The sequence below is a fragment of the Haliotis cracherodii genome, unplaced genomic scaffold (assembly GCF_022045235.1).
Source record: "Haliotis cracherodii isolate W230 unplaced genomic scaffold, xgHalCrac1.p SCAF_23, whole genome shotgun sequence".
Lineage (NCBI taxonomy): Eukaryota > Metazoa > Mollusca > Gastropoda > Lepetellida > Haliotidae > Haliotis > Haliotis cracherodii.
The window spans coordinates 4,646,306-4,699,540 of NW_027266279.1; the positions used below are offsets into that span (position 1 = coordinate 4,646,306).

At 40.7% G+C, this 53,235-nt stretch overlaps 3 protein-coding genes across 3 annotated transcripts; 2 read left to right on the plus strand and 1 right to left on the minus strand.

The window, feature by feature from the left end:
• The first annotated feature begins 839 nt into the window (after window positions 1–839).
• On the plus strand, window positions 840–2,094 carry LOC139471544 (neuronal acetylcholine receptor subunit alpha-2-like). Its single transcript, XM_071253921.1, has one exon. It carries the CDS (start codon window positions 889–891, stop codon window positions 2,092–2,094), a length of 1,206 nt encoding a protein of 401 aa, XP_071110022.1. The 5' UTR covers window positions 840–888.
• A 5,573-nt stretch (window positions 2,095–7,667) lies between these two features.
• On the plus strand, window positions 7,668–8,873 carry LOC139471952 (neuronal acetylcholine receptor subunit alpha-2-like). The gene has a single exon (XM_071254462.1). It carries the CDS (start codon window positions 7,668–7,670, stop codon window positions 8,871–8,873), a length of 1,206 nt encoding a protein of 401 aa, XP_071110563.1.
• Window positions 8,874–20,420: 11,547 nt separating this feature from the next.
• On the minus strand, window positions 20,421–27,231 carry LOC139471587 (putative defense protein 3). Its single transcript, XM_071253964.1, has 4 exons — window positions 27,033–27,231; window positions 23,180–23,393; window positions 21,201–21,277; window positions 20,421–20,545 (listed from the first exon to the last, which is right to left on the minus strand). The coding sequence occupies exons 1-4, from the start codon at window positions 27,229–27,231 to the stop codon at window positions 20,421–20,423; spliced, it is 615 nt and encodes a 204-aa protein (XP_071110065.1).
• Window positions 27,232–53,235: the final 26,004 nt, after the last annotated feature.

A 53,235-nucleotide genomic window follows, 5' to 3' on the forward strand; every position in this document is an offset into this window, starting at 1 on the left:
TCCTGTTATAAATATCAGGTTTCTCGGTAAGGTATTTTCTGTGATTTATGAGAAATTTCTAATTAGACATTGTTCATGTAGGTAAAGGCAGATGACGACTGGAGTAGTCCATTATTCTTCAGTCAGACTCATTTTAACCCCTTGTTTTTTGAGTAGTCAGAATTGGAATATTCCTACTTATATTCCAATATTTGTAAGATTTCGGCTTAAACCACACGTTTTATACATGAGATCACAGGAAGAATGCTTATCCATATCCCGAGTCTTCTACAAACCTATAATACATAGGGCCTTTTAAATCACGGCAGTGGTTGTCTGACGTAGTCACATGGCTGTACTCAAATTTGAATACAAGATGTCAGGTAAAGAAACAAGATCCCAGTGGCACCAACGTAAAATGAACAAACCCCACTTTATTCTTATAATCTAGGAGCTTGTCATGATACCAATGGCAACTCCGGTGATGTAACGAAGGTACTGCGTGAGGAATATTTCCCTGATAAGGCTTACAGGATATTGCTATTTGCCTGAGGTCAATATTATCGTTACATATACTTTAACTTTCACCAGTTTTAGCATCAATATAATTGAAAATCTATTCAATTTTGATTATTAACACACCACATAGCGAGTAAAGTGTTTTACACACGACACTCATTAAAAACCTATTATTGATCGAACATCCAAATCATGTTAACACCTAGATTGTCTCAAATGTGTGTGGGTGAATTGTATTCCGTTCGAGCAAATGCGTGTCTTGTTGAATATGTATCATTGATGAGTTGCGCTCATATCACAGCTTTCTAAACGTCAGTCATACTCTAAGGCAGTTCCTCGCAGTTATCAACGTGCAAATTTGCAGTGTTGTGTTCGGGGAAGGCTAAAATTATGGAGACAGCTGTGTGGATGATCCTCTTTATTCACATAGTTCCAGGACATTTTACCTCGAAGACTCCCATTGACATTGTGTTTGACTACTGTAAGAGCCGTCACCCCTTGCAGTCTCCTGTCTACGAGGGAGCCGTTCTTAATGTGTCAGTGAACATCAATGTTCTTCATCTGGAAAACTTGGATGAAACCAAACAGGCGCTGACGAGCTCTGCCTGGTTTTACTTTGTGTGGAACTTGAAAGGGTTGACTTGGAATGAAACCGAATTTCAGAATATCTCCCGGGTGATGGTGCCTGCTGATATGTTGTGGTTGCCGGATCTGATGCTGCTTAATGCCATTGACAAATTTGGTCATCTTAGCGAGGATTCATTTCCGCCTCATGTTTGGAGTAATGGGACTGTTGAGTGGTACGCAACAAAAAGACACGTTACTTCCTGTAAGGTCGACGTCACCCGTTTCCCGTTCGACCAACAGCATTGTTCTTTTCGTTTGGCGCAGTGGGTCTCATTTAGTTCAGAAGTGAACTACACTTTTAATGACCCACCCATCACATTTCAGGCATACGAAGAAAACGGTGAGTGGGAAATAAGGAAGTCATCAGTTCAAAAAGACTATATCTATGAAGGTAAATATCAAGTTTTCATCTTTGAGTTAGTCCTTGTTCGTCGTCGAGAATATTACATTTTAGCAGTCGTGGTACCAATGTCTATCCTGTCTGGTCTCAATCTGATGGTGTTTCACGTGCCCCCGGAGTCAGGGGAGAAGATGTCCCTGTGTGTGTCTGTATTGTTGGCCTACGCCGTGTACCTGACCTCCATCAACTCCCTCTTACCGTCTGTGTCCGACCACGTGGCTCTCTTCAGCGTCTACCTCAACTGCATGTTTGTCCTCAAGGCTCTGACTGTTGTGGCGTCAGTCTTTGTTCTCCGCCTTTACTCAGCTTCACCCAATTCGGCAGTACGTCAACGTCTTAGTAGATACTATTCTTCAGCATTTAATCTGCCAAATCAGGCCCACGTACCACTGTCAAAATCAGCATCACAAGACCTCCAAATGTCACACCAGGACAAAGACGCTGCCCCAGTGTATGAAAAGCGATGGCCGTGTGTTGTACAAAGAATTGACCATCTTTTCTTTGTGGTCTTCCTACTGATAGTCCTTGCATCTTCAAGTGGATTCTTCTGTGCTATGTTGGTAACCTAGTCATCCGATGCACTGCAAGTCGGATGTGTACCTCTCAACCCAAGATCTTGAACAAATACTGCCTCAGTTGCGCTCGCACCTTTTGGCTTAGATTATTCCTATGATTAAATTACTTATATATAATAGCTACGTGATAAATCGGAAAGAACTGTGAACAAAAAAGCGTGGATTATTTCACGGTAAAACAGTGTTCTAGCATGCGTCATTTCTGGAGATTCGAACATGCGGTCGCAACTTGATAAACGAATTGTCCGAAAGTAGGAGGGATATGGCAATCGGTATTGTTAGAAAGGGTACAGATAATCGACATGCAAATTATGAGAATATGCGGGAAAGTCAAAGAACCCTCCCCCCCCCCCCCCCCCCCCCCCACACACACACAGAGACACACAGACACACACTTCCCGTTCATCAAATGGACTTGTCCGACATTGCCGACCAGTGGGCCTTGTTTATTGGACCATACAACACTGCAGGATACTGTACGATAAACAACGCCAATTCGTCGTTTATTTTGTAACATTGTGTATTGCTATTCGTACTCGTGTTAACTTAGTGCCATCGGGCAAAAGTCGCTCATGTTTTCGCGAACACCTGGTGTCATCACTATTTGATAGTATTTCCTAAACACTTGCTCATGATACAGTTGGATTCGTACTTTATGGAACTGTATAAAATGAACTGTTTGGTATTCCGTCTGTTTGTGTGCGGACGACCTTCGACCAAGGATGTAGCGATTTTAGGAGCTTTGACTGGAGCCCCGCCCGAATCATGTATGCCTGAGCCACAATTTCTCACCATGTACTTTCTGTTTGGGTATTTTTAACGATGATGTTGTCCTTCGTTCCAGGACATTGCGACAGCACATTGACCACAGTATCAATACATACGGCGCGGATTGGCTCGTGCTTGGTATCAACACCAATACTCACGTTAAAAACCGAAAATATGTCCATTTCTTGTCCGTTTTCTTCAAACACATACTCATGATACAGTGGGATTCGTACATTGGATATGTTATTGTTATGGAAATGAATTTATTGTCACTTTTATTTCAGCTAATATGACCTCTCATTACTGTGTCATCTTCATGTAATTGTATAAAATGAGCACCTTCATGTATATCTGCAGGAAGCTTGGTATCACGGAAGTGGCGATTATATATGTTTGAGCCAGGAACTCTCGCCATGTATTTTCTGTGTTAGTGTTTTACGTTGTTTATTAAATGTTCGAGAACGGTGGTGCTCATGTTGTCCTTCCTTCCGATCAAGAGCCAATTCCCTGGCGACAGTACATTGACTATAGTATCAATAGAGACGGGACTGACTGGCAGGTGCTTGATATCAACACCAGTAATCACATTACAAAGCTTAAATTTGTCCATATGTTAAGTCAGTTTTCTGTAACAAAGCCTAAATTGTTATCGCGGCGATTCTTAGATTCGAATCCATGACCACTGGATCTTGGCACGACCGATGATGGGACACTCAAGGTGAATTTAACTTAGTTGCCACCGTAAGGCTTTAAGCATTATTGCAGTTACAGCAGAGCGGATACACATTATGTGTGAAGAAAGCCAAGGACATTTACACATTTTATGAGTCAGGTTAGGTGTGCCAGACCTGTATGTGACTTATGTATTCTTTTGAAATATTTACAAATATTATCTTTTCAAGGATTGATAATAATACATGGTTCGGGGTGTTACATTTCAAATGACAGTTGAATGAGTGGCAGGCGCAACCGGTAGATGCTTACCCTTTTCGGGAACACCTGGTGTCCTAACTGATTTTCAGAGACCCAATGATATCATTCATCTGTTTCCACACATATTAGAGATGTTGACGTTTTGAATCTCTTCTGTACATTTATAAATGACAATGAGTGAGTGAGTGAGTGAGTGAGTGAGTGAGAACATGTTGTATATCGCGACAGTCAGCAATAGCCTTGTAGAATGATAATAGTCGAGTCAACCAATCAACCATGTCACTGAACGATCTGGTTACCACAAGATCCTTAAGACGACGATCATAGCACCAGTTCTCCTCAGGAAAGAAACTCAAGGAACTCGTATCACGTGTCAACCCTACAAATAATCTTTAGTGATACAGGACATTGTTGAAGGATAGAGGGTTATTGGTCCACTTTATTGCAAAGTTGAGATAATTTTTTGCAAATATTTTTCGCCATTACAGACAAATAAAGTAGTTATCTATAAATTGTGTCTACCATGGCACGTGTTGCACCTTTGCACTTGTTGGTCTGAGCGCTTGGTGGTTCCCAATGGCTCGAACCAAGCGGTTCCTTGATTAAAAGAACGTCTGAATGGCATGTAAGCCTAGAGGATTCACTTTATTCGCTATATTTGTTTGTTAAACTTTGTTTGTTGTCAAATACTGCAGTATTCCAGCTATGTGAAGGTGGTTTGTAAATAATCGAGTCTGGACAAGACAATCAAGTGATTTGACATCATGAGCATCGATTTACGCATGTCAACCATCAACCATGTCAGCGAGCCTGACCACCCGATCCCGTTAGTAGCCTCTAACGACAAGCACGGTCGTCTCTTAAGACAAGACCAATTTTGCCCATGGTAATAACGGGTTAGGCAGTATTCACTGGTAATTGAGGAACGTAGTATCCACATACCCTTGAAGTCTCGACGTAATATCAAAATACATTGGGATATGTCTTAATACCGTAACCTATGAGTATTGGAAAGCAAACGAGGGCTAGTCAAAAAGTTCTAAGCCTGACTAATTTTCAACTATAGGCCATAACAATGTGAACTAGGCAATGTAGTACATTGTTTGAGTAGTTCATTCCAAGTATATTTGGTCTATTGAGGCCGTTTGTATATTAGTGACAGCCGGTTGAACGTGACAGGTGTCCAAATGGACACAGAAATGGACAAGAACGTCCACCGAGCAGTCATCAAGTACTCCCCAAGAAATTCATGACCGCATGTCACAAGTGTGTGGGAATAAGTGCTCCAGCTATTCCACTGTAAAACATCCAATTTATTTACACTATCTATATATTTCTTCATGTACTTAACCGCCCCCGTAGTCTAGTGGATAGAGCGTCTGCCCAGAGAAAGAAAGGTCAATGGTTCGATCACCTGACCTGGTCATACCTAAAGATGTTCAGAGATTATACCTGTTGTTGCCCTGCCTGCTCTCGACATAAGGGAATAACACAAGGATTAGCCGGCTCAGAATATGTCTTTTGAGGTATCCATGCTAAACTGTTTGCATTAGATACTGGTATAAAACATTATGAATGCGCGAGGAACGCCTCCCCCCAAAAGCGCACAACATGTTCGGTATCTGATTTGAGTGTTCACACACGCACCAAATATCAAGAATACATTATGTTCTTTTGTATTGGTAGTGTTTGAGAAACTCAAGGTGTTGGTGAGACTGAATGGTTCTTGAATGAATTTGTCCGTCGGGTTAAAGATTGCAATAAACAGTCATGGTATTTTGAGTTGTCAAGTTACTCCATAAATAGAAGCGACAAAACACTTTCCATATTCATAAGAAATCTCTGCCAAAAAGAAGAGTACGATTCCGACTTGAGTGTGTGTTGATGTGACGTGGGACAGAATGCGCTCACCTTCTCGCGAACACTTGGTATCATCAATATTTGGTTGTTATTCATAAATACATGCTTTTGATACAGCAGTATTCGTACATTGGATTCTGCATTTGGCAGAGATTTCTTACTATTATCGAAATGGTTTATCGTCGCTTTTATTTTAATAGGACCCCTCATTATTGTATTCAATGTAGAAAATGAACAACTTCATGTATATCTGCAGGAAGCTTGGTATTCCGTCTGCGTGTGTGCGAAGATCGCGAGAAGGGATGCGGTGATTACAGGAAACACCTGGTTCTTCACCTGCGCCCAACTCAAGTATGTCTGAGCCGGAAGCGTTTATAAGTTACATGTTAACTGGTATGTGTTTCTTACTTATTTCATTTTCAGAAAATTTCATGGCCGTCAGGTATGCCTCCGATTGTGATACACAAGAATTACCGTGTAACCTGACAAGAGTGTCTTGAGTGTTTGGCATCATAGCAATATGGCATGGACTTAACCGCTGGTTTGTAAAGACCAACTTGTATTCATTTGTAAATGGAACCCGCCAAATCAGACAGTCGTGTTTCTTCTTCAGAAAAGTTTGATATCAATGTTAGCATGGCAAGTGTTTTCGATTTGGCATTTTCGATGGAGCACGGTGTGACGCTGAAAAAAAAGAGAAATTATCTCTTGTAACTTAGAAATAAAAGACTGACCAGTGTAACCCAGACATAAAATACGTAATAATTCAATGAAACTTTAAACCAACGATAATATTGTTTTTTTTCCAAACTGCATCTACTCAACTGCGCCATTATGCCATTAATAACGAATGGGTGAGACAGCTTGCATGGTTTTATGTTATTGGTGTATTCCCATTACTAGTACTTCCCATTATGACTACTTCTCATTATTACGACTGTTTCGTGCCACACACTTCATTACTCAGTGACTGCTCGTTACTTCGTATCACACCTGTTTCCAGGTGAGGTCAGATACGGAGATGGAGTATGATACATCAAACATTGCTTTCGTTGCATTTTCCACTGACATTTTTTAATGCTATTATGAATATCAGGTTTCTTGGTAAGGTATTTTCTATGATTTATGAGAAATATAGAATATAAGAACAAATATACAACTGAAAATCACAGCATTTCTAATTCGACATTGTTCATGTAGATATAGGCAGATAACGACTGGAGTAGTTCATTATTCTTCAGTCAGGCTCATTTAACTCCTTGTTTTTTGAGTAGTCAGAATTGGAATATTCCTACTTATATTCCAGTATTTGTAAGATTTCGGCTTAAACCACACGTTTTATACATGAGATCACAGGAAGAATGCTTATCCATATCCCGAGTCTTCTACAAAGCTGTAATATATATGGCCTTTTAAATCACGGCAGTGGTTGTCTGACGTAGTCACATGGCTGTACTCAAATTTGAATACAAGAGTTCAGGTAAAGAAACAAGATCCCAGTGGCACCAACGTAAAATGAACAAACCCCACTTTATTCTTATAATCTAGGAGCTTGTCATGATACCAATGGCAACTCCGGTGATGTAACGAAGGTACTGCGTGAGGAATATTTCCCTGATAAGGCTTACAGGATATTGCTATTTGCCTGAGGTCAATATTATCGTTACATATACTTTAACTTTCACCAGTTTTAGCATCAATATAATTGAAAATCTATTCAATTTTGATTATTAACACACCACATAGCGAGTAAAGTGTTTTACACACGACACTCATCAAAAGCCTATTATAAATCGAACATCCAAATCATGTTAACACCTAGATTGTCTCAAATGTGTGTGGGTGAAATGTATCCCGTTCGAGCAAATGCGTGTCTTGTTGAATATGTATCATTGATGAGTTGCGCTCATATCACAGCTATCCAAACGTCAGTCATACTCGAAGGCAGTTCCTCGCAGTTATCAACGTGCAAATTTGCAGTGTTGTGTTCGGGGAAGGCTAAAATAATGGAGACAGCTGTGTGGATGATCCTCTTTATTCACATAGTTCCAGGACATTTTACCTCGAAGACTCCCATTGACATTGTGTTTGACTACTGTAAGAGCCGTCACCCCTTGCAGTCTCCTGTCTACGAGGGAACCATTCTTAATGTGTCAGTGAACATCAATGTTCTTCATCTGGACGACTTGGATGAAACCAAACAGGCGCTGACGAGCTCTGCCTGGTTTTACTTTGTGTGGAACTTGAAAGGGTTGACTTGGAATGAATCCGAATTTCAGAATATCTCCCGGGTGATGGTGCCTGCTGATATGTTGTGGTTGCCGGATCTGATGCTGCTTAATGCCATTGACAAATTTGGTCATCTTAGCGAGGATTCATTTCCGCCTCATGTTTGGAGTAATGGGACTGTTGAGTGGTACGCAACAAAAAGACACGTCACTTCCTGTAAGGTCGACGTCACCGGTTTCCCGTTCGACCAACAGCTTTGTTCTTTTCGTTTGGCGCAGTGGGTCTCATTCAGCTCAGAAGTGAACTACACTTTTAATGACCCACCCATCACATTTCGGTCATACGAAGAAAACGGTGAGTGGGAAATAAGGAAGTCATCAATTCAAAAAGGTTATATCTATGAAGGTAAATATCAAATTCTCATCTTTGAGTTAGTCCTTGTTCGCCGTCGAGATTATTACATTTTAGCAGTCGTGGTACCAATGTCTATCCTATCTGGTCTCAATCTGATGGTGTTTCACGTGCCCCCGGAGTCAGGGGAGAAGATGTCCCTGTGTGTATCTGTTTTGTTGGCCTACGCCGTGTACCTGACCTCCATCAACTCCCTCTTACCGTCTGTGTCCGATCACGTGGCTCTCTTCAGCGTCTACCTCAACTGCATGTTTGTCCTCAAGGCTCTGACTGTTGTGGCGTCAGTCTTTGTTCTCCACCTTCACTCAGCTTCACCCAATTCGGCAGTTCGTCAACGTCTCAGTAGATACTTTTCTTCAGCATTTACCCTGCCAAATCAGGCCCATGTACCACTGTCAAAATCAGCATCACAAGACCTCCAAATGTCACACCAGGACAAAGATGCTGCCCCACTGTATGAAAAGCGATGGCCGTGTGTTGTACAAAGAATTGACCATCTTTTCTTTGTGGTCTTCCTACTGATAGTCCTTGCATCTTCAAGTGGATTCTTCTGTGCTATGTTGGTAGCCTAGTCATCCGATGCACTGCAAGTCGGATGTGTAGCCCTCAACCCAAAATCTTGAACAAATACTGCCTCAGTTGCGCTCGCACCTTTTGGCTTAGATTATTTCAATGATTAAATTGCTTATATATAATAGCTACGTGATAAATCGGAAAGAACTGTGAACAAAAAAGCGTGGATTATTCCACGGTAAAACAGTGTTCTAGCATGCGTCATTTCTGGAGATTCGAACATGCGGTCGCAACTTGATAAACGCAATGTCCGAAAGTGGGAGGGATATGGCAATCGGTATTGTTAGAAAGGGTACAGATAATCGACATGCAAATTATGAGAATATGCGGGAAAGTCAAAGAACCCACCCACCCCCCCCCCCCCCCCCCCCCACACACACACACAGAGACACACAGACACACACTTCCCGTTCATCAAATGGACTTGTCCGACATTGCCGACCAGTGGGCCTTGTTTATTGGACCATACAACACTGCAGGATACTGTACGATAAACAACGCCAATTCGTCGTTTATTTTGTAACATTGCTGTATTGGTATTCGTACTCGTGTTAACTTAGTGCCATCGGGCAAAAGTCGCTCATGTTTTCGCGAACACCTGGTGTCATCACTATTTGATAGTATTTCCTAAACACTTGCTCATGATACAGTTGGATTCGTACTTTATGGAACTGTATAAAATGAACTGTTTGATATTCCGTCTGTTTGTGTGCAGACGACCTTCGACCAAGGATGTAGCGATTTTAGGAGCTTTGACTGGAGCCCCGCCCGACTCATGTATGCCTGAGCCACAATTTCTCACCATGTACTTTCTGTTTGGGTATTTTTAACGATGATGTTGTCCTTCGTTCCAGGACATTGCGACAGCACATTGACCACAGTATCAATACATACGGCGCGGATTGGCTCGTGCTTGGTATCAACACCAATACTCACGTTAAAAACCGAAAATATGTCCATTTCTTGTCCGTCTTCTTCAAACACATACTCATGATACAGTGGGATTCGTACATTGGATATGTTATTGTTATGGAAATGAATTTATTGTCACTTTTATTTCAGCTAATATGACCTCTCATTACTGTGTCATCTTCATGTAACTGTATAAAATGAGCAACTTCATGTATATCTGCAGGAAGCTTGGTATCACGGAAGTGGCGATTATATATGTTTGAGCCAGGAACTCTCGCCATGTATTTTCTGTGTTAGTGTTTTACGTTGTTTATTAAATGTTCGAGAACGGTGATGCTCATGTTGTCCTTCGTTCCGATCAAGAGCCAATTCCCTGGCGACAGTACATTGACTATAGTATCAATAGAGACGGGACTGACTGGCAGGTGCTTGATATCAACACCAGTAATCACATTACAAAGCTTAAATTTGTCCATATGATAAGTCAGTTATCGCGGCGATTCTTAGATTCGAATCCATGACCACTTGATCTTGGCACGACCGATGGTGGGACACTCAAGGTGAATTTAACTTAGCTGCGACCGTAAGGCTTTAAGCATTATTGCAGTTACAACAGAGCGGATACACATTATGTGTGAAGAAAGCCAAAGACATTTACAAATTTTATGAGTCAGGTTAGGTGTGCCAGACCTGTATGTGACTTATGTATACTTTTGAAATATTTACAAATATTATCTTTTCAAGGATTGATAATAATACATGGTTCGGGGTGTTACATTTCAAATGACAGTTGAATGAGTGGCAGGCGCAACCGGTAGATGCTTACCCTTTTCGGGAACACCTGGTGTCCTAACTGATTTTCAGAGACCCAATGATATCATTCATCTGTTTCCACAGATGTTAGAGATGTTGACGTTTTGAATCTCTTCTGTACATTTCTAAATGACAATGAGTAAGTGAGTGAGTGAGTGAGTGAGTGAGTGAGTGAGAACATGTTGTATATCGCGACAGTCAGCAATAGCCTTGTAGAATGATAATAGTCGAGTCAACCAATCAACCATGTCACTGAACGATCTGGTTACCACAAGATCGTTAAGACGACGATCATAGCACCAGTTCTCCTCAGGAAAGAAACTCAAGGAACTCGTATCACGTGTCAACCCTACAAATAATCTTCAGTAAAATGGATCCAATCATTTTGTGATACAGGACATTGTTGAAGGATAGAGGGTTATTGGTCCACTTTATTGCAAAGTTGAGATCATATTTTGCAAATATTTTTCGCCATTACAGACAAATAAAGTAGTTATCTATAAATTGTGTCTACCATGGCACGTGTTGCACCTTTGCGCTTGTTGGTCTGAGCGCTTGGTGGTTCCCAATGGCTCGAACCAAGCGGTTCCTTGATTAAAAGAACGTCTGAATGGCATGTAAGCCTAGAGGATTCACTTTATTCGCTATATTTGTTTGTTAAACTTTGTTTGTTGTCAAATACTGCAGGTATGTGAAGGTGGTTTGTAAATAATCGAGTCTGGACAAGACAATCAAGTGATTTGACATTATGAGCATCGATTTACGCATTTGGGACACGATGTCAACCATCAACCATGTCAGCGAGCCTGACCACCCGATCCCGTTAGTAGCCTCTAACTACAAGCATGGTCGTCTTAAGACAAGACCAATTTTGCCCATGGTAATAACGTGTTAGGCAGTATTCAGCGCACAACATGTTCATTTATTTAGATAATGTAGGGTATACAAATTGGGCTTCAAATATTAGATATCTACTATTTTCTCATGGTTTTGGTTTTGTGTGGCTGTCACAAACAGTTGGAGATAAAAAAGTGTTTAATAAGTGTGTTGAAGGATTGTGCTATTAATATGTTTAATCAAGCTTGGATATCACGGCGTGTCAGCTTAATGTGGGAGGAAAGCCCGAAAAACCTACGAGCATGTGTATTGTGCTGACAAACCTAGAAACATAATCGGGGCGGACCGGGATTCGAACCCACAATCATAGGTTTCTGGTGTGCCAAAGGGACGCAACTCTGCACAGCGAAACGCGGCGCCTTAGACGACTGGGTCACCCGTGCCCCCAAACAATGTTTAAAACTATGCATATTGCCTCTACTATACTTGTAAACTGTTACTTGTTTATGGTCCTGTGGCCTTCATACTGAATAAAGTATTGATTGGGTGAAACTGCGGCTGGAATTGTTGAACCCCCTTTGACCGCTCCTCTTTTTGTGGCTAATGCCTTTAGCATAACGAAATGTAGGAATTGCGCTCTACACACATCTCCATATTATATTGATTGAAGTGACGAGGTGCCGGTGTCACTGTAAGTACTTCAATCTCAAAGACATATGTGGGCGAGGGTTATATTCATGTACCAGTATTGTCTTGCCACTTCTTTATTTACAGGGTTAAGTCCCTGGGTTGTCAAAGTCGATGTGAACTGTTAGCTGATGTGTCAAAATATGTCTGAAATACTTCCCTACACCTACACCATAGACATCTAATCACCTACATCTTCATCTACAACAGCAACCACACCTACAACCATATCTATACCTACACCAGCACTTACATCTAAACTTACACTTCTACCTTAGCTACCACTTAACTACAATATATTTCTTAAACGTGTTCTTTGAACCTAAGTATTAAAATCTCTGCACTTGTTACATGGGTAAAGGTGTTCGCATTGATGTGTGTGTTCATGTTGATATGACCCGTGAAGATTCCGGGGTAGAATAGGTCTTCAGCAACCCATGCTTGCCGTAAAAGGCGACTATGCTTTACGTAAAAGGCGACTAACGGGATCGGGTGGTCAGGCTCGCTGACTCGGTTGATGCATGTCATCGATCCCAATTGCGTGGATCGATGCTCATGATATTAATCACTGGGTAGTCTGGTCCAGACTCGATTATTTACAGACCGCCGTCATATAGCTGGAATATTGCTGAGTACGGCGTTAAACAACAATCCAACCAAATCATGTTGATATGTGTGTTCACGGTGACGAAGGCTGTTGTTGGTGTTGGTAATGGTCTTTTGTTGTATGATTTGGGAGCCATAGAAAACACTCCTTGGACAATGTATCGTCACCTCATCCCATTACAGTCCACCATTGATCATGATCAGGATGAAGGAAGTCCCTTCCCTTCTTTGTCAGACTATTGCACTTACCACGGTCCCATTCACCACACCATGGACACGAACCATAGTCCAAAGCGCCACTCTGTAACAAGCTCTAACATTGATTACTGCTTGTACGATAATGAACAATGGTTTCAGTGGGATCACGTTTACAGTTGGTAGTGTAGGTCGATAGGACTATCACTGCAAACCCGGGCTGATATTGACACAGGATGTTGCAAAGTACTGTGCGAATCTCATCCGCGTTATCGGAAATGAAGTGAGGTGAGGTGAAATGGGGTTTCACGTCGCCTTTTCCCTCGTGGGAGACGGGTGGCCCAGTCGTCTAAGGCGCCGCAATTCGCTGTGCAGAGTTGCGTCCCTTGGTCACGCCAGAAACCTATTTTTGTTGGTTCGAATCCCGGTTCGCCCGATTATGTTTCTAGGTTTGTCAACACCATACCCGTGCTCTTGAGTTTCACCAAAGTGGTAAAAGTCTTTCCTCCCACATTATGATGACACGAATATGAATGTAACTGGAATACTGTTAAAAGCGGCGTTAAACCCAACTCACTCATGTAGCATGTTGTATGTAAAAAGTGGAACCTCCCCGTCGTTTTTTTTCCAAAAAAGGCTGTGTCCGCGCCTGTCGAACGCTTTACCCAATGGACTAATCTGTCTCGTGCTTAATGATGAATTAAAAGCAATACCACAGCCACTGGGAACATTCCGTGGGGAAACGCTGAAAAGGGTAATAGCTACATCTGTAAAGCATGCCACTTTGTATAATAACCTTGCGCCTGAGCGGAGCACGCTGATAGTCGCTTTGGCCCCACACGCGTGGACATTATCGCTGCTCTCACTGAACCTATGTTACCCTTATGCAACTACTAATGAATTATACATTGTTTTAAAAGGTAATAGCTCCATATGTCTAGTACGCCACTTTGTATATTAATAACCCGGGGCGTTTCATCAAAAAGAACATAAAGTAAAATGAAAAATGAATAAAAAATTAAATACATGAGTTATCAGCAAATTTAATATCAATGTTAACCCCACGGCAGCCCAAAGATATTAGGTAGGGTTCAATGTCATTTACAAATATTGTAAATATTTAGGGAAGTAATCTGACGACATATTATTTGTTTGTACCAGTGATTTTATTACTAGACACATTTTTTAAAATTTACTTACAATACCCTAGCCTTTTTCTGCATTTTGGACGAAAGTGTCGAAAGCCTTGGTAAAATCAATAAATTACATTTTTTCCGACAATTTTGAAATATGCATTGGTATATTTAATACAAAACTGACATCTTCCCTCGTAAACTTTTTTCGTAATACCATTTTTATCAAGACTTTGTTAGGCGTGTATTCAGAATTTTGGTGAATAATTTCCCGAAACAACTTAACATTGTTATTGATCTACAGTTATTTGCATCTTAAGGATTACCCTTATTTTTGTAAATAGGTTTTATTATGCCTGTTAACCGTATCTCAGGAATTATCCCAGCAGTGAACACTAGATTAGAATATTCAAAGGTAAAATATCAGTGGTATGGATGAATTTATCATTTTCAACATGAACTAATCCTGAGGCTTTATTACACACTGCTCGTCGGGTACAGGTTCTAGTACATATTATGCTCGCACAATACAATTTTATTTCCCACAATATTATATTCAAGTCAGTCACAGTCAGCAATTAATATATTTATCTGGTTATTTTGATAAATGACGAAACCATACATGACCTTGCAAGATCTGTAGAGGCAAAAAATAAATAATACGAATGAGACATTTCATGCATGCTACTTATGATGACGTCTCATTAACCGTAGGGAAAAAGAAAGTGTACACTTGAATTTTGGATTTGTTGAAAAGTTTCAAATGTTATCAAAACGTTACGCTGCTGAAAACAGTCGCCGCAACACTACAAACTTAATGTCCCAAACACAACTGTATTATCCGTATCATGCGTGTATACTTTCTTTTGTCCGGCAGTTTTTCTCAGAGTTCGTTATCGTACTAAGGGGGTTCGGGTAGCCTACTGGTTAAAGCCTTCGCGCGTCACGCCGAAGACCCGGGTGTGAAGCCCATTTCTGGTGTCCCCCGCCGTGATATGGCTGGAATATTGCTAAAAGCGGCGTAAAACCATACTCACTCACATATACTTTTATCGTACTAACCATGACTTTCTCTTTGGATGACCGCCTCTGTGATCTTTTGATAGAGCGTCTGACCAGTGAGCGGAAAGTCCGGGGTTCGAGCCCCGACCGCGTCATACCAAAAGATGATAAAAGATGGTACTTGTTGTACCCTGTCTGGCGATCGATATCAAGGGGCTAAAATAGTGGTCGGCTCGGAGTCAGTACACTGTGTCTGGATGGGGTATTCATGTTAAACTGCGGCATCGTATCTTTGTGGGTTAGCACTGTATAATCAACATCAGTCCGGAATAGTACAAGCAGCAACACACACACGTGCATGCGCGTTGCTTTTTAAGTGCATAATCTTGGACGCGACGTTAAACCCCATTCACCTTACCAACCTATCAAAATCCACAAAGCGAGCATAGACCATGAGGATCGTATCTCCAATACTTTGACACAGCCTAAGGACAATCACAGTGCAAAACTCGCTTTGTAAAACGGGGCACCCGAGTGCGGCCAACGTTTATTACATGATCGAGGCTGTACGTCAGTTTCAAAGTGAACCATTGAATGATGTATACGCACTCAACAACAGTACCACTATATCACGGCCGGTAAGTACATAGTCGAGTCTGGACCAGGCAAACCAATGACTGAAAGAATGAGCAGCATCCCACAAATTCGAAGATCGTTGACACGCAGTCAGCAAATGTTCACTGGATACGTACATTGCCATGTGTACATCCGAAATGACTGCCTAATAACGTGATCGCCAACCACATGTCGGTCTCCCATACCCAAGAAAATAAATGAATAAATCCAACTCAAGTCTGGAATGATTTGGCAAGTCTAGATCGCCTCAACTCTAGCCCTGAAATAAAGCATTGCCCTGGGCTCCATTTGTATTTTATTTTGTATTTTGTAGAAATATATTTTTAAATACGATAACTATATTTCTAGGACTAAGTGTTAGTCTGGTGTAGTTCTGCGCAGTGCTTTCAAAGCCGCCTTGTTACGCAGACATTTACGCGGAACTGTTTGCAAAATATGGCAAAAGACTTTGGCGTTGATGTGTGGAGTCAAGGACAGACAGAAGATTGGTGAGTGGGTAAATTTATCGCTTGTCTTGCCAAGGACCATGAGTCGATTTCCCTTTGAGTAAAATATGTCAAGCGCGTTCGTGGTTCACCCTGCCCTGCTTTACTTGGATATTGCGAAGATGAGGCTCAAAACATATCGCATAAACACAACACGCTGTTCGAGTGAGAAGACGGGGAGAGAAAAGATTAGCTGTGGCTATTGTTGGCATATGAACTATACCAATAACTCGTATTATAATTGTCCCCAGTATTCTATTGCTTGCCTGCTGGGCAGGTCACTGGTTGGAGAATTTGGATCATTGCATGTCATCGTATCCCGACAGCGTGGGATGGTGCTCATTGTATCAACCACAGCTGGATTGTTCACAGGCTACAGTTTCAGGACTACAATGTTACTGCGGGGTAAAACAACATATTCCAATAGTATTACGAAAGAATGAAATCCGAGTTCGATTCCACTCATAGGTACAACGAAGAAGCCGGTGTCCCCTACTTTGATATTGCTGGAATATTGCTAAAAGCGTCGTAAAGCCATTCTAACTCACTCACTCACTAAAGCGAAAGTAACTCCCATACTTTAACATTTGCTTACGAGAGTCGTACCGCTAAGATCGTTTTGTGCAAATGGGCCCTGGCTTCAGTTGTTTAGGGAGTAGCTTAGCGTCTGAGTGAGGAAGTAAGTTTGGAACAGTATTACCCGAAATGATGCAGGTTTCAGATGTTTACCACGAGTATGGTGATGGAGCGAATCGGGATTCGAACCAACAATCATCTGATGTGCCCATGGGTCAGCTGCACGGCAGATTGTGGCGCCTTAGAAGACTGGGCTACTCCGTGACCCCTTATCGTCTGAATGTGTCCTCAATTGATTCCCACTTGCCTCTATATATTCTGAATGGTGTCAGTGGATGTTGAACAATAAATTTTCGATGCTGTCACGCGGTATCGATGTTAAATATTGACGGACCCCTGATAAAACTTTTCATCGTTTCGTTGCCATGGGACCATAGACAATCGCGATGTGTCGTTGGTTTAAACAAAAACTCCTCCACTATGTTCCTTATTGTATTGACTGGAAACGCTTTGCATAACGGGGAGCATTAACAAAAGCGAATTTGCGAAGCTCCGAATAATGATTAACGTTGAAATGGATAATTATGTTCTCAGTTTACATTACAACTACAATGTAAGATACTGGACCACGATGCGATAGTTATATTTAAACTAGGAAATGTGATGGATAGGGCTCTTAAATTGATAACAGACATTTGACGTTCATACATCTCATCAGTATATTGAATGCAAATAGGCATCCAGGGTGGGTTGGGGTGGGGGTGTGGGGGGTTTGGCAGGGGATGGGGTTGGAGTTGGGAGTGGGTTGGTAGGGGATGGGGTGGTGTGGGGAGGGGGTTGGTAGGGGATGGGGGATGATCTCGGGTCCTCGATTTCACATAATCACCTCGCTCATAGTAATATTTTTTTCTTTTAATTCATTTATAAAGTACTTAACTTCACATTTTTTACAGGCTTCTTTTTATAATGCTGTTTTCTGGTCAATACAGAGCATGTGACTGTCAATGGTTGCATGCAATGAGACAACCTTCGCGTCATGTGATTTGGCCAAGCCTTTTCGGGTCAATGTTCTATTATGGTAGCATTGTTTCGTCACGTGGTATAGATTACCTCATGAGTGATTGAGTGAGTTGGGTTTAACGCCGCTTTTAACAGTATTCCAGTTATATCGCGGCGTGTCAGCTTAATGTGGGAGGAAAGCCTGAAGTGATGCAGGTCTCAGACGTTTACAAATTCTGTGAAACCCACGAGCACGGGTATGGTGCTGACAAACCTAGAAACATAATCGGGGCGAACCGGATTACCTCATGAAATTCATAGAATCTTAACAGAGTTATATTAAATAGCAGTATTTCAATTTGCTTTTTCTCGCCGTATGAAACATAATCATATGTTGTGGTTTTCAAAACGGTATCGAATTATGTAGGTATGAACACAAAATAACCATATCACAGCTAGTTTAAGGCAGCCTTAGAGGATAGTCGAATCTGGTAGAGACAGACCATCGTCTACAGTGGCGATCTGCGGCGTTAAACAATAATCACTCACTCGGGTATCGTTCGCATCACGAAGAATATTTTTAAAAACGCGACTTGTTTCGTTCTACTTCACCCTTCCTGATAAATATCAGAGCGGACATTATGAGTGACGAAGGCATTGTCAATCACTGGTTACAGAATCTAAATTATCTGACTGGTAAGTCGCAGTCTTGTGAAAACCCATACAAGTCAGCTGGCAAGCCTGTACGGATGTCATGACGTCATTATGAGGTCAGTTGTGTTTCTATGACGTACAAGGTAAGTCATCTCGTTAAATGCTGTACTTCCAACCCGTGACACATGTATCTCATCACCCCAGTGGCCCAATCGTCTAACGCGTCGAAATTCGTTGTCCAGAGTTGCGTCCCTCTGGCACGCCAGAACGCTATGGTTGTTGGTTCGAATCCCGGGTCTCCCCGATTGTTTCTAGGTTTGTCAGCACCATACCCTTGCTCGTAGGTTTCACCAAAGTGGTAAACGTCTGAGACCTGCATCACTCCGGGTTTTCCTCCCACATTAAGCTGACACCCCGTGATATAACCGAAATACTGTTCAAAGCGGCGTTAAACCTAACTCACTCACTCATAATAAGCCAAATGGTAAATATGTGTGATCTGTTGCTGTCCCAACGTAATGGATTGTTTGTTTGTTGTTTAACGTCGCACTCAGCGATTTTCAAGGTACATGACGGCGGCCTGTAAATAATCGATTCTGGACCAGAGAATCAATGGTTGATATTATTAGCATCGATCCACGCATGCTGGATACGATGCCGGACGTAAGAGATCGGGTTGTCAGGCTCGGTGACTTGGTGGATGGCGTGTTAACGTACCCCAAAGACACAGGATTGTATGATCCAGATTCGATTATTTACAGGCCACCGTCGAATAGCTGGAATATCGCGGAGGGCGATGTTAGACACAATCACACGCACGCACGCACGCATGCACAGAAAGATGGCATCTTCACGTCAGTGAGGTCGTGAGAGAGTCTTTCCACTCGTCTTCAGCAACCCATGCTTGCCGTAACAGGAGACTATGCTTGTCGTAAGAGGCGACTAACGTGATCAGGTGGTCAGGCTCGCTGACTTGGTTGATACATGTCATCGTATCCCAAATGCGTATATCGATGCTCATGATATCACTGGAATGTCTGGTCCAGACCCGATTTTTTACAGACCGTCGTCATATAGCTGGAATAGTGCTGAGTGTGAAGTTAAACAACAAACAAAGAAACAAACAAAACTTAAACAGGTTTCATCATTAATACTCCAAAAGGTATTCCATCAACATCACGGCGGCTACATTAAGAAAGTCCTTCACATTGTACCCATTTCGGAAATCTAGAGCGGGTATGTAAATGTACATGCCAGCACAAGTAATTGACATCCATGTCCATAATAGGAACTCATACAAAAGACAGTTTATTCACATATCGCAAACAGAAGTTGTAAAGCGCCGAAAACATCAAGATTCAGTCAGAAATATAAAGTGAGTTCCTGTGACAGCATCAGGTGAAACGTCCTAAACGAGCTTCAAGCAAAGAGATTGTCTGGTAGATGTCCGAGCGGTTTCATACGAGTCTCTGGACTCACAAGCACGAACTGTTCTTCGCGCTAAGACTAATGTAAACCTGTGTAAAAGTATAGGATTTACAATAGTAGCGTTAAGGTAATCTTGTGCAAGTGGGCCCTGGTCTAATTTCTTATGACCGGGGGTTGTCTTCACCAAACGTGGTTTGTGATGACTGCTAATAGCCTTTGACTTACAGCAAGACTGTGAACACGTAAGTCGATGATGACATGTATGAGCTCTCCATCTCTCTCTCCCAAGGCACAAATTTAGTAATAACCATGGTCTAAATTGAAGTCCATGTCAAAACATACATATTTTGTATTAAATTGTAACCTGTTAGTCTTTGACTAAACAAAAACTCTGATTGTGGCGTGTCAAGTGACTTGCATGTGTGGATGATATAAAATCACCCTATCACAGACACACGTTAAACGATTCTCCAAATGCATTAAAGACATGTATCGTACAACACAAAGGGCGCGGTCGGGTGAGGTCGGGCTGACGGTCGAGGTTTAGAGGAATATTGCTTGTTTCTCTTGTTTCTGGTGTGCCTCAAGCGAACTGTCTGCCTGCTGAAGGCATGTGAACTCGCCCTGATCCTGCGTGATTATTGTGACCGCCAAGAGAGGACCCGGGATTGAACCACCCAAGCTCCCAGATGTCTGTTAATGAGTAATCTGAAAAAATAAAGATGGATGTAAGGAAAATAGAAAAATAATATTATGAGAATCCAACCCAACGGCCCTGTAGCCACCAATCCACCCTACCCTGCTACCCATTCAGAGCTCGTCACCCAAGATTCTGGAACATGCTGGGCAAGGTTGCGTCCCAAATGCGAGCCATGTTCCTATGACCATGGGTTCGAATCCCAGGTTCGCCCATATTATCATCCTTGGTTTGTGAACATCATACCCATGTTCGTGGGGTTCACAGTGGTAAACGCCAAAGACCTGCATCTATCTGGCCTCCCATATAAAACTGATACGGAGTGCGGTGACTTAAATACTGCTCAAAGTGGTTTTAAACACAAGAATAATTATTCAGATAAGCGCGTCTTTGCGAGGCGGTCGCCAGATCAATGTAAACCTGTGTACAAGTGTAGGAATTTACAATAGTACCGTTAAGGTAATCTTGTGCAAGTGGGCCTTACGTTGGATTACGTTGTGTATATATTAAGTCTTTACCTTTAACATTTATTATGTAATTACCTTTTGTGTGCATGTTGATCAATCCAGGTTTTCATTTCATGGAAATAATATACTGTTTAAACTCAGAGATATTCCAAGAACACATGGAATATCAACACAGCAGGTATTTGTGTACAATACTTACATCCTGTTTTACTTGGTGTCAGCACGGATGAACGTACATCAGACCAATATGTCGAATACTCCTTGACGACCACCAGCCTGAAACATCGAACATATAGTCCCGTTAGAACAACTTCTTAAATGCAGGGGCAAAGAGTGGTCCAGTCGTCTATGGCGCCACAAATTGCTGTGTAGAGCTGCGGCCCTTAGGCGTGACAGAAATCTGTGATCGTGGGTTCGAATCCCGATTCGCCCTGAATACATTTCAAAGTTTGTAAGCACCGGACCCCTGTTCGTGGGTTTTAAGAAAGTTGTAAATTCTATGACTTGGGGCTTTCACTCTGAAGCTGACACGGATACATATAAGCGAATTACCAAATTTACGCGTATGGTCTGACATTCTCAACGTTTGTTGTTTCAAAAGATATAATTCACAATCATATTTGTCCGGAGGTCTTCCTTAATATTTACCTCCCAGTTTGTTATTATAACTTCCCACTTAAATGGACGCCGCTTATCAAAGTATCCCTGGTAAAAGTAACAGCATGTGTTATGGATTTAATGATGAAATGTTGTATTTATCTGTTTAAAATTGATATTAAACTCGAGTGAAATAACACATTATTCCATACCAGGACTGCTTCCAGTCTGCATGAAAGATATGATTGCTTTTCGGAGTAAGATAAGTAAAAACATACATAATATAATATTATATAATTATTATCAAATAGCATGTTTATCTCGTGGCCTGAAATGGTTATCGTTTTCACTCGTAACAATATAAATTTTGTCAGCTAGCATGATGAAATTGGCACCCGAATATTTGAAAAGGAGAGCTAAATCGCCTTGACCCCTGGTGTCATCAAAAGTTGATAGTCATTCACACCTACTCAAGATATAGTCAGAATCGTACAATCGACCATGCTTTTGTCAGATATTTCTTTGAAATACTGAAAGAGTTTTGTCGCTTTTATTGTTATATTTTGAAAGTTAAATACTGTAAATAGTTGCCAGGACCCCCTTAACATAACGTGATTATCTTACGAGCCATCCTCATCGAATTTGCACAAGGGCCGTCCTACCCTCCAGTTAAATTAGTTCAAGTTGAAAACCAAATACTATTCTACCTTGTTTCCCTAGTAGGAAAACTAGATCTCCAATGCAATATGGAAATATTCTGTCATAAGATTCTCCCTACACAAATACAGTAATGACAAGGCTTTGTTGACGGCTAGAAGTCAACAGTCTTGGTTATTTTAAGAATTAATTAAATCTGTTTCATAGGATAACGCCTTTGTACCATCACGATCAACCGCAGACAGGTATGTGAAGTGAGGAACCAAGGAATTCATCATGACACTTGCTGATGTAGCTGTCCTTGCCAACGTGACAATATAGACAGTTGATATAACGATGACAGAACACCCTCGTGCACTTCACAAACGCTTCTTCAGACATATTTTATCGCGTGCTTAAATGCAACAAATGAGGCTTTCCAATGAACGTATCAGAATTCTTTCATCTATTCTCTATAAAAAACGTTTTCTTGTGTCACGTTTTAAGTAAACCACGCTGTTCGGCTAGACGCTGCTGTCACTTGACGTATTTGATGGTCACGATAGAGCCAATGCGGTGGACATCTAACGAGATTAATGACACCTTTATTAATTATCACTGTTGATTTAGTCTCTCCGTCCCAGCCCTTCTCCGTTCTCTCACTGAATATTGAAGTAGGAATTCAATATGAAGATGGTCGGAACCCTCAATTAAATGGTGTATGATGCACATCTCTGTAAATATGAAACAAATCCTTTAAGTGATTGGGTATACATGTAGTTTAACAACGCTTTAAGCTATGTTGAATCCAAACCACGATGGGAGATACCACGTGGGAAATGGAACCTAGGTCTTCGACGTGTTCAGGCAACGCTTTAATATGACCACTGGGCGATCCCACCTTCCCCGGTGACTCTGAGGACTTGCAGATGTAGTTGTACTTACTTGAACTGGATGCTTCCGACGTGCACGATGGTAGGAGGGTACCACAACAGTGTCACCGATGTCTTGTCGACACTGCTGGAGTGAGTCATACCGCAGTTGGGAACGGCCTTGGCGTCGGCTGAGGTGTTGAGGCAGGTACCGTCAAACATCCCCGTCGTCGTGTCGGCTGTGACCAGGAAGCCTCGGAAGGGGAGGCCGTTGCCATGGATGGTGACTGAAACAGAGGTAAACTACTGATAAAAAGAAAATTTTCACCGACTTGGATTGTTCCTTAAATGAAAACGATAAAATGTGCACATTTTATTATAAATATATTTTCATACGTTCAATCATTTATGGTACAACAGAGCAAAAGACAATTTCATGACATTTCGGATGAAGTAACAAAAAGCAATCAAACACACCTGGGGTCATAACTGTCATTTTTCAAACCAAAACAACAGATGATGAAAGCCTCGTAACAAAGCTTCTGAACGCTTCTCTTGCACCTCGGATATGGCATCAATATTTTGTCTAACCTCCTCGGGAGTCTAGTTAGTGAGTGAGTGAGTTTAACGCCGTTTTAAAAAGTATTCCAGTTATATGACGGCGTGTCAGCGTGAAATATGCGTCCAGAAATATGCGCCCAGCACGCGCAAATGTTAATGATGGGTGCAGAAAAAATATATACTGTGTGTCCCTCGGGACGCACAATATTATTCATTAAACCAAATTCTTGACAAGAAATATAAAGTTCAATTGATTAAAGTAATTATTAAATATTTATTCAATATTACAGTACTGTTCATTAAACACCATTTCATTAATTTTCCTGAAGGGGTCCTTGAACAAGTAAATGGGGGTCATGGATATCTGGTTTTGTTGGTCAAGGTAAAACCTTAAGTTGTTGTTTTATCAAATACGCTGCTGTCACCAGGCATTGATGTAATATAAAAAATCAATCACCACAAATCGATCTGCAGTCTTTTATAAAGATATATCTATATTTGAACCGAACATGTACATATAATAAAAAAAACCGTTAATAAATAATAAGCTGGGCTATTTCAGAAACATGAACGTTCTTTTGAAAGAAAGAGGTCAATCGAGACTAACTTTGATCACAATATGTCAGGAAAATATTATTGTGTAATATGCATGAGCATGGCTGTGTGTTTACCGTTTCTGTGACAGGAAAACATTGTTATTGAAATGGGATGGTGCACAAGCGGGAGTGAGCAGGTATTTTTGTATTGATCATGGGTTGATAGTCGTCTGTCTGAGCTGAGAGAACACACGAATATAGACAAAGAGCATCTACGTTTTATCCCCCTGGGGGTAGCTTTGATACAATGTGAACCCCAGTAATACCTCAATCGGTGTTTGTTCAGTTTAAACAAGAAAAGTTTTGTCCGAATGTTTTATTATAAGAGTTATCTGTCCTTGTGTCCGCGCTCATGTGATTTGTCTTTGACCAAAAGGGCTACGTCAATACTGTTTATTTGACATAAACCAAAATATTGGACAGAAAGGTTGTTACATGTACAGTTGAGAAATAAACCACTCCATGCATTGAACATTAACTTAGCGGGAGTCAGAGTGTCATACGAACGAAACGAGCTATTAATTTGTTCGGACCTATCTATACGGCAATAAACAGAAAAAAACCGAATACATAATGACATTTTACAAAAATACTCCAATAGTACACAAATTAATCCAAAAACTACACGGCGACATTTTTTAAAACTAAACGCACGTATAACATTTTGTTTGAAACAAATGCAAGTGATACGAGGGGTGGAATCTGATTGGGCGAAAGGAGAGGCTGAGAAGGGACACAACTCGTAACAGCCACTGGTGGCGCTACAATCGTGCCCAGGAATTCCAGCCTAGTTCGGCAAGGGTGGAAACTGGTCTTTTGAAGTCAGTCAACCCCCTTGCCTCGGGAAGATGGCTCAAATACGACATCATCCGAAAATAAACTACATGTAAATCTGAGTATGACGTGGACAGGTTTAACGGTATTTTATACCGAGCAAACAAACTCTCACGTTCTACCTTATAAATACGAGATGTCAAAACACACGAAGCCATCAATCTCTAAACGCAGGATGAGTATACGTGACACGAACCATTAATAACATCATGACAGTCACTGGCGCTCTTCTTTATAATTGAATATAAAAATGCGAAAATGAATTATTTTGAGAATGAGTCATTGATAGGTTTTTACCTGCTTTTAGACATCTATCACATCATTTAGTTATGAATTGAATCTGGTGTTTTCAGAGTGGAATTATATGTTTTATCCGAATTTATAATTCAGTTACCTGTATCAACCAAACCATAAGCTGGTTGTTTAACTCCTTGCTATTTTTAATATAGAATGAATTACTTATAAAATGTAATAACAAACCCATTGTTTATGCTGCCTGACGAACGCCTTCGTGGTGTAGTGGATAAGCGCGTCTGCTCAGAGAGCAAAAGGTCGGTGGTAAGATCCCACGTCATACCAAAAGACGTAAAACATGTACATTGTATCCATTGCTACTCTGCCTGGCGCTCGGCATTAAGGGGCAAAAGCAAAAACTCACTTGGTCGGAGTCCGTATACTGTGTCTGGGTGGGGTATTCATGTTAAACTGCGGCATGGAATCTCAGTGGGCTAGCACCATAAAATCGAAATTTGTCCGGACTAGCACAAACATGTGTGACGTTTACATTCAGAAACATTTAAAAACTGTCCAGATTTACACGATCATATAATGTGTATTAATCGAACGTATATTGTGGTTTATGACATTTGTATATCTATAAAATCAAGAACGAACATGTAAAGAATGTTAGAATAAAAGAACGGAGGACACGGATGCTGTCAAATCTTCAGTTGACACAAGACAAAGTAATCTCCAACTGTCACGGATGTACTTTATGCACCCGCCGCCGGGTATTACGTATTTTTAAACATAGTTCACAACACTGCATGTTACCAAGGTTACATGACACTTATTACCATGAATATTGCGTCCTGTTACCTGCTTGCTGAGACTCCAATAACCGTCACACTGTTATATGACCAGACAATCCAGTGGTTAAAACTGTGAGCATGGGGACCTTTTCTAACCCGGAATCCCCACGGAGCTAAACGCTGTTTACTGTGTTATGTGGGTGATACTATTTACTGGGTAATGTGAATAACTGTTTACTGATGGATGGGAATAACGCTGTTTGGTAATGAATGGGAATAACATCGTTTACTGGATAATGGGAATAACATTGTTTACTGGATAATGGGAATAACATTGTTCCTGGACAATGTGAATAACATTGTTCACTGAGGAATGTGGATTATGCTGTTTACTGATGAATGGGAATATCACTGTTTACTGATGAATGGGAATATCACCGTTTACTGAGGAATGTGAATGACATTGTTTACTGATGAATGGGAACAAGATTGTTGATGGAGGAATGTAAATTTCGTTTCAGCTTTTATGGTTACGTACCCTATATTGGCACCACAATTAGTGAGAGAGCTTTTCATGACAATTTAATTTATCGTATGAAAAAGTGGTGCGAGCACTAAATATGTATTTATGTTTATTGTGTTCGCGGTTGTCGCGCGTTGACCAATGGAACTCTTGAAGCTTTTTACCGATACATACTTGGTTGTACAGACCATACTTGATGGGATGATGCATGTCATCGATCCCAATTGCGTGGATCGATGCTCATGATGTCAGTCACTGGTTTGTCTGGTCCAGACTCGATTATTTACAGACCGCCGTCATATAGCTGGAATATTGCTGAGTACGGCGTTAAACAACAAACAAAGAAACAAACTTTTGGAAGGCAAAGATACAGAGACTTACTGTTGATTGGCTGCTCTGGTCCGTATTCCGTTGCGTTCACAACTATTTGAAACGGGCTACATGTACTCTGTGGTAGCGTCTCGTTGTGCATGGGGCGTCCGAGTGGACTTCCGCACAATTCTGCCGGTGCACCATTTGGGAAGGCGAAAACACACGTCACAGCTGAGAGACAAATCACGAGGGTCAGGGAGGCCACCATATTGTTCTTTGACTGTCGCCTGTCGTCTGCTCGGATTGTCGTCTGCGCCTTTTTAGAGCCAAAGATTGAGGAAGAACCCATTTTGTTTAAAGGGGTAAATTTTACAACAAGAAAAAAACACTGTTGCTTAATGTAACCTTTAATAATTGTGTTATGTGAAGAAATTAATGTTGCATGTTATTTCTGGTATGTAGATTATTATTGGTAAACGGTATGTGTCATATTGACATCAAATGTGAGGATTTCAAACCCAGCCTCCCTATTCACGAAATGTACTCTCCCGATGTCATTAAACAAGACTACAATACCAGCTATTGACATTTCAACAGGTGCCTTTTGTCAAAGCGATGGATGGAGTGATGATTCATGTCACGAGCCGCGAGGTGACGAGTGCAACGATGACGTCATAGGGGATACTTTGTCACATGACAGGTCAACTCTCCCGGCTATAACCGTTTTGCCCTCCAGCCGATTGTGTTAAACATAGACAAAGACATTATCCCGTGTAGAAACTGTGACATGGACGTAAGATTTATTTCTCTTCGAGTTGGCAGTTTAATAGTCCAAATATTTTTAAGTCTGAAACATGAAAACTTTGATTGTCTGTATATTTAACAATAATTCTAACGACTGAAGCTATAATTCATTCACATGCAGTATTCCTCTCTCTGAGAGAGACAGGGGGAAATAAGGTGTCTGATAAAAAGAAGGAAAAGAACGAACACATAATTGAATTAATAGCTATTTTTCAATCAGTGTTTGCGGCATAAAACAACACACCTCCTTTGTTATAAACAAGGGTAAATTCATCGTTCTATTATTGAATAGTCTAGAGAAATCGGTATTTTGTAAACATTGTCAATAATTCAGATGATTTTGTTGTGTTGTTTCAGAAAAAGGACAAGAATGATGAATTGCTTCACCTCTCGTCTATTTTCATGTTAAACATTCAGTGTCCATACAAGAGGATTATTTCAGTCACAAATATTTGTCGGATGTCTATAGAGGGCCAATCCAATGTCTTTCCTCAAGGACCAATCCATTACAAAATGTATGCCATGTGTACAGTGATACGGCTCTATTGTGATTTGAAACCACTGATTGACCAATCATAATCTAATATGTGAAAAAAACAATGATAGAATATTTTTTTAACGTTGCAATCAATATTTCAGCTATATCGCTTGCCTGTTAATAATTGAGAGTGGGCCAGACAAACCCCGTGGTTAATATCATGAGCAACGCCCTTTGCCTTCGGGGTGCGATGACTTGCAATGTTCCATTCCCTCGCCATGACCAACCAATCAACCCTTACGACAAGCACAGGCTAATGGGACCTTTTCGACTCCCCAATTTGCCCGATAAACGTTTTGTTACAGGTAAAACATGGTGGATATTGACTGAATTGAAAAACATTACAATATATGTCGCCATGGTTTTACATATGTATTGTAAGTATTACGAACATATCAACAATGATGCCTCGAGTTTCCCGTCTCAGTTTTAATTAACTGTGGTATGAGTGTTCGAAGCAGCTGTCTGCCCGCTTGCCGCATGCCGGTGACTTTTAATTTGGCTGGTAACATTTCCGTAAAGCAGGCCCGACTGGCTAGTTGAAAACTGTTGTCAATACATATGTATTTCTACGAATCATCAAGTCATTCAAGGCGTCCGTTTATGTCTAAGTTAACTGCGGAATATGCATGATATATTATCTTTCTTCCCAGAAAGGTTTCCCCTTAACAGCAATTCCATGTGTATGCACGGGTAGGGTAGCCAAGTCGGGTAGCCAAGTGGTTAAAACGTTCGCTCGTCATGCCGATCGTCATGCTGAAGACCCGGGTTCGATTCCCGACATGGGTACAATGTGTGAGGCCCATTTCTGGTGTCCCCCGCCGTGATATTGCTGGAATATTGCTAAAAACAGCGAAAAAACACACTCACTCACTCTACTTATTATCGGTAAGTGTTATCTAAATTTTTACAAAACTGTACTTTGAGTTTCACGTCTCAGGTTGAAATGAATTGTGGAATTTGATACATATGTTATCTTTCTCCAAACACTGATGATAAGGATGACTCAAATATGTTGACATAATGAGGACTTAGTTTCTTACGGAACACAGACCATTTATTTAATAAAATATTCACCATATACCATTCCTATCTCCTTCTCAACTCTATCAGCCTATACTCAACATTTCACAGTTAAAATCGAAGTGTTAAACTGGTGAGTTGATAAGCAAAAGCATGTGTTTATGAATCACTATCAAATAGTGACGACACCCGACGTTCGCGAAAAGGTAAGCGTATCCTGCAACACCGGTGACACCTGTCCAAAAGCAGAGTCCATTATACGAACAAAAACGTTTTAATTGTTTCGGATAAAATAATGTTCATCGTTCCGAATCTTAACACCTCAATAACACTCACGGTTCAAACTTTACTTCTGATGAACTTCAGTATGCAAGTCGGTATCATCTGAACAGTCAATCAAACTCTCCGCTAACCTGTCGACATCGAACACCATACAAAGTTCATCCTTGTTTTATTTCCAAATCGATCTTAACAACGACAGTAGGCTGTAGCTGAGAACATAATTTATGTTGTCTGTTTCACGAAATTCGTCACCGAACACTTGTTATGTATTCGGTCAAGGTTCGCCTTAAGTTCAACCGTCAGTACAAAATGTGACAGTTGGCTCACAATAATTAACAAATTAAACTGACAAAAGATGACTGGCTCAAAGTGATAGAGTGAATGACCTTGGGTCTAAGGTATCAAGCAGAGAAGAAGATAGCCAAGCCAAATGCGAAACGCATGCGCCGTAATGAACGCGGCTGTGAAGAGAATAGAGCCACGGGAAGACGGGACACTCTGATGTCCACGAGGTGTACTATATATATGATATTGACTCCCTACATCAACATCACTCGGACATGAAAGGATAGATCAATTACTTCTTCAGTAGAAATAACCGTTCCTCCGTCCGACGATGGAGTCTTTGTTTCCAACAATCGGTTATTGAGACCATTGCAATGATCAGACGTCAACGGCAGAGAAAAATCATTCACGGCTAACGTTAGAAACAGAGCGCAAAAGGCAAAATAGTATCGAAAATAATATGAATGGATCACTGAAAATAAGTTAGCGTGTCCTGATCTACCGGCAGCAACTCACACACTATGCATAAAAAAGTAAATGTTTGTTTGTTTTCCAACGCCACGAACGGTATTCTGTAATTGATTTGCTGATTCTTTGGATATACAGGATAGGGGTTGCTAGGAGATATCACATATTTATGACTTTATACCACCAAATAATATTATCTCATCGCACTTGAGGACGTGGGGTAGCCTGCTGGTTAAAGCGTCGCTCGTCACGCCGAAGACCCGGGTTCGATTCCCCACATGGTTACAATGTGTGAAGCCCATTTGTGGTGTCCCCGCTGTGATATTACTGGAATATCGCTAAACGTGGCGTAAAATCATACTCACTATCTCACTCACTTGGAGTCAATAATATAGTCATTAAAAATTACAAACATACTAAATGCTAAACAGGAAAATATATACCTGGAAGTTCCAAGCAAACATGCTTAATAACTTTGCACAATGGGGGTACGGGTGGCCTAAGGCGCCGTGATTCGCTGTGCAGCGTTGCGTCCCTTGGGCTCCTATGATTGTGGGTTCGAATCACGGTTCGCCCCGATTATGTTGCTAGGTTTGTCAGCACCATACCCGTGCTCGTGGGTTTCACCGAAGTGGTAAACGTCTGACACCTGCATCACTTCGGGCTTTCCTCCGACATTAACCTGACACGCCGTGATATGACTGGAATACTGTTAAAAGCGGCGTTAAACCCAACTCACTCACTCACTGTACCAATGACCCGTGAAGATCCGGGGTAGACGGCGTTAAACCCAACTCACTACTTTGCACAATACCGACAAGGGTTGTGGTGAGTGCCACAGTAAGCTGCAAATGAGCGCAATGACCCTGGAGCCTGTTCGTTCCTAACTCTTGAAGGGTGATATTTAAGTATAAAGAGAAATTTAGCAATACATTCAATGAACTCCCTAACAAGACGCCAACCGTGGCAGAAACTTAACAATTAAAAATATCATAAATCCAACCGCAGTTTTACCTGATAGACTTGATATGTCCATGATTCAACGGTTGGCGTGTCTTATCAAGGTGCCCTGTTATTATAGGTATAACCTGTCTTGTCGTATCATATTTGTAGTTGTATTACATGCTCTATTAGATCATATTTGTAGTTGTATCACATGCTCTGTTAGATCATATTTGTAGTTGTATCACATGCTCTATTAGATCATATTTGTAGGTGTATCACATGCTCTATTAGATCATATTTGTAGTTGTATCACATGCTCTGTTAGATCATATTTGTAGTTGTATCACATGCTCTATTAGATCATGTTTGTAGTTGTATCACATGCCCTGTTAGATCATATTTGTAGTTGTATCACATGCTCTATTAGATAATGTTTGTAGTTGTATCACATACCCTGTTAGATCATATTTGTAGTTGTATCACATGCTCTATTAGATAATGTTTGTAGTTGTATCACATGCCCTGTTAGATCATATTTGTAGGTGTATCACATGCTCTATTAGATCACATTTGTAGTCGTATCACATGCTCTGTTAGATCATATTTGCAGTTGTATCACATGCTCTGTTAGATCATATTTGTAGTTGTATCACATGCTCTATTAGATCATATTTGTAGGTGTATCACATGCTCTATTAGATCATATTTGTAGTTGTATCACATGCTCTATTAGATCATGTTTGTAGTTGTATCACATGCCCTGTTAGATCATATTTGTAGTTGTATCACATGCTCTATTAGATAATGTTTGTAGTTGTATCACATACCCTGTTAGATCATATTTGTAGTTGTATCACATGCTCTATTAGATAATGTTTGTAGTTGTATCACATGCCCTGTTAGATCATATTTGTAGTCGTATCACATGCTTTATTAGATCATATTTGTAGTCGTATCACATGCTCTGTTAGATCAGATTTGCAGTTGTATCACATGCTCTAGTAGATCATATTTGTAGTTGTATCACATGCTCTATTAGACCATATTTGTAGTTGTATCACATGCTCTATTAGATCATATTTGTAGGTGTATCACATGCTCTATTAGATCACATTTGTAGTCGTATCACATGCTCTGTTAGATCATATTTGCAGTTGTATCACATGCTCTAGTAGATCATATTTGTAGTTGTATCACATGCTCTATTAGATCATATTTGTAGTCGTATCACATGCTCTGTTAGATCATATTTGCAGTTGTATCACATGCTCTAGTAGATCATATTTGTAGTTGTATCACATGCTCTGTTAGATCATATTTGCAGTTGTATCACATGCTCTAGTAGATCATATATGTAGTTGTATCACATGCTCTGTTAGATCATATTTGCAGTTGTATCACATGCTCTGTTAGATCATATTTGTAGTTGTATAACTATCAATTTATACATCATTTCGGATTATCTTAGCGAATTTGGGATTCGAACTAGTTTTTATGATGAGCCCAAGTGATACAACTCTACACAGCGGTAATAACGCACCGGAATCATTAAGGGGGGATGTTGGTCAGTACAAAATATTTGCCTTGTACCCAGAAGAAACTCAGAGGTTAACGAGCAATAAAGGGACTGAGCATACCGACACGCACGCACGCACGCACGCACGCACGCACGCACGCACGCACGCACACACACACACACACACACACACGAATAGCAAATGTTGGATCCAGATTGTAAGAATCTACCCAGGTTTTGTGAATGACAGTTACCATTATTTGGCTATGTTTCGATTCGTTCTTATGCCTATATTTGAAGTACCTAATGGTCATAATTAATATGAATATTTATTTTCCCAGATCCCTGATACTTTGTTGCTATTTGAGGTGTAATTTGTATATTAAACTAGAATAGCCCCAGAATCAATTATTAGGTACGGGAAACGTGTAAATAGTATTGATTGATACGTGATCGACATGTATTTGCCTGTTAAGGCATTTAATTAGACTAAGTACATTTAAACAGAACATACATGCTGCGTTGCCACGGTAACCGCAATCATCGCAAAACTATATATATACCGAGAACCACGTGTTGTAAGAGCCGTGTATACGGGGGCAGGGAGATTCGTCACCCCTCGCCACTTTCCGTTGTCTGCAAGAAGACTCGTCACCTCCATCCATCAGTACATAGTACATCAGTACTTGCGATTGATCTTTTAAACTTTATACGATTCTGGTGAACATGTGTTGACCAAGATATATAAACCCCCTGTTTGCCTTGGTTGACCAATGTAATCACATTGTCATGTTAACTCATTTACATAATATTTATATAACTTCATACTTCGGTTGGCCTCAGTTGCCCACCTACCTAATCCCTGGGGTTTATATCTGGTTTGGCAGCTGCAGCTGAAAGATTATCCCGTCTACATACAAACTCTTTTTATTATCAATAAAAGGGTTACTGGTCAGATAGAAAATTTCGATAGAATTTCGTAAAACAAGCAGGCTTTAGACAAGGGTACTCAACCACGGATAATATTTTTATACTTAATGCGATTATTCACAAATACATGCAGAGAAAAAGTGACAAATGTTTAATATATATATATTTGTCGATTTTTAAAAAAGGCGTTTGATTCTGTAAACAGGACTATAATGTGGTCATTGTTTCCTTTAAATGATGTGAGCAACAAAATGGGGAAATTACTTTGTAATATTTATCAAAATGTAAGGCATCTGTTCGAAACCGAGGAATGAATTCTGATGTTATTACATGTAACATTGCTGTACGCCAAGGCTGTGTTTTTAGTACTTTCCTATTTTGTTTTTTCATCAGTGAACTTGCTGCACATTTTACGTATGGTATACAGGTGATTCCAGATATTGCTAAGATATATTTGTTACTTTTTGTTGATGATATAGTTAGGTTCTCTGGTACTTTAAAGGATTGCAGAATTTGATAGATATGCTGGAGCTGCACTTTTCTATTTGCAAACTCCAACTAAACACTGAACAAACGAAAGTGTTACTTTTCAAGAACTTAAACAAATTATCAAGTGGATAAAAATGCTTGTTTAACTCAACCGTCACAAATTGCCACTTCTAATAAATATTTGGTGGTTACTTTCACAAGCAGATTCTCGGTTAATTGTGACACCAGTAATGCAACGATGCTGATAAAAAGGGATAAATCCTTATTTAATGAATGCGGCTATGGATATGTTTTGGCACAAACAATATGAACGTAGTCATCCATATTCGTTTTTATTATCTATACGCCAAAGATGTAAGGATATCCGTTTTACATAGAATAGTCATTCCACGTTTTAATTTTAGAAAGATGCAATTAATACAAGCATTTTAAGACACATATTTCCCCAGAATACTATTTGTTTGATATCAATCTTAAAAGACAATTTAGATGCAGGTCTCATAGACTTGTCCCTATGCAGACATAGAAACATAGCTGGAGAATTTAGAATTTGTGAGCAATGCGATTAGTTTGTTTAGTTTGTCCAAAATACGACTATTTAAGAAGTAAATAAATTCATATAGAACTTTTTATGTACACTAAACAAATGTAACTGCAGCATTGGTATTGGAATATTTTCTGCATAGATACTGAAGTCTAAACAATAAATACAAAGGTGGGGAACTGTAGAGAACCTTTATGCGTTTTGAGATAATGTAAGAACTCGGTCAAAACATGGTCAAAAGCATCTTGCAATGAACGAAATGTATAGGCTGATTTCCACTACGTATAATGTACAAAACATACACCAATATGTATTACATTTTGAGCAAGGGTCAAAAATAGCTTTTTGTCAGTATGGATTCTGTGTCGGCCATATTGAAAATCGGATTGTAACCTCTTGAACAACTTGGGGTGTCATCAGTGGGAACAAGCACGTGGGGTTCCGCTTCATTGAGAACTGAATCAATAGTAGCAATAACAACAAGTTCAAACGAGAGCTAACAAATATGATATGAACAAATACACCGGGGTACCCTTTTTATCCCAGATACGATCAATTATCTCCCTTCAAAGGTCAATGCAATCTATTTAATTAATCAATATATATCTATATCTTACAAGCAAAATGTTAAGTGCCCCTTACTATATATTTCCAAATAAAATAATCATTTAAAATCGTATCCTGTATTAGTTTTCTGACGAGGCACATTTGGTTATGTTTACAAAGTGGCATTCTCGTATTGGATTATAGAAAACGAGGTTCCTCGACCTTTGTTTAATCTTATGACCCGGCTTTGGTGGCCTTGAGAAACAGAGAGTGTCCTTGTGCCAACTTGGCAGCAGGTATTGGTGTTTTTTTTAAGCATTTGTCAACATTAGATCAAGTTCATAATGTAGATATTTTCCAAAACACTTCCAAAGTTCGGGATTTGTGAAAGGAAGAGTTTGTACTTAATGTTTTCCAGGTGTATAAGCCATGTATATTATTAAATCAGGGGGTTAGATAGAACAGAGAACAAGATGTTTTTGGGGGTGACGTGGCATATATGTTACCAGTTACCTCTCTGGCTCTTATAAAAAGGATATAACATGTAAATAATTCAATAAAATATACTTGTAATTGTATAAAATACTATATGAAATAGTGAAATCACATGTTTGGTAGCACATTAAATACCCCCAGCTTCACTGAAATAATAGCTGAAGTTAATGGGAGAACGTCAAGGGCAGTTAATACGTCCGTGATCGGATGGTCTAGTCTGTAGTCTAATGAAGATCCACAGTTGCGGCCAAGGAACAAATTTGCGTTCGATTATCAAAATAACTGGTGTAACTTCATTTCTGGTAGCCAAGGTTGACTAGATTCAGCTAGAACCGTGTTAATAAAGGACAGCTTAAGGCAATAAGCGAAATAAAACGCATTAACTGCAACCTATAAATTTAATACAAAATGGCTGCCGGGAGAAGAAGAAACACAACTGCCAAATATATAGGAGGTTAACAAGTGTTCATATTGTTTCACAAAGCTGCCATTGTATCTTTTCATAGTTCAATATAACGCACAGGGCATCAATCAAATCATTATCAAAGTTGCATAATTGATTCTAAAGCATTTATATAAACAATTGACACATATTATATAAAATGAATACTTTGTTAATTACATTCATTAACAAGTGCTTAAATTCCTGATTGAATCGATAAAAAAAACCTATTTAGTATTAACGATGAGGTCATTTGGCGGCTGCTAATCAAAATACCATACTCCCGGGGTTCACCAGGTATTGATAACTTGGGCCAACCGAAGTATGACGTAAATAAGTTAACATGTGCTGACTCTGGTCAGTCAGAGTTAACTTGGGTTCTTCCATGGTAAACATGGCTCACCACAGTCGCCCAGGGGTTTCAAATCGAACGCGAGTATAGACGCCAGATTACGTCAACCCAAGGTCAGTGAAGCCACTGGTGTGTCATACCGTTGGCAGCGAGGTCACAACTACCGTGTCTTGGGTAGTTTAGGTTCGTACTATCGTAAACCTACTTTGCACAGGAGCCAGGTACCCTGGGGAGATTCCGGGTAAGAATATGGGCGACTTAATGGATTGGTTAGTCGGACTTGTTAGAGTGCATGTCATCGTATCCTAATTGCCTTAATAGGTGCTCATGATGTCAATCTCTTGATTTTAACTTACTTAATTATTTACATACCGCCGTCATTTCACTGACATCTTATTGGCTGGGGCGTTAAACGATAAACAAACAAACAGCATCCTGGTCGTCGGTTCTAAATTTATATTTGGTTAGAATTGGTCCCCACCAACCTATGCTGGTCGTAAGAGACGACTAAATGGATCGGGTGGTCAGGCTCGCTGACATTGTCGATGTCGCGACATCGTACCCCAATGGCGTGGATCGTTGCTCACAATATCAATCACACAGACCAAAAAAATGAACACAAACACACACAAACAAAACACACATAACTCTAAACTAACAAGATTTGCTGAAAATGAAATACTGTTGAGAGTGGCGTTAAAATCATTTGTAACCTAATACTTCACACACAGCCAAACATTAGACGAGACTCGATTTAGGGGGTAGATTGATGCTTAAAGCATTTGCACGTCACTCGGGTTCAATTCCCCATATAGGTACAATGTGTGAAGCCACCGGTGTCCACCGCCGAGATGTTGCTGAAATATTGCTAAAGCCGCATACAACCACATTCACTAGCTAACTTACTCGCTCAACTTGCATTTCACCAACATCGTTTCGTTGCGACGACCTTTGATTTCACACACATCAAAAACACGAGAAAAGAACAATCACTTCATGGTTTTTGGAACAACTACGGTTTATGGTAAAATCCATCATACACTATTTCTTTCTCACGCACTGTAGTCACCCCTACTGGTGTAAAATACTAAATGAAACTGCGATATGTGAGTGTGTGTTTCTCAATGTCCCGGATAACATTACTCATTTATAAACACCTGGTATCATCACTATCTGATAGTGATTCATGGATACATGCTTCTGATATAGTCGGGATCATACAGTCGACTCTATTCCTTTCTTATAAGGGTTTTGTGGCAATTATTTGAAAAAAAACCACATTAACGAATTTCTTATAAAACAATAACGACCTCGGTTTCAAGGAAAGCCATTTTGCATGACACAGTTGACCAAGTCGAAACAAGAGGAAGTGTGTAAATCCTCGTCAGAGACGAGAGTGGAAGATGAATAGCGTGAGACTACCGTCCCAGTTGGGATTACGTGACGCCATCAGTTGTCAGGGGGAGTGGGGAGTGACATGTCTACAGCACGGAGTCGCTCCCCCAGGGTACGTCAGTGTCTGGCGGAGTGAGACGTCCCGACGTGACATATCAGTTTCAACCAAGGACTGGGTCGCGTTGTGTTACCTCCTGATAGCGATACTTCGTTGTCCAAGCTGGGCGATTATAAAGTATACGCGCGCGCGAGTGTGTGTGTGTGTGTGTGTGTGTGTGTGTGTTTGTTTGTTTGTGTGTTTGTGTGTGTGTCTCTTCTGTGTGTGTGTCTGTGTGTGGTGTGTGTGTCTGTGTTGTCTGTGTGTGCCTTCGTGCTTGCGCGCGTGTGTGTGTGTGGCTCGGTGTGAACCCTTCTTGCCCCGCTTTATATTAAAATGAAGGATATATCTAAATTATTTGCGATATTTTTGTTTAAAATAAAATATTTATTTGGATTCATCTAGTATATTGTATGTTAGGTGCAACCACCACTCCCTTCCAAAATGTCGTATTCGCGCCCTTGCGTCCTGTCAAACTGTCATATACCTGGCTCATCGCATCCTGACGACGATGAGTGCTAGTGTGGAGCGATAGCATGTCATCACATCCTGACGGCGTGGAGCGATAGCGTGTCATCACGACCTGACGACGTGGAGCGATAGCGTATCATCGTACACTGACGGTGTGGAGCGATAGCGTGTCATCGTACCCTGACGGCGTTGATCGATAGCATGTCGTCGTACCCTCACGACGTGGAGCGATAGCGTATCATCGGACACTGAAGGCGTGGAGCGCTAGCGTGTCATCGTACCCTGACGGCGTGGAGCGACGATGTGTCATCGTACCTGATGGCATGGGGCGATAACGTGTCATCGAACCCTAACATCTTATCTCCCCTGGCATGGCAGATCTGCAAGCTGGTACAACGCAATTAAATCATTAGCCAGAGAGCGATATCATATTTGATCGTTAGTTGTTACAACGTAAAATGCAATGAGACGTTAAGCAGAAAGGTCGAGAATGATTTTCATCACAATATTGCACAATATTGTAAGTCCTAATTACTGCTTGAGTTCCATCAGCTCCAACAAATAAATGTTTACACAACCTGCACAGGTATTATGTAAATACACAACGCAATTTCGAAACAGTTAACGAAATGAGACGGTTATAGCAAGCATACATTCCAAATACCATGTCCACTCACGTTGATTAAAAGCGAAAGAGTGATGTAACAAAATAAAGCATATCCATGGCGGCGTCAATATCATGGTGGAGTCTCAGCACAAACAGAATATTGGAGCAACCTTTTAAAACTTCACACACAAACTGTTATCTTTTTCTCCCTGAAAGAACGATCCGAGCAATTATATGTTTTGCAACACATTTTTTAGTACATCCAATTTTTCCAGCGAACACGTTTTTAATTTCTCCGAGACGGGAGGCAGAATGATATTTCCTATATTTTTATTCTTCTTGCATAATTATATTTTTCAATACGGATATAATATTTACAATAAACATCAAGGGCATTGACGTTATACCCACCCAGTGTTCCTGAATCACGTAGCCACATCACGCACTACTGTACAACAATAACGTAGCCACATCACGCACTACTGTACAACAATCACGTAGCCACATCACGCACTACTGTACAACAATCACGTAACTACATCACGCACTACTGTACAACAATCAAGTAGCCACATCACGCACTACTGTACAACAATCACGTAACCACATCACGCACTACTGCACAACAATCAAGTAGCCACATCACGCACTACTGTACAACAATCACGTAGCCACATCACGCACTACTGTACAACAATCAGGTAGCCACATCACGCACTACTGTACAACAATCACGTAGCCACATCACGCACTACTGCACAACAATCAAGTAGCCACATCACGCACTACTGTACAACAATCACGTAGCCACATCACGCACTACTGTACAACAATCACGTAGCCACATCACGCACTACTGTACAACAATCAGGTAGCCACATCACGCACTACTGTACAACAATCACGTAGCCACACCACGCACTACTGTACAACAATCACGTAGCCACACCACGCACTACTGTACAACAATCAAGTAGCCACACCACGCACAACTGTACAACAATCACGTAGCCACATCACGCACTACTGTACAACAATCACGTAGCCACATCACGCACTACTGTACAACAATCAGGTAGCCACATCACGCACTACTGTACAACAATCAAGTAGCCACACCACGCACTACTGTACAACAATCAGGTAGCCACATCACGCACTACTGTACAACAATCAGGTAGCGCGCCGGTTGGACAAAAAATGAACTTTCATGTTCATGAATGTCATCGAACATATGGGTTAGTGAGTGAGCATTGTTTCACGCCTCTTTTTGCAATAACCCGGACACGGGACGGGGGCGGAGACACCGGAAATAGCCTTCACTTAATATATCTTTGTGGAGAATAGAACCCATACGTTTTGCCCCATGATCATATGATAATTTATTTTAATTTTATGCCTGTATGATGCCCTGGAGCCTTGTAATGATCTGTGTATTGCTTCCACATTGATATCCATAAAAAAAACATTTGTGTTGTCATCATCATCAATAAAAGCGCCATCAGCCTGTTAACAGATAATTTATACTCATCAATAACTGTTTTACGAAAAACAATCTTCTTAAATCCTTGTTACGGCGAATAAGGTGTGTCTGAATATTAGCTATGCAGGGTAAGCGCTCCTGGTTTGGTTCAAGGATTAGTAGGCCATTATTGATTACATCAATACCAATAACTGGGACCGATTAAACAAATTATATTCCTAACCTTTGCGGTATACTATGCTATGCCATCGATCAGGTTGCCTTCGATTCTGCCACCAAGCGGGATGTTTGATATTTTCATGATTATACCAATCCCGATATTCGTCTGAGCACCACTCTGAATAACTACTTGAATAACATTGGGCGTACATTCAGAAAGAAAATCAAGAGACATATATTCTTCTTCAGATGTTTCTTTAGTATATCATTAAAATAGATCGCTTTGATGCCAAAGAAGAGTTTATGGGAGGCAAGCTTTGGTCTTTCTAATCAGTATATCGTATCTAAAGTACGTGTTGCGAGATGCTGCTTGTGGTGGTGACGATGATGGGTCTTCTCGATGGGGCTGTAAGCCTACCAGAGGGGGCAACCTGCAATTTTTCATGGGATTTTGACTCGTTTCTTGGGAAACGTCTCACCAACCAAGAGATAGAGACAAAGGAGGGAATTAGTTTGCTTCAGTGTGTCCGTGAATGTCTGGACATGGACTCGACTGTCTGCAGGTCTGTCAACTACAACAGACAGCAGAGAAAGTGCCAGTTGAACACCATGGACCAGAGGTTGGTACCATGGGATATGTCATCTAGCGCCGGATGGAACTACTATCACAAGAGGATTTCTTCTCCGGATGTAAGCCTCGCACCAATGCACCAACTTTTTGTGAAGGAGCACTATCAGGAAAAAGAAACCATTATTAGTAAATTTCTCGTTAGTTCAGAATAAATAGATTTTCTTCTTCTAATCCCCACCCGCTCTAAATTAACGTTTGCCAACGACTTTCTCAAAATATTTCGAAACAGTGATCACGGCGACACGGAACAGTGACATTAACAGTATCTTGCAGTACCAACTGGGGAACAGATCTTCTGATTAATCATATTAACTGTATTCTGGGTGCCGACATTGTGGTATGTGTAGAGAGATAGTTTAACAGCATTGGGAGAATCAGAGCTGACATGGAATGAATGGCTTTGGTTTGAGGGAGGCTTTTTCACAGTTTTGGGAAGAAGACTATGAAATGTTTACAAATGAAAATGTTAACTGTGTCTTGCGGTACTAACTAGGCTACTAATCTACCGAGTCAGATGTAACTTTACATATGTGTCTCTTTGGAAAATGCTATGTGCAGTTCAACCAACATAAATTTGTAATGATATTGATTCGTCATATTTGATATCTATCGTGCCTTTGTGTCACAATATCTTGGACAGTTAAATTTTGAAATATGACCAATAGCAGAAGAGAAATGGCGTCCATTTTGATATCCAAGATGGCCGCCACAATAGTTCATGGAGAAATTACCAACGTCATTTTTTTTAATAACTGATTTTTCTAATGACTTTTAACCTTGTTGCCAAGATTCTACCAAACCAAAACTTTAGACCTTTATTTCTTTTCATTTTCCCAAATACCATGTTTTCCATACAAGCCTGTTGGTATGTTTAACATATCTGTCAAGTGTGTATATATCTGAATAACGAGCGTATAGGATTTCAGGAGCTAAATGTTTTTGTTCTTTCACGACATAAGTATATTGACTAAATCAGATATATAACTTATAAGTTTATACTTCCAAAGACAACATTTTGTATGAACAGAACTGTGCAATAAATGAACCTTTAGAATACTCTCCGCAGTGGAAACATTTTCTAGAATAATTCTGATGATCGCCATATTCGTATTGTAGCCTTTTCATATATGCTACTCAAAAGAAGTTTAAGAACACCCGATTCTTTAACATTTCTGTAGTTAATCTGTCATGCCGTGCGTCATCGGGTCATCTTAAACTTCTTTTAAGTGATATATTACGTTTTTCTATGTAAAACATACTGTCGAAACCATGATGGAACCTATGAAATATTACAACGAATAGACCTTCATATGTGCATACTCATAACAACGGCATATACATTTATTGCTGACTGAAAATTAAATGCCTGTTTCGGTAAAACATAAAGTTAGACCTAATGATATATTAACCTTTCGAATTGCTGTATATTTTTAATCAGGGTTGAAAGCACCTGTACATTCATCATAAATGTGAATCTAAAACATATTACTTTTAAGTTATATCTCAAACTCGGTTACAATATATACACTTTAAATCTTCAAGGAAACAATATTATTACGATAGTATTAATAAGACCATGATCACTGCTGTGAATTTTGGTATCTAATGTTAGAAACGATAATTTACCATTTTTCTGGAAGTCACATTTTCTAACTCAATTACGAAATGTATTGATGTAATCACTTATGTTTTGAATAACGAGACACGTGAACATTTAAGGTTATGCAAACATTTGAACGATGTATCACACGGTAGCCATAGACGACGATTAACCTCTGTATTATGTATCAATTATGTGGAAAAGAACCGCAGACCTATTCGCCACCATTGGTTTAATTTCGAGCCTGATTCTAATGGCCCTCCAATCAAAGTCCTCAAATGAGCGAGAGACATTCTATGCTTTGTTCGAGATATGAGCGCTGGGGGTGGTGACGTCACTTCCGAAACGACAAAAATATACTCAGGAAAATCGAAGATGCCATTGACGTAAACTGATTTACACTCGTGTTTCCATTGACACAAATATTCTAAATATGTATATGAATCTCACTAACATGTCTTTTCATTTTTGCATCTCATCAACTCCAGAGAATCGCGCAATACAATGGGGCTCATTGCTATGGTAAGTAATGATATAGCCTTTAGCATTAAAAATATCTTTCTTTTAACAGTTTCTTTATATCATTGAGTCCTCTTTGAAATTCAAACAGTTTGCGTTTGAACAATTTTCATTTCAATTATGCACTGCAAAGGAACTATTTAGAACTATTTAGACTATTTATATTTTGGCAGTTATGGCTTTCATTGTCGTGCTGAAATTGATCGAGTTACACTAAGGTTGCATTTTCTTTATGACACCATGCGGGGATTCCGGATCAAATAAGGTTCCAAGTGTCTCGTGTTTGTTGAAATGGCCTATTATAGTGGATTGGTAGGTCAGAATCGAATACATCATGTCCCTCCATTTGTAGTCTGTACTTTTAACCAACGTATCAACGACTGCCTGTTTTAAGTGAACGGGAGGCAGGTGAGTACTCGACCAATGAACGCTCAGTGTACACGCTCTCACATACGGCAACGTTTCCCGCGCGATATCGTGTGTCACATGTACCAAGGCCTTATGGTATCGGCTCCACACATAGCTTCAATGTCAGGCAATGGTAGGGCTCGCATAGAGTTCATGCACGGAGTTGGACCCATTGGACTTATGTGAATGATACACGGCCTAATTCATCAGCTGATTAAAAATACACACATGTCCCCACGACGCCGTATAACGGCTGTATGTATTCACGGGCGATGGGGGAATATATATAGCGTATATTAACCCAGGAAGTGTTGCAGCAACTGTGATGTTCTGATTGCAATAATCGTACTTTGTCAGGTAAAGACTCGATAATTTAGATACTAGTATATTAAACAACATTCACACAATCATTAGTGCACGAATTCACTGATGTAAACACCCGGGCCTAAAAAGTATACACTTGAAAATTGGATTACACCCAAAAATTACAAACGATATCAAAACGTTACTAGGTTGAAAACTGCCGCGGAAACACTGTTTACTATAAGGTCCAAAACACAGCTATGATATCACCATCGAGTCACCTTGCAATTAAATAAAAATAACAATTATACACTGAGCTGACACAGTGCTTGTCACCAACGTAGTGTCCTCGTTGTTTTCACAGTCAAGAAGTGCGCTCCAGGGACCAGTGAATTCCTCGACATGTGTATTGAGGTCACACCCTCCAAACCAGGGTCATTTGACGCCAGCTGGTCAAAATGCCAGCTGAAGTACGGCGACCTTCTTCATATCTACAACCAGGAAGTGTACGACCACGTCCTCCCTCTCGTGGAACCTTACGGCGACGAGGCCAGATTCTACATAGGTAACTTAAATTATCCCGTTATAAAATGTCTGCTTGTTGTATAAGAGCTACAGACTAAGATACATGGTGCCTATGGTTGATTAATAAGGGCAATAACCTAACAACCGAGTCTGAGAGACAATGGTAAATCTGGCATACCACCCATTGCACCTGCTGTCCGAGGTCACGTGCTTCATGACTGTCACAATGTTGTGTTTGGGAACTTGATTTCTTCGAATATGGTCCTGCCACATAAATCAATTATTTTTATTGCGTGACACTGGTGTAGTCTTTCTGTTCTTTCACCTCAAAACAAAATATCCCCTTCTTGCACAGTATGTTAGTTATTTATGCTTCATGTTCTGACATATTGTGGATGCTTCATGTTCTAACATATTGTGGATGCTTCATGTTCTATACCATTTAATGTGTGTGTTTATATTCTTACATAATGTGCGTTTTATATTATAACATTATGTGTGCTTCATGTTCTAATAGGGGGCACGGGTGGCCCAGTCGTCTAAGGCGCCGTGACTCGCTGTGCAGAGTTGCGTCCCTTGGGCACGCCAGAAACCTGTGATTGTGGGTTCGAATCCCGGTTCGCCCCGATTATGTTTCTAGGTTTGTCAGCATCATACCAGTGCTCGTGGATTTCACCGAAGTGGTAACGTCTGAAACCTACATCACTTCGGGCTTTCCTCCCACATTAAGCTGGCACGCCTTGATATAAATGGAATAATGTCAAAAGCCACGTTAAACCCAACTCACTCACTAACTCACTCATGTTGTAACATTATGTGTGCTTCATGATTTATCATTGTATATGTACCTCATAATCTATCATATTACAAGTGCTTCGTGTTCTAACATGTTGTAAATGCTTCATACTATTTCCTATCATAAGTGTTTTGTGTTCTCACATATTACGAATGCTTCATGTTCATACATATTGTGGATGCTTCGTGTTCTCACACCGACTCCATGGTCCTGTGGTAGAGCGTCTGCCCGTAGAGCGGAAGGTCGGTGGTTCAATCCCCGGCTGCGTCATGCCAAAAGACGTTGTAAAAGATGGTACTTGTTGTTACCTTGCCTCGCGCTTGACATTAAGGGGATAGGGGGACTCTAGGTCGGTATGCTAATACTATGTCTGAGTAGGGTATGCATGTCACCTCACCTAAACTTAGAGAGCAGGTTTAAGCAAACTCCTATGTTAGGAGGGCCTTGAATCACGGGAGATAACTAAATGTTGCAGGATTCACGCGACGAGATGATGGTGTGCTGCACTGGATGAACGGAGGTGTGGTGGATACCAGCAAGTTCTTTCTATCCGGCGAACCACTAAACGGGGGCGGTAAATATATATTATGTAGACATCGCACATCGTGCATTTCGCTAAAACAATCACTCATACCTGTCACGTACACCTATCATATATTACGACCTGTTCAAAGTGGCGTTAAACCCAACTCATTTACTCATTGTCAGATGCAGTTAAAGCGGAAGATACCTTGGGTATCGTGTTTTACGGAAGCTGACTCGGACAATGAACTTTCTAAACCTTTGTTATATCAGGGATCGAGAACTGCGGTGGCTTGGAAAAGAGGAATGCGCAGTATGGGATCAACGACGTCTGCTGCGAATTGGACTGGAGCTATATATGCCAGTATCGTAGGTGTTATATATGCCAGTATGGTAGCTGTTATACATGTCAGCAAGTTAGGTGTTGTATATGCCAGTGTGGTAGGTGTCATATATCCCAGTATGGTAGGTGTTATGCATGTCAGTAAGTTAGGTGTCATATATGCCAGTATGGTAGGTGTTATACATGTCAGTATGGTAGGTATTATACATGTCAGTATGGTAGGTGTCATATATGTCAGTAAGTTAGGTGTTGTATATGCCAGTGTGGTAGGTGTCATATATCCCAGTATGGTAGGTGTTATGCATGTCAGTAAGTTAGGTGTCATATATCCCAGTATGGTAGGTGTCATATATGTCAGTAAGTTAGGTGTTGTATATGCCAGTATGGTAGGTGTTATATATGCCAGTATAGTAGGTGTTATACATGTCAGTATGGTAGGTATTATACATGTCAGTATGGTAGGTGTTATGTATGTCAGTATTGTAGGTGTTGTACATGTCAGTATGGTAGGTGTTATATATGCCAGTATGGTAGGTGTTATACATGTCAGTATGGTAGGTGTTATATGTGCCAGTATGGTAGGTGTTATACATGTCAGTATGGTAGGTGTTATATATGTCATTATGGTAGGTATTGTACATGCCAGTATGGTAGGTGTTTGTCATGTCAGTACGGTAGGTGTTATAGATGTCAGTATTGTAGGTGTATTTTGTTTGTTGGTTAGTTGGTTGGTTAACGCCGCACCAAGCAATATTCCAGCTATATGACGGCAGTCTGTAAATAATCGAGTCTGGGCCAGAATAAACAGTGATTGACATAATGGACATCGATCCACGCAATTGGAATACGATGACATGCATCAACCGAGTCAGCGAGCCTGACCACCCGATGCTAGTCGCCTCTTACGGCAAGCAAGGTGTTATTCATGTTTGTGGGGCGGGTGTTATACATGTCTGTATAGTAGGTGTTATATGTGCTAGTGCTAGTATATTTGTCAGCAAGGTATAAGATTTATTTGTAAATGTAAATTGATATTATTTGGCCATATTTTTCTAGTGGCCTACACGTTATTTAATTACGGAGTGATGTCCCTTCGCATTCTTCACGCTATTATTTCCGGTTTCTTTTGAAGCTGGAGGTTTGTCAATATCAAATATTTGAGTTGGACCCGGGTACCCACAGTACTACCCGGACCCGTGGTTAGTCACGAGACATATAATAATGACAAAAACTCACCAGAGCTCAGTGGTTACACTACAAGTCGCTAATGTTCCCATTTCTTCATGATGATGCACACAGGGCTGGGAAGGGTAACTCGGGTACTCGGGTCGGGTGGGTCATCAGATGGACCCGGGTACCCACAGTACTACCCGGACCCGTGGTTAGTCACGCGATGTATTCTTTAATGACAAAGAGTATCTAAAACTGTTTTTTAAACTACATGTCAATTATGTTCGCAGTCCTTCCTAACTACTACGCCCATTCCTTCTGACTTTTAAATTAAATAAAACTTCAGTCAACTTCAGTGTATACACAAGATCGTTTCATACATGTATCTAAACACATTTTACCAGAGCTTCGGTCAAACTTTTCCCAATCGGACAGTTTATACCTACCTCTTGAGACCAGCCCTAATTCACACCTTCCTTTTGACTTGTATATGTTTGAGTAAAGATAAAGCTTCAGTAAACTTCAGTGTACGCATGATTCGATCGTTTCATAAAAGGCCATATATCTATTATATGGTCTCGGGTTTCATACATGTATCTAAACAGTTTTTGCCAGGGCTGCACTTAAACTATTCAATATTAGACATGGTGTTCCCAACTCTTGAGACCTACAGTTGGTACCCGGGTAGGGTCGGGTAATATGGGGTTGGGTACCCGGTTAGGGTCGGTAATAGGGTGGTGGGTACCCGGGTAGGGTCGTGTAATAGGGGGTTGGGTACCCGGGTCGTAAATTTGGACTCGTCCAACCCCTGTTGGATTCCTTACATTCTATGTGGTGTATGTATAAAGATTCTATGAGATCGTGATGTAATCATGTGGCGATCATGGCCAGTTGATGTTGGGGTTATGGTTGCTTTCACGAGGGATATAGCTGTTACGGAGGGCTGAGTCGATCGCGAATGATTTATTGTCAGTCGTTTTACAGTAGTTAAGCCTTTTGTTAAAACATAAATCCAGATATCTGAATTGACATTTTACCCATTTTTAAATCCATTCGATGTTTGTAAAAGCAAATTAAATTCGAATGTCTCGTTACAGCTAGAAAACGTTGGACAATGTATTTTTTAAGAAGCAGTTGTCTATTGTTGAATTTCCCTTCCGGAATACTGACACTCAGAGATTTTACCACAAGTACTTGCCAAAGACAACAGCCTCTTGTGAGTGAGTTTGCTTTTACGCCGCTGTTAGCAATATTCCAACAATATCACGGCGGGGACAGGAGATAGAAGAAGAGACCTTACTAAGAATACCCAAAAGACGAATGGCGGGGTTAGATTAGTCATCTTTCTTGTGTTGTGGAATGATAATCCCAAATGACCAGTTCTCAGGAAAACACTTTTTTTCAACATTCCATTAAATAGCCTCTCTCGATAATGAGAAATAATGTCTCGTGGCTGCTTCAAGTGTTCACCAAAAATATTATTTACACCAACCATTTGTTGTTTTTGAGAGCGTTGATTATGTCTTTTATCTCTGGTTATTGGATAGTCTAAAATGCTTCCTGATAAAACTTGTGAGTCACTTGTGTTTATAAAATCAGGGTCTATCAAATCTTCAAAAGAGCCATCTTTTGACGTCAGCCCAATCATCCAGAGCGATATGGTTTGGTGGGCCTGGTCAACCTGACACGTGCCTTACACGTTCCAGAAACGCTTCAAGTCCGCCACTGAGTTAACTATGTCCAATCACTTGTGTTGTTTGAACTGTCTTCTCCCGTCACAGACCGCCTCCGTGGTCTAGTGGTAGAGCGTCCGGGGAGCGGAAGGTCCGGGGTTCGATCCCCGGCCGCGTCATACCAAAAGACGTTAAAAGATGGTACTTGTTGGTACCCTGTCTGGCGCTCGGCATTAAGGGGCTAAAACAAGGACTGGTCGGCTCGGAGTCAGTATACTGTGTCTGAGTGGGGTATTCATATTAAACTGCGGCATGGTATCTCAGTGTGCTAGCACTATAAATCGGCATCAGTCCGGACTAGTACAAGCAGCCACACAAACACACACACGAACATGAACGTCGATATATAAGTGCAATAATCTTGGACGCGACGTTAAACCCCATTTCACCTCACCTCTCCCGTCACAAGGCCTTTGTTTGCACGCTTTTGATGGTACCTCTTGTATTCGGTGTGCTGAAAGCATTTAGTGCATGGCGAACGTTCAGTTTTTCTTGTGAGACATTCATCGTCATTGAACGTGGAGTCTCTGCGTGTGTTACGGCGAATTTGTGTTTCAAACACACGGGCATCAGACTAGCGTCAGTTTTAAAACTCACACCAGGAGATATGTTGTGGACAGAACACATTGCTGCGTTTTCTGTCGTATCTGTGATGAGATGTTTGTGACAAAGGTTCACTAAGGTTTTCAGTCTCAGATATACTTTTGTTTTAACTGTTTGCCACTTGGGCTTTCTGTGTCTACATTATCGTGAATAATACTCACGGTGACTGGTAAATGTTCACTCTCAGTGATATATTATTTTATGTTCTGAAATATTGTGAAAAGGATTTGATCCTGCTGAGGCACTGTCTTAACCATTGCATCCTTGTGAGTTGAATGAAAGTAGAATCACCTGAGATTGTTCCACATCTTCCGTCCACAAGTAAGCACTTGACTACACACTTAATCTGTGACAGGCAACTTCAACTTCGTTACCATCAATCTGTACCCATCTCATAACCGTTATTAGCAATTCGGTAAAACTGTCAACACGGTATCACTCCCATTCTATCTACGTTTCCAACATCAACATGATCAAGAGAACCTATCTTGTTTCGTTATTTGTATCTAAACACCAGTCAAAAAAGTGCCGTATCCGGTTATCTAATTTGCATACGTATGCCATTATGTACGACCTCTATTGCAGACCAATACGTGTACACTTTGTGGTGACGTGACAGAGACCAACGCCTGTGTCCTGGCCCCAGTTCCACAAAGATATCTGAGCGCTACGACTGTCTTAACTCCGATAGAGTACCTCAGACCTCAGTACATCAGAAGCATCTGGAGAAGGAACAACGAGAACGGGGAGGATTCTATGCTAATGTCCATTTCTCGTCTCTGTTGTAGCTTGTGTGGAATTGTGACATTGTCTGCGTGTATAAATGTTTATTTAGTAGAGGGCATTGGGTGTTTTCAGATTTCAAAGTTTCATTGGGTTTCCGATTGCTGCAACATTTGAAACCTAATCAATATAGCACATGATACTGAAAAGACATAATGTGTTTTGACTTTGTCAGTACGAAAACCTATTTGTAATTTTTCAATCTCATTGAATCAGATCTTTTTCCTCTCTGTGTGAACACTTGACAACCCTTCCAAAAGTCGGGGGCACTGAGTAGTCGTCTGAGGTGCCGCAATTCGTTGTGCAGAGTTAATTCCCTTGGGCACGCCGGAAACCTATGATCGTGGGTTCGAGTGCCAGTTCACCCCGATGATGTTTCTAGGTTTGTCAGCACAAAACCAGTGCTCGTGGGTTTCACCGAAGTGGTAAACGTCTGAGACCTACATCACTTCGGGCTTTCCTCCCACATTAAGCTGACACGCCGTGATATAACTGGAATATTGTTCAAATGTGTTAAAATTAATTCACTCACGCACCTTCCAAAATTCATGTCATTTAAAACCCTCGGTGAACTCTGACCGCCCGATTTAAATAAAGGGTGGTTCTTGAGTCAATCAGATGTCTTTACCGGCTGTGTTGGTAAATTTCTATTGTTACAAAGGTAAACCCACAGAGAAAACAAATATACCTTCGATGGCATGGCGCTCAGAAACGAAAGGATGTATAAATATCCCATTCAACATAACGGTACAATCTACAGTCCGTTTGACTCCAAATGAGAACGATGAATTGCACATGTACACATTTCTATACAAAATTACATGATAGTTTCTAAAAGAACTTCATCCGTCATGGGTCTTAAAATAAACAAAATTCAGATTTTGTTGGGTACAGGGTATTCATGGTCAAGTACCGTATTGATGTTTCATACACTTTTCTGGATTTCGAGTTATTTTGCAATTCATCGTTCTCATTTGGAGTCAAACGGACTGTATGTTCTTTCGGAACAGTTCATTTTCGAGATGTACAAATCAGATATGCTGATCTGAAAGCTTCGTAAACTCCTACCGAGAAGTTAGAAGCCTCGAAGTTGATGAGAAATTCTGGAGTGATCGTCGGATCCTCACTCAGAGATGTGAGACCCGTGAAGATCCGGGGTAGAATAGGTCTTCAGCAACCCATGCTTGCCGTAAAAGGCGACTATGCTTGTCGTAAAAGGCGACTAACGGGATCGGGTGGTCAGGCTCGCTGACTTGGTTGATGCATGTCATCGATCCCAATTGCGTGGATCGATGCTCAGGTTATCAATCACTGGATTGTCTGGTCCAGACTCGATTATTTACAGACCGCCGTCATAAAGCTGGAATATTACGGCGTTAAACAACAAACAAACAAAAAAAACACTCAGAGATGTAAAATATTTGATATTAATGCAATTGGGAATTGTCTATGGTTCAATACGACTCGGTCCATTTGGAACACCCGCAGCACTGTCAGGAATCTATATTAGAACGAGTTTAGTGCACGCACCAATCACACGGCACAACATATGACGGCAGTCTCTAACCTTATATAACTGTTCAAATTGTTTCTGTTTGGTTTGGTTTTCAAATGAAAGTTTAATATTGACATATCAAGAATAATTTTCAAAAACGTCCTTCGTGGTATACGAACTATATACCGCGTGATGTGGCGTTACACAGTTACTATCAAAAGGTTCTAGTGCTGTTTGGATTATGTCAAATCCAACTAGCTATATGTCCTTTGTATGTTTGTTGTTTAACGACTAACTCAGCAAATTTCCAGCTACATGACGGTATCCTATAAATCTTAAAAATTGGATCAAACAATCTAATGATTGATAATATGAGCAACACCCTCCGCCGTCGGGATGCGATGACACGTACGCATCACGTTTCTTACAGGCGTAGTTGGTGATGACCAAATCTAACACGGCATTCACCCGAGCAACTAGCTATGATGGCTGATGACCAAGTACCTCTTCAGTGTCGGAGCTCCTTGGTGTTCCCCAATGATGCTGTATATGACAGCCAGAATCGAGTACCTCTTCGGCGTCTTAGCTCCCGGGGGTACACAAATGATGCTGTATATGACAGCCAGAATCGAGTACCTCTTCGGCGTCTTAGCTCCCGGGGGTACACAAATGATGCTGAAAATGACGGCCAGAATCGAGTACCTCTTCCATGTCGGAGGTCCCGGGAGTACACTGAAGATGTTATAAATGACAGCCAGAATCAATCACATCTTCGGTGTCGCAGCTCTTGGGGTACACCAATGATGCTATAACAGCCAGAATCTATTACCTCTTCATTATCGGAGCTCCGGATTTGTTTGTTTGTTGTTTAACGTCAACACTCGGCAATATTCCAGATCTCCTGGAGAACGAATGATGACAGACCCTGAACATGAATATACTTTATTAAAGTTAACTTACAGAAACAAGG

Excerpts from the sequence above, each read along its gene's own strand:
- LOC139471544 (XM_071253921.1), top strand. The coding sequence starts at position 889 with ATGGAGACAGCTGTGTGGATGATCCTCTTTATTCACATAGTTCCAGGA.
- LOC139471952 (XM_071254462.1), top strand. The coding sequence starts at position 7,668 with ATGGAGACAGCTGTGTGGATGATCCTCTTTATTCACATAGTTCCAGGA.
- LOC139471587 (XM_071253964.1), bottom strand. The coding sequence starts at position 27,231 with ATGGTGGCCTCCCTGACCCTCGTGATTTGTCTCTCAGCTGTGACGTGT. Across the intron at positions 23,394-27,032 it reads ACCAGAGCAGCCAATCAACA|TCACCATCCATGGCAACGGC; the intron begins GTAAGTCTCTGT and ends CCTCTGTTTCAG. Across the intron at positions 20,546-21,200 it reads GACACCAAGTAAAACAGGAT|ATTACTCATTAACAGACATC; the intron begins GTAAGTATTGTA and ends TTATTTTTTCAG.